The following is a 72,089-nucleotide window of genomic DNA, read 5'->3' as shown; positions in this document are numbered from 1 at the left end:
AGGAAGAAAGCAGGATGGTGAAAAATGCCAAATGGAAACAATGAATGTTTTAACATCTGAAGGTACACAACTACTCTGTTTATTAATAATATTTTCCATTTTCTTTGCTATTGCCTTAAAATATCTGGTCATATTCATCCAAAAGTAAGTAAAAATTGGAATATACTATAAATGTATATACACACATATATATTTATATACATAGTTACACTTACTATACACTATAGCTATTTGCACTTCGTTAGATGCTAACTTTAATTGGCTCTGTACTTGTTTATTCTATTCTATTTTTTCAATATATATATATATATATATATATATACATACAATATTGGATTGTTATATGGACAACTTAGAACTACACATATATATTCATGCACTCCAGCAAACCGAAACGTCAAATAATGAAGCCCATGATTACATACATCTTTGTGCCAGCTGTTTTATTGCAGTGCTGTTCCCTTGATAGTAACAGTCTGGCCAAACAACACAGACAAAAATATTGTTGATATGCAAAAAAGGCAGCAAAAAGTAAAAATCAATAATGGTCTATTCAATACTGTAATTATATTCCCTCCATTACAGCTGCATCCACAAACACCTTTCATATGAGGAAAGCTCACCTGACTGCTGCACGACTAAAACCTTATTAAAGTCACATGGATAATGACCACAAAGATTTTCATATGAAGAATAACTCTTCCAAAACTGTCGCAAAGCAGCAGCCCTGTGCACAATGGAATCTCATTGGTTAAAAATTCTGTTACATGCATCTATATATTATATATGATCAAATGTTCTGTTTCTTCTGATTAGCTAATATTTCTACTTCAAGTGTGAAGAGACAACTGGGTCAAAAACCTGAAAATCATGGTGGGACTTCAAAATAAGTCCAACTAGTTAATATTAGTCCATAATTTACAAACAATGAGCAATACATTTGTTACAGTATCTATTAATCTTTGTTAATGTTAGATAAAAATACAACTTTTCCTTGTTAGGTTATGTAAGCACATGTCCATTAAACAATATTAACAGATACACCTTAAGATTTCAATAATGTACAGTATTAGTAAACATTGAAATTAACATTAATGAGGATGAATGAATATTAAAAGTATTTTTATTGTATCTTCATCTTCACTAATGTAGTTAACCCATGTTCAAAAATTATTATAAAGTACTTTATAGTCTCACACACCTTCAAAGAAACGGAACTGAACTGAACGCACTGTGGTTTGTGGAGCAAGACAAGAAAGAACCAAAGGGAGATGGAGTTGTTCAAAAACAAGTGATTGTAAGCCGTTGAAACGCAATCAGCAGCGAAAGAGAACTGATGTTGCTATATATGTACGCTGTCAGAGAGGCAAGCGCACGTGAAGACGGTGGTATTTTAGCAGCTTTATAGGCATTGAATGGTTAAATACACACACTTGTATGTGTCAAAATGCCCGTCTTTGCAAGTTTCCTCGTAAACAGTAATTTAGGTCTTAAGTGAAAGCAAACAGCTGAGAAAGAAAACGCGTGCAACAGTTTACTGGATCCGGGTAGCTCTTAAAGTGACAGCAGTCTAATATTCCTGCTCTCTGTCATTCATGTTAATCAAACAACAAAAGAGAGAAAATCTCGCACTACTCTTGACTAAATCACTTATGTAACTTTAATCAATAGGAAATATATATATACTTATACATATACTTGTTCTACTGTTGTTTTTATTTCCTATTGCTTGGATTTAGTTTCTTATTCTTATTTAATCTCTGACTTTTTACTTGTCTGCAGTGAACTTGAGATTTTTTTTTTTAGTATTAGTTTTTTGTGATATTGACACTGGTGACTAGAATTATTAAATTCTATGGTATTAAAAATGCTGACATCATAAAAACTTTATTTAAAGCAAAAAACAAATATAATGTGATATATATAGTTAACGTGAAATAAAATTATTCATATCGTGATATAAGATTTTGGTCATATCACCCACCCCTAAAAGGAACACTGCTTAAACCCATCCTGACAGGGAATCAATATACAATCAGGGCTCAACTGATCCTGTGTGCTATGCGGCAGTGTTGATGTGAGCAGGGAACTTTGGGCTGGGAGCCAGACCACAGTACACAAGTCTGGAGCAGAATGCTAAAGGCATAGCCAAGGTGACTGTGTACTGCCTCATCACCCATAGTGCTTAAGCTGAGAGAGATGTTTGTATGTATTACATAGCTGGCTAATAAAATACAGCTTACTGGGTTATACGCCAGTGCGGGCACCTAAAAGGCAAAAAGTCAACCAGACTTGAATTAAAACCGAGAGTGTAACAGGATGTACAGGGTAAAACAGTAGTCCGAAGTCTGAGAATTCAGTTGTTTATTTGCAGTCAGAATTCTCCCATGACTGAAAGTCTTGTTTAAAAGCACAAACAGAGTCAACGTGTCCCAGGACTCTGTGTGGAGGGAGGAAAAGGCTGGAACATCCTATTCTGACTCCTTTGAAAACAGGAAGTAGATTTCCCCACCTCATTATATCGGTTTATGTCATCATAAGTTCACAGAGCGGCTCATAAACTCTGCATCGACCCGCAGTTGGTTGACAAGTCTTTCCATCTCCACTCTGAGTAATTACAGCCTTTGTGACATCATAAGAGAAGGCACAACAAGGCATCATGGGAGACTGACGCCAACTAACCCTGAATGCTTCACTCCATTATCTCAGTAGCTTGTTCGGATTGATCTAATAATCTTTTGCCACCTGAAGCGCTCACACTGGCCTAGTTGTAGACTAGCACGAGAATGTACAGGCGTGGGCCTGGGAACCACAGCTATAAACCCAGCTCACAAGTTCTCCATAGGACCTCATCGCAGCATATTGAGCCACATTCTGTCCGACAGACAGAAGCTGGAAGAATAGCCAGAAAGAGAGACCGATGGGTTACACAATATTCATCAAATCACACAGCATTCACACGCAATACGATGTGTGCATATTTCAACAGATTAAAGAAGTTAATAAATACCTCCCTCTGTAATTGGATCCTTGACATTCTAACCAGAAGACCTGTCAGTCTGTGCAGGCCACAGCACCTCCACCACTACCAGACTGAGCAAAGGTGCCCCACAGGGCTGTGTGCTCAGCCCGCTGCTCTTCACGTTGCTGACCGACGACTGCACTGCCAAGTTTAGCTCCAACCACATCATCAAGTTTGCTGATGACACAACTGTGGTAGGTCTCATCTGCAACAATGATGAAACACCCTACAGAAAGAAAGTGGCACAACTGGTTGAATAGTGTGGTGCAAAAACTCTGTCCCTCAATGTGAGCAAGGCAAAGGAGGTTGTGATGCACTTCAGGAGAAACTCTGTTAACCACCCCTCACTGACCATCGACAGCTCGACTGTGGAGAGAGTCAGCAACACTAAATTCCTGGTGGTGCACGTACCTGGACCTCACCTGGACCACCAACACTACATAACTCTCCAAGAAGGCACAGGTGAGTGGGCTGGACAAACCACCTGTAGAAACACAATCCTTTCTCTCTATATGCACCAGACACTTTCTTATAAACACTCCATGTTATAAGGACTTAATAAGATAACATGTTTACTTCAAAACATATTGCACTACTTGCTTCTTAACCTTTAATACCTCTTTTGCCCAATATAATGTACAATTATGATAAGCACTTGTATAGTCTGTCTTAGGTTATACATTTATGGGGAAGTCGTGGCCTAATGGTTAGAGTGTCGGACTCCCAATCGAAGGGTTGTGAGTTCTAGTCTTGGGCTGGACGGAATTGTGGGTGGGGGTAGTGCATGAACAGCTCTCTCTCCACCTTCAATACCACGACTTAGGTGCCCTTGAGCAAGGCATCGAACCCCCAAACTGCTCCCCGGGCGCCGCAGCATAAATGGCTGCCCACTGCTCCTGGTGTGTGCCACAGTGTGTGTGTGTGTGTGTTCACTGCTCTGTGTGTGTGCATTTTGATGGGTTAAATGCAGAGCACAAATTCTGAGTATGGGTCACCATACTTGGCTGAATGTCACTTTCACTACATATGTATAGTCAACTATTTATAGTATAATATGCATAGTTAGATTACTGACAAAAACTTCCACAAGGAACAAAAATGTCTAAAATACCTGGAGATGTGTTAAAATTCCCATTCATCAGAGATAACTGGTGCAAGGATTCCCAGAATTACATGATCTGAAATCATTTTTAAGTCTCTTAGTTAACCAAGCTACATTTATTTGATTAAAATACACACAAAAAAAAAGAAAATTGAGAAGGATCACTACAAATTAAAATATTTTTTTCTATTTTTACATATTTTTTAAAGATTTATTCCTGTCTTCAGTATCGCATGATACTTTAGAAATCAATCAAAAATGCTGCTGAAGAATTTTTTTAAATGGTTGTGCTGCTTAACATTTTTGTGTAAAAATAATTCCTGATTATTTAAACAAAATAAATCTTTTGTAAAATTATAAATGTCTTCACTGTTACTTTTGATTCAATTATTATGTCCTTGCTGAAATAAAGTATAAAAAAGTCTTACTGACCCCAGACTTTAGAACATCAGTGTATTTGCAGTTTTTATAGCATTATTCTGTAAGAATAAACTTTCATTTTTAATCGCTTTTGCAGCCAGACGGTGCGGTCATGGAACATGCTAATCTTTAAGACCAAGCCGACCAATTGTCTGGTGTGCCCAGCCAGTTAGTGAGGCTGACTAGTAATGTTATCACGATTTGTTTCTTCATCATTTTAGCTTTAATATTCCCAGCGGCAGTACATCAATGTTGAATTTTGAGACAGGGTTACAGGGTCAGGGTTGCCAGAACTGCTAACAGAAAGCTAAAACAGTCTCAGAGAAGTTTCTCTCCAATTCCATTAAGCACAGCTGGTACAACATCAGAGCACCAACTGTTACAAATTCGCCACATTCAACTATACATTTCAAGACAATTACTGTCAAGAATTTAATCCTCCTGCTGTGAGCAATGGTCCCAATATTACCCACAATCCACATAATACAATTACAGTTGAGGTGTGTATTTGTTTAAAAACAGTATGTGTATAATGTAACAAAAATAAACTAATCTGTGTCTAATAGACATGACCCTTAATTAGAACAATTGGCTTTCCCTACCGCTCACTAACCAAATCATTGATTTGATTTCAAAATATACATAGTTTTACACATACTAACCCATTATTCTTTAACTTGAGGAAACAACCCATTTAATAATCATACATTAAATAATAAATCAGGCTAAACAAATGTAATAATCTTAGATTCAATGTACTACTAAGAGGCAAAGACAATTTAAATCTGTGCATGACTGTTGCATCAAGTATGTACTGCAACATAACATTTGGTTGAAGAACACAATCTAGAGCCCCCTAAAAAAAAACGATTTGTACGATCTGCCATTTGCCATCGTTGGGCCAACTGCGAGCGACGGTCGGGCTAGTTTTTTTGGTGTGTTCCACACGGCGGGCTCACATCTTTGGCAGTTTGCCCGAATCAACATGTTGAATTGGCATTGGTGACGTCGAGGCTGTTGGCCATGAGAGCAATGAGAGCTCTGATTGGATGTTCAGTTTACCTAAGGACTCAGTGCAGAGAATGAAAGCAAAAGTGATGAAGACAAGCATGTGAGTGAAGGCGGTACAGACAGTAGGCTGTTTAAATGCTACGTGATCTTTCCCAATCATTCTAATACACATATGTTTTCACATCAAACAAATAAAGTTTAAAATCTATTGCATAACTTATAATTTGTCCATTAATAGGCTGTGAGCAATCTGTGAGCAACAGTAAATCTACTGAAAACACCAATAATCTCTTATTAAATCAGCATTGAGAGTGCTGTATGTGAGTGTAGCTGTCATTTGTCTGTTTCTGCCCCGTGAACACAAGGCTGTCACACTTTGTTCACCTTACGAGTGTCCCAGTTCCAAGGTGTCAGTACATTTCCCATCTTCAGAGCCAATGCCTGCTCCTTGCTCTGCATTTCTTCTCTCACTCACGTACTGCTTCGATCCTCATTCCACTCACATATTACCATACTTTGCGAAAAGTCCAGATTGGTAGTTGCACAAATCCATAAAGCTTTCCTTAGCTAATTACGGTCTCATTATATCTGCAGAACTGATAAGAGCGAGTTACTATAATCACTTCCAGCCATTTTGTTTCAAATTAGGCTAATTTCCTTCCTGAAAGGGTTTTCTCTTTGTGCTTCAAGGGAAACCGGCAGGGGCAGTAAAATGTGGAAGGGGTCTTGAGTGGACCCCAAACTGACGCTCCCCATCTGTTCCCACAATTTTGGAGTGGAAAGCATCAACCAACTTTCCCCTCAACGTTTAGACTATTGATGTTCCACAGCTGCACTTCAGTGAGTATGGAAATACACTTCCTGGCACCAGCAGGAGCCGTCTCAAACCCTGGTGTTTTAAGATGGGGCCTGACGAGGACTGAAGTAGTCTAGTTGTGTCTCATTGACAGGCTGAATAGAGGCTGATGGAGCTCTCAGGAACCGCAGAGAAACTGGAAGGTGGTAAAGTGTCTAAACAGCAAGAGCTGATTTGACATTTTCAAAGTGTCTGTGGTGAATTCCTCCAAGAAATGTTAAGCGCTACTTTGGATATTGAAGTAAGCACACTTAATATTTCATATGCGATTCTACATTCAGAGCTGAAGCTTGATTGTAGGTCATCCCAACTGTTGAAACCCTTCACAAATAAAAAAGTTTCCACAAGGGGGTTTTCACAGCAGTTTCACAGAAGAACCATTTTATAGGTTCTTTGTGTAACCATAGATGCCAATAAAGAACAATTTGTAGGAGTGTAGCAGCAAATATTAAAAAGATATATTAAATATACATCACCTGAATGTCTGTGTCGATACAGTACTGTCAGATGCAACCACAGTGTGTTGCCACATATTTACCACCTCCTGAGACGATGGCTTTCTGAGATCTCTTGTTGAACAGGGAGCCACTTGGGGAATCTGTATCTGTTTTGGCAGGAGCACACACACTGACATACAAGAAACTGTGTGGCCTGATCTCTTTCGGGCCACGGCACATTTTTAGATGCCAGGGGAGTGAAGAGTGGCCTGGTTTTGTCAGAAGCATTAGCTGGGAGACGGAGCACAAGGCAGCGGAACTCTGATGTGTCCAGTGGTGAGGGGGCGTGAGATCGAACCCTCACTTCAGTTAACATCCATTCATTAAAGCGTGAGGACAAGGCATCCAGCTGTGAGGAGACAGGTAACAGGTCATTTCAGGTCTGCTAATGAAATCCTGAAGCCTTCCCAATTTAGACCCGGAACAAGCTTCCCTATGCTCACTTTTACCTCATTATAAATGGTTGGGTGAAGTGGTTAATAATCTGAGCTGGTAACAGAAAGATTGTTAGTTTTGAACTCCACACTGAGAGAATCATTAGCTCAGTTGGTTAAAGCAGGGTTTTCAATCTTCTTGATGCAGAGGACCCCCAATTATGATTCTTTTGAAAATAAAAAGGCAGAAGATATATATTTGTCTTTAGCATCTACTTGCACTTGAATGGTATAAGAATCGCATTAAAATGCACACACATGAATCGATATGCGAAATTGAAATGCATGTCTTATTGAATTTACGATTCATGGAAAATTGGAACCGGTTCTAAAATGGAAATGGTTCTTGACTCAAGTCCCATAAAGACAGCATCAGTCATGACTATTGTGCCTTTGAGAAAGGCTGTTTCTAAACACAGCCCAAGAACACATGATGTATTGACTTTATGATGGCAGGGATAACATTGCTTAAAATCCCTGCTGTATGGACTACTGCAGAACAGCTTAGTTTTACTCGTCAGCATGGAAGAAATTATTCACTAATACTTCGAATATTGCCCTGAGCGTGAGAAAATTGAGAACTAGAAAGGACTAACCAAAAACCACAACACACAACTATTAAAATTACTGCTTAGACAACAATGCTTCTTTCTTTGTTTGTGTCAACCTTAAATATATATACAGTATATGACAAAAACTGTTCATCCACATGCACATACACACTCATACAGTGTACAGTCTATTTTACAGTTGATGAACTGCAAACACATGGCTTGCCCCAACGAAGAACAAGGTTTGTGACTGTCCTGTAATGGAGAGCAAGGTCGTTTTTAGGGTCCTAGAGATGAGGCTCTATAATTAGAAAAGCAGAGCTGTGACTGGCACATGTGGAAATCATTAGTTTAAGTGGACGTACACAAAGCTTTCCCAGAACCTCTTTATGTTGTGTTACTCATTCACATACAGCAAGCTGATGGGAAGCCAAGGGGAACAGAAACAGGAAGACAGAGGGCAGAGTTCTTCTTTGTGAGTGCATGCACTTATCACCTTTATTTGTGTAGCGCTTTATACAATACTGCTTGTGTCAAAGCAGTTTTAAAGAGTCAAACAGGGTAATAGTTTGTCAATGATGCAAGAAGATGTGTCAGTGATGTCATCATCCAGTTCAGTTCTCTTTCAATAGTGTCTGCGCAAAAAGTCAAGCGTCCTCAACTAAGCAAGCCAAAGGTGACAGTGGCAAAGAACCAAAACTCCATCAGTGCCAGAAATGGAGAAAAAACCTTGGGAGAAACCAAGCTCAGTTTGGGGGCCAGTTCTCCTCTGGCCAGAAGAAACTAGCATGGCGTTGTTTAATTCCAGGCATATAAAGGTATGTAAATACTAGGGCTGACCCCATAATAGTCGATTAACCTTTAGTCAACAAGAAGAGGCTTGGTCCAAATTTTGTTAGTTGAAAAAAACAAAAAAGGGTAATACATCTTTCGAATCTGTAAACCCTCTACATTTATTTATGGGCACTCACTTTAACAACAAAACATTGCACTTTTGTAAAATAAAGAAAAAAAAACAGGATGCACTTTCTGCCATCTAATCTAATCCATACGAAATTAGCAATCAGATGCATCCAATGTGGAGATGATGAGTCAGTGTCTCCGAATTAATCTCTTTAGCCGAAAACAATTAATGCATCTTAATCTTACTGTTTTTGCCTGACACATACATCATCACTACTACTGCCAGTGTGCTGTGGCAAGCTTTATGTATGCTTTTGAGCATTTATCTGCAATGTAGGCAATTAAAGGCTCATTAGCATAATTTTAATGTTTTATAAATAAACTTGTGAATAGTCGACTAATGCTTAAAATGAACAACGACTAGTCAACCATAAAAATCTTTAGTCAAGAGCAGCCCTAGTGAATACGTAAGCTTTGACGAAGCATCCATTGTCCTTAAAGTACAGATTTGTTTGTGTGCTTTTGGGCGCTTACATGGAGCATCAGTCAAGTTCTGTGATAAGACCACAGAGACACTAGACAATCAATCAAGCAATCACTGGAGCTCAGAACAAGCATCAGTAAATCAGGCTGGTTCTGTGATCGATAGCACATAGACAATACAGAATTACACAACGCTACTCCACACTTGGACCACTAGCAGTGAGGTTAAATCAGTTTGTGGTGTCCATGTCTGGCATGCCCTAAAGGTTAATATTCACACGTTCATCCAAACTTACACACCGCCCACTTTTGCCACTTCACCTGCCGAAGAAAATGCACAGGTGGTCTTGAATATTTCTTACCAACCATGAAAATGTATTCAACATTTTTTTTCCATTTGCTGTCATTACATGGAGCTCTGAAAAAAAAAAAAAAAAAGCCTAGGTCTCCTAAATAAACTATAACGGTACATATTACACTGAGCAAAACAGGTTAGACTAACATTTTACAGTTCAATTAAACCTAGCAATGTTGCAGTTCCTAATAAAGTTACCAGCCAACTGGTGAGGAAATGCATTCCATTTACTTGCCAAATCCAATTTTTACTTGCATTTTGGCACTTGGTGAGAGTTCATTTTGATCCCTGTTCACACACCAGTGGGCTGCTGGGAAGAATCAACAGATGGAGGGATGAGGTGAGTCAGTGTGTGTGGAGGGAGAAAGAGACTGAAGATCTGTTTAGCATCATTTCAATAATCTGAATTCCTTACAAAAATCACTGGCTCTGCCATCTCATAACATTTTCATATTTTTTGGCAACCACTGGGTTTATTCACGAAAAAGAAACAGAACGATTTGTTCTAATTGCATCAAATTTCAATTTACGCAAGAATGGCTTTACAAACGATTCACACTTAAATTTGTTCTTTAATGTTTTATCAATGAAGCCCATTGTATATAAAAACGTTTTTAATAAAATACTGAACGTTAAATTTGCCATTTTTATCCGATTGATCAAACAAGAATCAATCTAATCGTTTAATCAACATTAACTGAAAATCAAAATAGTTGTCAGTTTCAGTTAGTTCTAGTTTTTTTTTTTTTTTGGTAACACTTTACAATAGTAATCAAGTAATCGACAGTAGTTAGCACATTAACTATACACACTAACCGTAGATATTAGATATATCTAAATATTAGATATACACATGCTATTGTTCAAAAGTTTGAATCTGGTTGCGATTTTTTGTATCTTTTTTAAAGAAGTCTCACCAAGGCTGCATTTATTTGATCAAAAGAATAAAATACTGTTACAATGTTAAATAACTGTTTTCTATTCTACTACATCTAAATGTAATTTATTCCTGTGAAGGCAAAGATGAAAATTCAGCACCCATTACTCATGATGTCACATGATGCTTTACAAATTATTCTATGCTCAAGAAACATTTCATATTTTTATCAATGTTGAACACAGATGTGCTGCCTAATATTTTTGTTTTAATGTGACATGTTTTTTTTCAGGATTTTTTCAGGAAGTTCAATTAATTTGTAACAATTTAAAAGTCTCTGCTCTCACATTTGAATGATTTTGTTTTGGACTTAGAATGGTGGTGTATAATAAGTTATTTGTATCGCTTAACAATATGTAACATTTAGTATTAATGTGTATTTAAACAAACAAATAAAAAATATATAACATTTATCATGTTTATAAACAAAGCATAGAAATTTACGGTAACCTAGATTATTTTTTTCTTTAATTTTTAATGCCATGTCAGCTTATATGGCTATGTTCATGGTGAGAGCCAGGTTTAGTTATTCAAAATTAAACCCAAATAAGATCTTTTACCTTTTCAAAAGTATTTAACAGAATAAAACAGTTTCTCACAGGGGTAGAATTAAAATTTGTGTGCAAGTCTTGATTGTCCAATCCAACATCGCGTGTAAATGACTTGATGCCAGCAATTATTGAAATAGAATGTTATTTTTCCAAAATAAAATTTTCTTTCAAGTTATTTTAACCTAGAATAATAAATGCTTTGTGCTTTGTGATAACTAATACTTTAAATGTTAATCTTTACTGTAAAGGGTTACCATTTTACATAATGAAGGTAACCCTTTTTCCCACTGCTCCGGGTGTGTGTTTGTTCACTACTCACTGCTGTGTGTGTGTGCTCTTGGATGGGTTAAATGCAGAGCACAAATTCCAAGTTTGGTACATCATACTTGGCTACACATCACGTCAATTTCACTTTCTTTCATTTTTAATTATGCCAACCAAAGCTAAAAAGTAAGATCTGTGCGTACGGAAAGGGCAGGAAACTAAATGCAGGAGAAGGAAGAAGCGTATGTATTACCCTCATCAGCAGTTCTGCATTGAGGCGAAGTACGACACTGTTAAGTAAAGAAACAGAGAGCCACTGTGCCTGTATGTGAGAAAGAGCACCACAGTGCTGACTCAAGCCCTCTAACCTCAAATCACACAAAACAGGCTTAAAGGAAGAGAAGGAGAAGCGAGTGAATACTGGAGACAGGTACCCTTTGTGTTTAGGCTCCTGCAGTGCCTAGTTTAAGCGGAAACCCTGCTGTGTTGGAGCTGAACAGCCACTGGAATATGAAGAGGCCTGATTTAAAGTCACACTGACTTTAAGCAATGATATGCAAGCACTAAGAAGCCATAGAATCAAAAACAGACACGGACAGTTTAGCAGAGGCCGAGTGAATATTGAGTATTTTAAGCGTGGACATTAAGCGATAGTTATTTGGATGATGAAGGGATGAGAGAGGTGGGGTTCAAGCTGCTTTCCTGCTCCGCAAGCCAACGGCCCATACTGTATATCCTGTGCAAGGAAAAAATATGACTTCCTGTTCAGCAAACATTCACAATCTCAGAGGACAGACGAGAGTGTCTGTCCAAAATAACCCTATGTGAGGAGTGGTGAAGTGGTCTGGACTATAGTGGCCATTAATGAGAACTTTAGAGGAAATGCAACCCGTACGCACACATCTGTGCAGACTGCGGCTCAAACATATTTGTGTGTCATCGCTGCTCTCCCCTACAGGCAGATATGGAATTACAGAGGATCAAAGACTCGCTATCATAGCTGTCAGAGATCAATGACACGTCTGACATTCCCTCTAGCCCTGCACGGCAAACACACACAGACGTCTCCATCCATTTACCAGCACCAACCACACTGAAGGAGGAGATCACATCTAATTACTGTAATATAACGACATCAATAACAAAGAATTAATTATGGTCTAAGCGCTAATGAGTTATTCACTTCTACAAAACACCACCATTAAAAACCACTTTGTTTCATTAATTAACTGACACAATGATTGTAAACTGTAATTTTGCATATACTGAGAAGGAACGGAAGAACAAAACGCAGGACTAAAGGGTTGCACCGGGGTGGTACCTGGATCCAGAGGAGAGCGATACGGATGGCTGTGGCCCAGAGGACTCTTCTTTCTCCTTTAGGACCTTATCCTCCTTCTTCAGAAAACTCTTGGCCTCTCGTGAGTCTGCGTCCACCTCTTTGGTGACCCTGCGGACCACAGCATAAGATATAATGCTCAAAATACTCACTATGCATTTTAAATTCTTCAAAAACAAAACTGGTATATATATATATAGAGAGAGAGAGAGAGAGAGAGTATATATGTGACCCGGGAACACAAAACCTGTCTTAAGTGGCTGGAGTATATTTTTAACTATAGCCAAAAAAAAAAAACTTTGTATGGGTCAGAATTATAGATTTTTCTTTTATGCCAAAAATCATTAGAATATCAAGTAAAGATCATGTTCCATGAAGATATTTTGTAAATTTCCTACCGTAAATACATCAACACTTAATATTTGATTAGTAATACGCATTGCTAAGAATTCATTTGGACAACCTCAAAGGTGATTTTCTCAGTATTTAGATTTTTTTTCCAGATTTTCTCAGTATTCCAGCTTTTCAAATAGTCATATCTTGGCCAAATATTGTCCAATCCTAATAAACCATACATTAATGGAAATGTTATTTATTCAGCTTTCAGATTGTGTATAAATCTTAATTTCTGAAAATTGACCCTTAAGACTGGTTTTGTGGTCCAGGGTCCAGGGTATATAGTATTTAAAGAAGAGTTTTCTGGTTGTCAAATATCAGTGAACTTACAACTGGCTTTATTTATTTGCAGATGGCACTGGCAAAATTGTAAGCATCAAAAGTCTCCAAATATGTTTGGAGTATGAATTGGAATTAATTATTGAGAAGCAGCAATAATACGCTATACAATCTAAGATGGGAATACAGCGTCATAATTAAATTATTAAATGACAACATTCACTGAAATTGCCCAAATATTTCTATATGTTTTTTTTTACTTAATAAATAACAGGTACTTATTTAATAAACTTCCTATTTGAACAAACTACCGTTTTTCAGATGCATTGTTTAGATGTTCACCTCTCACTCTAATTAATGAACGCGTGCTGCCATCTGGTGGCCATTTGAAAGTAATACAGTTTCAAAAGACTGTTCCACTTACCGAACCTCTTCTCCTGCAAAGTCAAACACCTTGGTGATTGTGATTTTGGAGGATTCTTTTGGTTTGTCCTCCTGCTGCTGAGATGCTGTCGAGGGTTTACTGGTCTTATCTGTATCAGTCGTAGATGTGAACTATAAGAGATACAAACAAAAACATTAACATTAGTCTAAGAGATTTAAATAAAACACAAGCACAGAACATAAAATTTAAATTACATTTCATTTTATGAATTTAAATTATGTAATGCCTTTTGACTGTAGTATCATGACTACCAAGACACTAAACCAAAAACACAAAGCCACCCCAAAATGTTTCACATCAGCCCAAATGGAGCCAACACAGAAATTGAATGTTAGTACATTAAAATTGAAAACCATAAATTTTCTTACTTCATTTTCTTGAGTTGATGGTTACCTGCTGAGAGTCCACACATGGAGGTGCTGCTTTGGGTCGAGGGCCAACATCACTCAAAAAACTAGCCCAAAGATCATCTGCTTTCTTCTTATGTTTCTCTGCAATGTCCTCTTGAGACTGAACGTGACTGAAATGATCCTCTTCTGCGTTATCTTCACCTTTCTGTTGGTCTGCTGAACCACCTTCATCATTTTCTTCTAGTTTGAGTCCTCCTTTTTTCCTTTTCCTTTTTAAATATGGAGAAAGTGAGAAACATTTCCCTTACAATCAGTTTTACATTGGTTTCAAATATACAACAGTAGTATGATACCTCATGGGGATGTTTGCTTTAGATTTCTTCTTCATCTTCTTTACTTGCTTTGACTGCTGTGCGATGTGATCCTCCCCTTCCAGTGCATCCTCCTTTACACATTCATTCATGTCATCCTCGCTCAGGTTATCATCTGATAAATTCAAGAAAAAAATGAAACTAATGTGAATGCATTTGTGCCTAATGTTCTCTACGAGTCTCTGAAGCACTGTTGGCTGAAGAGAAGAAACTCTAAATACTACTATAATTACTTTCAATAACTTAAAAGTAAACTACACATTTTAAAATTCTTAGAAGAAGTAAAATGTGTAGTGGCAGGTTTTCTAATTATTTGACCTTACATCCTCTACTAATGAGAATTTTTCTCATATTTTAGTTATGAAAAGTGATTGATTAATGGCAGAATGTCCTCTCTTCTAGTTCTACAATTCTTCCTCTCTGTACCAGTTCCACCCACTAAAGAGCCCTAATCTAGTTCATGATGAAAATCAATTTATTGTCCTTCTAAGTTAAAGACCATGGAAGATATTGTGTTCATGTGCAAGAAATACAGGACCATAAAAGACCAGCAGGGCTCTTGGTGAATTATATCAGTAATTTATTAAATCATTGCCATCATTCTCAGAGCCAAATAAACCTATTTCAGAGAAGTTAACATATTAACTATTGCTTGGATCTTTATAATGCCAAAACTGGGCATATAAAGAGCACAAGTACGTACGAGTTAGCTTACCGTAGCTACAGCGGAGCTCTTGCTTATACACTATCATGCTAAACTTCATGCTAAAATCTCTTACCAGAAGGGACGTAGTCTTCATCTTCATTTGAAGAATAACCATCCGAGTCGTAATCCGAATAATTCATCTTTATTTCTCCGTGTGATGCGCTGTATTAGCTGCTTAATCAAAAAAGGACTCCGATAATAACTAGATGAACCCAAATGATGAAAAGATGCAGCTAACCTGCTAGCTAGAAGCACTTCCCAGCATGTTAGCTTGCTAGCAACATCTGATCTATAAAAGCTTCATCTAAATACATCCATTCAGAACTGTCGTTTCTTTTCAGCAAGAGTGTACCAACTTTGAGCTAAAAAAAATTATATAATAATTATAAAAAAAAATGACAGAAGAGTTTGGTTCCAAAACGCCATAACTCCATTTTGATTCATTTTTGAGTAAAAATGTGTTTTCTTTATCAAGAATCTGCCAAGGTGAAAACCACTATTTTCTGTTTCAAACTTTCAAATAGCATATTTAGGTTATAATTAAAAAAAAAAATCTGAAATTTAAATCCAGGTTTTGGTTTTCAAAGATTTATACAATTTTGTTATTTTTTTCTCAAAATGCAGTACAACCATTGACTCAATATGAAAGTTATTTTTACTACTATTTTTACTTTATACTAATCTTATATACAGGCAAGGGACTAAAAATACATTCATCAGTAATCGCTTCCAAAATGAATTCAATGGGTTTTCTTAATGCTATAAATTAATTACAGCAATAAAATATAAAATACAGTACACGTAGCATGGGCTTTTAAATAATATAATAAATAAAAAGAAAACAGATATAGAATAGAGCAAGCTAGTGTTAGAGGTCTTTACACACACACACACACACACACACACACACACACAATTGCATAATAAATGAAGAGAAAATAGAATACAAAAAGATTAGAAAGGTAGTTAGATTTTTTAAAGAATAGAATTAGAATAGTTAGTGCTAAAGTTAGAGGGTCAAATAAAGATGTAAGAGATGGGTTAAGCCAATTCTTGAAGATGGCTGAGGACTCAGCTGCTTGGATTGAGTTGGGGAGGTCATTCCACCAGGAATTTAATTAAAAAAATTATTTAAAAAAAAAATTAATTTAAAAGTCCGTAAAAGTGACTTTGTGCTTCTTTGGGATGGCACAATCAAGCGACGTTCACTTGCAAAACACCAGCTTCTAGAGGTCTGAAGTAACAAATTTAGGTAAATGGGTGCAGAGCCAGTGGTAAATCAAGTAATTCAAGCAATGAAAGAAAGAAATACCCATGTATGAGTTTTTACGTTTTTATATTCCTTGCACAAGCAATGTACTTTTCTAAATATCTTCTAATATTTCTGTGCGAGCTCAAATGTTCTATTATACAACAGTGTCACACAGTGTTTCGTTTATTTAAAGGGGGGTACGTTTCATGTATTCAGAGTTGTTCACAGTGTTAAAGAGATGGATTCTCATGCTAAAAATGGCCAAAGTTAAAAAATAAAAAAAAAATTAGAAGAATGACTGAGAATTTCTGTGCCGAAAATCTTACTTCTGGGATGGTACAAGTTTCGACTGGGTTTTTTGATCGTGAATCTAATGACGTAGATGAGAACGGAAGTCCTTATATGAGCATTTTTCCCGGAAAAGCTCGCCTGCGCACACACACATTGACCAGAGGAGAGCGAGACCGCGCACATCAACACGCTTCAAAATCGTCGCCAGCGCTGCATAGGATTTGTTCGAGAATGCCTCCAAATAAGTGCGTTTTTGGATGTGAGGGAAAGTTTACCGTGTTCAGCTTCCCCAAGAACCCAGCGTTACATGAACAGTGGATGCAGTTTGTTTTTCCGGGGCAGCAACGGAGTGTATCAACTTAGTACCTTTGTGTGTTCTGGTCATTTGAGTGACGAATGTTTGGTAAACAAGGCCCAAGGCGAAGCTGGATTTGCACATCGTTGCTATTAAAACATGGAGCCGTTCCTGTGATAAAAGACCCCATTCATGTAGTACAATTGCATCAGATTTCTGTATTTTGTTGGAAATAAGCACATAAGTGAATATATGTTAATGGAAACAACACGAAACATCAGTATTATAGCTCCACTCACGGCACGCATCCAGCTCTGCTTTTGCAGAAAAGATTAGGAAAGGTGTATTTTTTCTTTTATAAATATGATAAAACTAAAGACCTTTTGGATATATGAAGGATGCAGTACTACTCTATAGGTACTCAAGATTAACATGAGATTAGGTGAAACTGAATGAATCAGATTTTAAATGAATTGAGTGAGCGAGGGATTCAACAGTCCATTCAGATGGTTTGTTGCTAATTAAATTAGCCATTTTGAACCAATCCTTTGGTTTGAATGATTCAATAAATCATTTATTAAAACATGGATTTGCTGCCACCTCCTGGAATATCTATTGTCATCATTATGTATCCATGACATTCCTAAACCAGACAAGGTGCCCAGCACTACAAGCACAACATTTTTTAAATTTCAGGCACCAGGAGGAAAAAAATCGTATAAATAGCAGTTCATTTAATAAGGCTAGTATTTCATTAAATAAAAACCTTTTTGGAACAAATATTGAAATCATTATGTAAAATTAGATATAGGACCCTAAAAAAAAACGAAGAAACTGACCATCCCCCCTGAAATATTTTTAGAATTCGACCACTGTAATACGGTCAAGAATGGATTATATTCTGCCTTCCTGGCTCTACTATTTTATTTATTTGTATAATATTTTAATTTTCACTTACCAAATTTGTGCTAAATACAGTAATAGAAAATATTTCTTAAATGTTTATTAAAAACAATATCAGTTAACAATATCAATAAACATACATATATATATATATATACAGTACGGACCAAAAGTTTGGACACACCTCATTCAAAGAGTTTCCTTTATTTTCATGACTATGAAAATGGTAGATTCACACTGAAGGCATCAAAACTATGAATTCAATTAACACATGTGGAATTATATATGGAATTATATACATAACAAAAAAGTGTGAAACAACTGAAAATATGTCATATTCTAGGTTCTTCAAAGTAGCCACCTTTTGCTTTGATTACTGCTTTGCACACTCTTGGCATTCTCTTGATGAGCTTCAAGAGGTAGTCACCTGAAATGGTCTTCCAACAGTCTTGAAGGAGTTCCCCGAGAGATGCTTAGCTCTTCTTGGCCCTTTTGCCTTCAGTCTGCGGTCCAGCTCACCCCTAAACCATCTCGATTGGGTTCAGGTCCGGTGACTGTAGAGGCCAGGTCATCTGGTGCAGCACCCCATCACTCTCCTTCTTGGTCAAATAGCCCTTGATGCCTTCAGTGTGACTCATAGTCATGAAAATAAAGAAAACTCTTTGAATGAGAAGGTGTGTCCAAACGTTTGGTCTGTACTGTATATATATATATATATATATATATATATATATATATATATATATATATATATATATATATATATATATATATATATATATATATATATATAAACCTGGTTATTATTAAAGTTAATTCAATGATCTTTTTTTCACGTACCAACCTTATGCAAAAAAAACTATAATAAGCGGGATAATTATATAGATTATAGACAGACCACAACATAAAATGTAAATAAATTCTAATAAAATCATTAAAACAACAACTAATTTTCAATGTATTCATTTCAGTTTAAACTTTCACATTCTATCCATATGACATGCGAATCTGTTTTTACGGATACCAAGAAGGGCCAGACTCTACAAACCGTACAGGCCCCGCCCATAAGCCTGAAGCAAATCGCAGGTGACAGCAAGATTATCTCAAACCCGACAAAGTTGTGGTCGTTAAAACTATATTTTTCTCGGTTTTGAACGGTGTTGTAGAACACTCTTAGGTTGACCGTGCTTTCAGTGTAATGAAAGTAAATCCGAGCACTCATCGCGTTTCCGCAGTTCAAATGGACGTTCATGCAGATGGATTAGCATCTGTGCTAAAAACAAACGTTCAGCTCAACCCCACATCCCTTTTCTAATGCTGTTATTCAGATTTGACACTTTCCTCACGCATGATCGCAGCGTTGATCGTAAGAGAAATGCAGGAGGAATATCGTGAAGTAGGATTCGTGAAACAGATCCTTAGTTTGAATTTGGTGCCGAGGAAAAATGTCACCAACTGCGGGAGGAACGACACGTCTCTGTGCGATTTCTCCGGTGAGTGTTTAACTGTAGCAGGCATCACACATCATTCCGATCGGCTTATGTTTGTACTACTATCAGACATTATTATTGTGTTTTATGGTTTGCATTGCAATGAAAAAGGTGTCAAGTTTTCAGACTGATAATGGGTTAGCAACTAATGCTAATGTGTTCGCTTGACCAGCTAATGTGTTTTTTAAATTTATGTCCTGTCTTGTCTGTCTCCCTCTATTTATAAATCAATCCTTCCATGTATTGTCTGTTTAACCACCTATGAGTCTACCTGTCTACCCATTACTTCATCCATCTCTCTACCTGTCTGTCAATCTGTCTTCTTCAAGTTGTGTGATGGAAATATGTTTTAATTTATTTATATATATATATAATTTCATATAACAGGTCTGTATTATAACTAATGATGCTTCACCACTAACAAATAGTCTTAATTTCCACAGTGCCAGTCATAAGGTTACGTGGGAGAGGTTGACATCACAGGTGTGGGAAGGATTGATAAGACTGTTGGCTGATCTTCAGGCTTTAAATGTGATGTCTTGCTTTGGCAGAGATGTGGTATGGGGTGTTCCTGTGGGCCGTTGTCTCCTCATTGGTTTTCCACCTGCCTGCTGCGCTCCTGGCTCTGGCAACCCTCCGCAGACATAAGATGGCACGATTTTTCCCAGTCGGCATCCTGCTCATGGGCATCATCGGCCCGCTGTTTGGAGGGGTTCTCACTAGTTTGTAGATTTTTTTTTTTTTCTGGTTCTAGTTTCTAGATCTAGTTATAATGAATAAGATATGCATCTAGACCAGGGGTGTCCAGTCCAGCTCTTGAAGGACCACTGTCCTGCAGAGTTTAGCTCCGAGCCCAATTAAACCCACCTGAGCCAAAGTTATAAGTGACGTGACATACAGCCAAGTATGGTGACCCATACTCAGAATTCGTGCTCTGCATTTAACCCATCCAAAGTGCACACACACACAAACCATGAACACACACCACCCAGAACAGTGGGCAGCCATTTATGCTGCAGCACCCAGGGAGCAGTTGGGGGTTCGGTGCCTTGTTCAAGGTTACCTAAGTCGTGGTATTGCCGGCCCAAGACTCAAACCCACAACCCTAGGGTTAGGAGTCAAACTCTCTAACCACTAGGCCACGACTTCCCCATTCTCAAGGTATTCAGATTACTACAATCTTCCCCGTAGATATGTTGAGGTTTGCCTTCCAGGACCAGGACTGGACACCCATGATCTAGACATACTAAATGTATTTAATCTTTTATTGGGACATATATTGATTAAATATTCACTAAATATAATACTTATTATACAAATGTATTACAGGTGCAGCCATAGCAGGAGTTTATAAGGCGGCTGGGAAGAGCATGTACTCCTTGGAGGCCTTGGTGTTTGGAGTGGGACAGTCGTTGTGTGTTTTTATCATCTCCTTCTTCAGAGTGCTGGCTACCCTATAGCACTGAGACATTAGCACAACAGGCTGCCAACACAAGGAGAGGAAGCAGTTCAGTCATCTGGGCGTCATATGCAAAACATAGAGGCCTTACTTCCCAAGCAGTCCCAACAACTTGTTTCCTTTGATACAGAACATTGGTATTTTTCCCAAACGGGTTTCTGATGAGTTCTTCGAGTAACATGGGACTTTTCATTTGAAACTGAAAATTACAAGCTACCTTTAAAAAAAGAACTAGCCTTGTATTACAGGTGGAGTCATCTTGCACATATGTTTTTTTTTTATTAATCATTTTAATTGATATTTTGTTGTTAGTTTCTTTTCATTTTCCTTTCTTAACACTAATTCTGTCTTTTTATAAAGTTTCTGGATGAGGCAAAGACTCATTTGATGTACATACTAAAGCCCATTTATGCTTCAGAGGAACAATTTGCATTCACTTTGCACTGATTATATGAATCCATTAGGCCAAAGGCTAGAAATCTAAATTTGTTTCTCTGCTTCACAGTATTTTATATGTATTTTGCCTCTGATTGTGGGCATATTTGATGAGATTACAGTTAAATACACTTGTGTGTGGACTTTGACATTGTAATCGTTTCACAGCATAAGATTTCCTGCTGGAGATAAGTGGCTTTGGTTGGTTAAATTACATATTTGTGACCCGTTTTTACATTTAAAGTCATTAAGAGTTAGTTTTTCAAGTGGGCTCCTGGATTTGGCCTTCACATTGTTATTTCTGTATATATTTGAGACTTATTTGCCCGTAAGATTCTGTATGTGGCAGCCTCACCTCTTATGCCTAACATGTGAATGTAAAACAGATTTCAGCTGAATCCATCGTTTAAACCTTCACCAAAGAAATTATAACACTATACTTCATTCGTTATATGTCGCAGACACTGTTATTTTTAGTAGAGGAAGCTCATTTGGAAAGATAAGAGTTACTATAGAATGTACAAAATTATAATCTGACTGAAACCCAAGTTTATGTACAGAAGTATATAAAATAAGATGCTATAAAACGTGTGTACTCACACATGTAGATGTTCTCCTTATCTTCTACAGCAACTACATTATAAGCAAGAGGTGTAATTCTGAAACCAATATGATCGTGACACACAGTAGCAGAGTTTTTAGATTTATCTGAGGAATTATCTAAACCAAACTTATTTCTATAATATTAGTTTCACATTTCTTCAGTATAAGCATTTGCAGACTTGTGTTTCTCCCATATTGCAAGCCCTCAGGAAGTTTCATTCAAATCTCTTGTGGTGTGAGTTAATGTAAATCAGATTCATTATTTCCGACTGGAGCGCTAATATTAATGGGACGCACTGAAAGCTATGCTTTATTCCTCTGAGCCTATGGTCTCTCAATTGCACAAATGGATTTATTTTTCTAAAGTCCAACCATTCATTGTGGAGTGACTGCTCTTTGTTTTAGTTGTTTGTCTTTGATTGTATGGTATTTTTGAGAAAAGGATTTACTCTTTAAAATGTGATATTTTCAGTTGTTGTTTTTGTTTCTGGGACAATTTAATTTTCTTATTGTATAATAAGTGCCAATTGCTAGTATTTTAATGAAATAAAATGGTTTAGATTATAATAACACTACCTTGTTTTGCTATTGTGATTTGCTGTTCTGTGGTTTGGGGTGTAATGTGTTGCCCAGGAAGAGGGCAGCTTCTGTGTTCTCCAGCACTTCCATGCTCACAGATGGCTCTCCTGTGTTCCATTAACATTGACCAGCCAGATCTCCACAACAGCCACTTGCTGTGCACTGGAGGGAGTAACATGCTGTAGAAACACCCGTGGAATGATGACTCGAATCATGTACGCTTTTCTGCTAACAGAGGCCTGGTTAAACTAGAATAAAACAACATTATAATTAGTGTAGAACAGTATTTTTGAATATAGGAGAACTGTTATTTACCATAACAGGTTTGAATACACTGATTTTAGTGTTATTAGTTTGCATAATTACTGTAAATATAAGGGGCGGGGGGAAGCATTTGGCTGGTGTATGTCATGTATGACCCGAAAGGACAACCAAAATGTGAGTGTCATTACATTTACTAACTAAATCCCTACTAAGCATTTTATTGCCAAACTTCTTCTGAGTTGAGCAAGGAGGAAACCATGTTTTTGAGAAAGGAAAGAGACAAGCATGTTCACATATATAAAAAAGCAAGGATTCATAATGACACAACAGAATTCACTTTTTAATCATTATTAACAAGTATAGGTATTCATTTACTCTTCTTTTTTTTTTTTTTAAACACATTTGTTCATAATTCATTCTTTTGTACATAATCCGGCGTGCAAGGCAAAGGTACACATGATAGAAAATAGATTTGCGCAGGGTCAGTCCATGTGTTCCTCAGGTGAGGGGGATTCAGTTCTTTGGTCTGATGTTTCTCCCTGCGTTGTGTGCTCCTCTGAGACCGTCTCCCCCCTCTCCTGGTTGGTCACTTGCTCGCCGAGCCCGGGTGGGCTCTGCTCTGATTGGCTGACTGTGACTGTTGTGCTGTCCATCTCATCGACCTGTCCAGTGCTGTTCTCCTTCTCCCCAGCTTTCCCTGTGAATGCACATGATGGACACGTAAGCATGATATCTAATCAAACTACTGCAAAAACTGTATGAATAATGTCTTTGTATGAGTTTAGAGCACAAATATCTCATGCACACGATATATTCATATTAAAATTGTATAAAAAATTTCTATTTAAGTATATGTTTAAATGCATCTATATACATCTTAGGTTTCTTCTGGTGGTGATGGAGTAGAGTTGATCTGTTCCTCCACTCACCTTCCTCACCCTCTGGTAAATCCTCTGAGCAGGGCGTCAGTTCCCCCAGGTTCACTCTCTTCTGCCCCGGTGACCTCTGCCGTCTTGGCAGCGCAGCCTTTAGCTCTAAGAGGGACATAATAACAACTGCCATCATTGAAAAGTGACATACAGTAGATTTTTTAATGTTTTATGTTACATTTGTTTTTTTAAACACCCTATGAAATCATCATTTGAGTCTTTTAGTCTGTCTTTTAGCCTTGAATTCATTTACACTTCCGTTCAAAAATCTGGGGTCAGAGAGATTTTTTAGTATTAAGTAAGGCAAGTAATTAGGACAGTAATCTAATTACACTGTTGTAGATGTAATTAGTAGCTTGTAATTATTTACTTTCTGAGAGTAACCCAACACTGATCACAGTGTGCACACACACACAAAAAACCATTGATAATAATAATAAATATTTATTGAGTGCCAAATCAGCATATCAAAATGATTTCTGAAAGATCATGTGACATTGAAGACTGGAGTAATGACTGCTGAAAATTCAGCTTTGCCATCACAGGAATAAATGACATTTTAAAAACATGTTTAATTAGAATACATTTTTAAATTGTAATAATATATCACAATTTTACTGTATTTTTTTTAATCAAATAAAGGCAGCCTTGATGAGCACAAGAAACTTATTTCAAAAACATCCCAAACTTTTTGACTATGTATAGTACATTCATGGCCAAAAGTTTTGGAAGTGACATACATTTTGTTTTTTTGCAAAGTTTGCTTCTTAATCTGTTGTGGTGTTCATTCACATTGTTTCCAGATTATTGTGTAGCGTGATCAGATGCATTTTAAATAATTGCTAAAAGCGACATTGGCCAATAAAATAACTTATTTTATATTTTAAATATATTTTACAGTTTTTTGATCCTGACACAAAATGACCAGTTAACATTAACTGACTAATCATATCAGCAGCACATATGAAAGTGTGAATAAGTACTAGTCAGGTAAAATCACTCTCATACTAATTAGATTGTAAGAGCAGACTGATAAAACACAGCCTCACAAGCAAGGACATTCCTACAAAGGATATTGCACCTGAAAGAACCATTTACCAGGTCATCAAGAACTTCAAGAAGAGAGGTTCGACTGCAGTGAAGAAGTCTTCAGTCCTGCAAGCGCCAGGACCGTCTCCTCCTGAGGGGTCAGCTACAGAATCATGTCTCCAGCTTTGCAGACATGCTCAGGAATGGCAGCACGTTGGTGTGAGCACATCTGCACACACAGTGAACCCAAGACTTTTGGACCACCGCCTGGTGTCAAAAAATGCAGCAAAGAAGCCACTTCTCTCCAAGAAAATCCTCTAGGAGAGACTGAAATTCTGCAGGAAGTACAAGGATTGGACAGGTGAAGACTGGTGCAAAGTTATTTCCTCTGTTTTGGACATGTGGAAAAAGGATAGTTCGGAGAAGAAAAGGTGAACGCTACCATGAGTCCTTAGACGTGCCAAAAGTGAAGCCTCCTGAGAGCATCCATGTGTGGGGTTGCTTTTCAACCAAGAGATTGGGCTCTCTCATAATTCTGCCCAAAAACACTGCAGTGAATAAAGAATGGTATCGAGACGTCCCGAAAGAGTGACTTCTTCCAACCATCCATGAGCAATTTGGTGATGATCTGTGCATTTTCCAGCATGATGGACAACCATGTCACAAAGAGTGTTAAAGAAGTGGCTCGAAGACCATGGCCAGGCAACTCCCCGGATCTCAATCCCATAGAGAACCTGTGGTCAGTCCTCAAAAGGCCAGCGGACAAGGAGAAGCCCACTAATAATGATCAACTCTCTGAGAACAAATAATGCAAGACTGGATTGCCATCAGTCAGGATTTAGTTCAGAAGCTAATATACAGCAGACCAGAGTAAACTGCAGAGGTTATGGACAACAAGGGTCAACACATATTTTTGCCAATAAAAGCCTTCAATATGCTTATTGTTTTTCAATATACCATAGAAACATGGACAAATAATCTACAAATACTGAAGCAGCAAACTTTGCAAAACACAAAATTTATGTCACTGCCAAAACTTTTGCCCATGACTGTGTATATGTCACATTCTGTCACTAGTATGAGAATGTCCAGCCTCCTATTAATACCTGACCAGCAATAACAACAGCAGCTCTTCTTCAAAACATCGCTCTCATTGAACATGAATAGGATTATTCAGAGCGCTGTTCAGAAACACGTGATTGTGAATGCAACTGACATATTGTGAGTGACAGGTACGAGACATCAGAGGCTCACCCTCAGGGTCAAGCATGGCAGCGTGTTGGAGGAGAGCGTCCTCGTGGACAGACACAGCACGCCGCTGGGGAGAGGGCTTCATGCGGGGCCGTGGGATAGGGAGGGTCTCTATGAGAGGAAATATGGTCAGACTGTGTCCGTTCTTATAAAAGACATGCACACAATTCAGCACAGGGTCTTTGAGGCTGTTTTATGACTTTTATTAGATAGGACAGGGAGACCTGACGGTAGGAATGGGGAAAATCAGGAATCAATACAATCAGGATTCAAACCTGGGACCCTTTATGCGTGTGTGTGCAACTGCTCCACCACAGATATGAACATCGCAAGGTTGTTCATAACAGATTCACGAATGAGAAAAAGATCTGTATCGGGATGTATGGATGTAGGGTGGAACTTGAATGGAAATGGCAGGCTGCTCACAGAAAACGCTGACACATTCACAACACTTGATACCACCAGGGGATGTTCAGCTTATCACATTATCACAATATTCATATTCTCAGTTATGTGGTTATTGCGCTAAGATAACATTTGGAGCTACAAAGAGTATTCCGGACCAACACTCGAAGAATGAATGCATTTTCATCAGGGCCCATTTGCTGTATCGGCGTCACAAGCATTGAATTACACGACTGATGAGACAGGGCTAACTGAATTGTGCTCGGCCAAGCCCTGTAAGAGCTGGCAGACTCGGAGAGCTTCGAGATCAGCCATCGAGGGAGGAGTTAAATGAAAACAGACACTAGTTGAGTCATTATGTGGCCCTACTTTCGTATTGGAAATTTGTTTAGACAGTGATGGATATCATAGAGGCCGGGCGTGAGTGCATGCATGAAGCAAAGTGAAACGTAAGAAAGAGAAGAGAAAATAGATAGGCTGTCAGTCAGTTAAAGGGATTTTCAAAAAATCAGAACGGTAACTAATCTTCTTAGATGTGGCTTTAAAACAACCGACTCATAGGAGTCATTCATTTTGAAAATCAGACTACGCTGGTTGTGCTGTGTGTTTCTGATTCACTAAAACAGACTGGTTCACATAAGTGCATACGGTAAAGTGCTATGTTTTGAAGTGGAACAGACAATTATATCACTATTTACTAATAATATTGTCCTCTCTAAAACAAAATTAGCTTGTTGGATTTTGATAGACACCATGAAATGTCACTGTATGGGGAAAAAAAATGTGTTCAACTGAAAAAATGACAGCATATTGAAAGAGCATTAGGGGAAAAAAATGATGATGAAATATTAAGCTCGTTTTCATTTTATTTAGTTTCAATTTTCACTATTGTGTCAAAACTGCCATTGCAAATGCCCCACCATCGCCACTAGACTGACAGAGAGACAAACCTTCAGTGACGGATTGTGCTCTCTCCGAACGCTCTTTGATATCCGTTCTGAGATTCCTCCGTGGTGAGGGGGCTGGGGGCGTCTCTTTGCGGGGAGATGGGGTTGGAAGCTCTTTCTCCTGAGGCTGTGAGAGAGAGATGGTCTCGGATACCTCTGCCTGACCATCCTGAGATGGGCTGGGGAGCTTGGGACTGGGTTTGGCCGTCCGTGCTGCCTCACTACCGGGAAGTAGAATGGGCTTCATGGCCGGCTTAGGGGGCAATGGGCCTATAGGACGCTCTGGAAGTAGTGGCTTTTCTGTACGGTGGAAGTCCATAACACTCTGGGTCACTCGGGTTGGTCGCCTGGTGTCTGGAGAAAAACAAAAGGTTTAAAGTATTTTCTTAATGCATGTTCTCTTATTGTTAACAATTCATCCATTGATATGTTTCCGTATTTGACCTTATAATTCTTAATCAAAATGTCACAAGTCAATCTTTGAGATCTTCTCTCGGGTGATGTATGCTAGATTTCTTTTGTTACAACTGACAACTGATGGATAGAACCACACCCTGCATTTTTATTTTTCAAAGTACATCACAGAAGAAAAGATCTGTTACTACATTCATTTCATCACAACTTTGCTCAACTTAGCCTTGCTATGATGAAAATGACTGAAACTGGCTGATTCCTCTCTTACCTGATGAGGTGGACATTGTGCGGGGTTTCAAAAATGTGGGTGGTGGCTCAGGTTTGTCAAGTATTGCCCCTAAAAAGCGAGCAAAGTGTACTACATAATAGAGACAATGGCAAAAAAGGCAAAATACATGCTGAGCTGTGCTAACACAGCACTAACAATGCCGCAGACTCTCACATACCAGCACGGAGGTCTACATCTGTACCTGATAAATTAATCTTACCCTCAGAGTTGGCTTTCCTCAGCTCCTCATCCTTGCTCTGTAAGAGGATAACACTGGTTTAAATAAGATGCCTAGTGAACTAATCTCTAATTGACCCAAACTCTTAATTTCATGTAAAGAATAAGCATTGATTTTGATACTGTGATATTAGCAGAGTAAGCGAATATTACTGGGGTAAGGTATTTTTGCCTGATATGAGGTATTTCTGATAACAGCAAAGTATTATGTCTTCAGAGAACAGAGTTGTTCAATTAATTTGGTTCAAAAGGGTGCATGTTTTTCACACTTCTAAAAAACATGTCAAAGACTAATATCTTACATCCCAGAAAGAAAACTGGAAGCATGAAATACCCACACTTACCTGGATCTGTTTGGTGTCAGTAGGAGATGTTTTGGTAACTCCCATGCGGTGAAGCATGACATGGAGACGCTGTTCAAAGCTGGACGAGCTCTCCGAGGCATGTTTCTAGACAATGACCCGAAAAATAACCTCTTAGAATAGTTTTGTACAAACAGCACAAGAAACATTTCTATCAATATTTATTCTTGGAGCTTTCAGAGCACTTTTCAGGAAGTGAATTCAGCCGTACATTAAATAGTCAATAGGAACCTCTAAAACTGAAGGCATCATCTTATCCAGAGGGCTTTTGGATCAGGGATAAACAATGACCAAACTATTTAATACTGACTCACTGTTTTCAGCATTAGCTGACAGAAATCATATTATGCAATAACAGATGCTGCAAAAGGTAAGATTTCAGCATCATGTTTATATGATCTTTTAGATGTACTGATACTGATTCATGTTCATATATAGTGTAACAACACTGTTGGTCAATTATTTCACAAACTGCTCTGAAAACAAGAAAATGTGACAAAGGAAATGTAGATTTCACATAAAGTGACTCAAGACATGCTGTCACAGCAACAAAAAAGTACCATGTAGTTTTGTACATGCAATGCTGTCCGACGATGTTTTTCTTTGTGCGTACATGAACATGGTAAACAATCACTACCATGATACATTATCATTATACCATCTTACCTCATTGGCAAATAGTTTTTTAAGCACAAATTTAACAAAAGGGAATGAGATTTATTTAATGAAAGAAAATTAATAGGGTAAGGAAAATACTCTTGATATAGATATAATACTTCAGATACACCAGATCTACTATTTATAAAAGTATATTAATCTTGTTTTAAAGATTGGGTTATAGTTTTTTTTTAATCATTTATATCCATTTTACTAGGTTTAAATCACATTCGCATCAGAGGGGCACCTCAATATGACTGAATGGGCACTTTACTGTTTGCAATTGAAGGGGCGGGCACCACTGATAGTGTGGTACTTGGAAGGGCTTAAATGAAACCTTTTTAAAAATGTTACTCAAAATGCACTTAAAAAATATCAGAAAACAGAAATTTTGCATTATGCACTGACAATACTGTTGACAGATTTTGGATTTCTGTTAATCAGCCAATCAACCAACCATATAATCTGTAAATAAGCAAATATTGTCAGATTAACTGGGCTAACCAATATATATATCAATCTATCATTAAATATAATCATTCATTCAACATCTAGTTTAACCCAATCCGAATTACTGTTCACTTACATTAGCTTGCGTGGCCGTGCCATCCTGCTCTGGCAAAACATCTGAGAGCAGGATGAGGGACTGCGATTTGCCATCTCTGAGAGAGCGACGGATGGGTTTGGGCCTCCGCTCTCCATCTGGTGTGCGGCTCTTCTCCAGGGTCCGGCTCTTCTCCCGCTCTGAGGGTGACACAACTGGGACTGGGCTGGGGGTTTTAGTGGGAATGGGAGGTGCAGCAGGGGACAGTGCTGGGACCTCTTCGGTTTTGTTTGGGGAGGAGGCAGGAGGAGTGGGAGTGGATGCAGGTGGGGTCAGTACAGGTGTGGGGGCAGGTGAAGGAGCTCTTGGTGACATTTTGTCCTCAATAACTGGTGCAGCTGTTGTTGAATCTGTGATGGTGAGGATAGTGGTGGTGGCCGTGGTTGTGGCTGCCTTTACTATGTTTTCCTCATCCAGTTTTTCTTTGTCTCTCTCCTTTTCTTTCTCCTTCTCTCGTTCCCTCTCCTTTTCTCTTTCCCTTTCCTTTTCTCGTTCTTTCTCTGCACGTGCTGCCTCCCGGAGTGGTCGGATGAGATCTGCTATTGAAGTCTTTTTGGCCTTGCCCTCAGGCACGCCGTCGCCCTTGGCCCCTCGACATGCTCGGACTTTCTTAAAGACGAAAAAGTCACCAAACTTCTTCTTAATGTTTTTGGAGGGGGCTGTGGTGGGGATGGGGGTTGTAGTGGAGGTGGTAGGGGGGGCAGTTGTGACACACGTGGGCTCTGCAGGTTGTGCTTTAATGAGGGGCTCCTCCCTCTGGTGCTTTCTGAACACGAGGAGAGGAGAGGTATGATGGGAAATGTCTTTTGACAATCGGTAAGGATATTTCTTTGTTAGAGATCATGATTTAATCTTATGCTGCGATTAATTCCAGTTAAATATCTTTTCATTAACATTGATCTGCATACTTGAGTGTGTTTGTAAATGTTGTGTACTCACAGGGGGTCATCAGGGATGATTTTTTTGGTGAAGAACTCTTCTACACCTTCATCAACCCTCCCCATGTTCTCATTGGCCTCATTCTCGCTCTCAGCTGCCTGCTCCTGCACAAATACAAACAAACCCAATGTCGTTCACACAATTAAAATCTACTAAGTGTTTCATCTGAACAGGAGAAACTGTATCATAGCACAATGGAATGAAAATATTAAATAATGCAAAGCTATGTAGTGCTTTGTGTCCCACAGTAATCAGGGTATTTCTGCTTTTTTCTCAAAGCGTCATCTACTGTCAGAGAGTGAACCTGTATTTTCATTCAGCCCCTGTTCGGAACATTAGTGTTGATGTGAAAAGTTCTTTAGACTGAATAAACTGCAGAATGGACCAGACTTTATAGCAATAGTCAAAACTCTGGCTCTGCGACCAATCAGTGCCCTTTTTTTTTTTTATAAGCCGAGCACTTCTGAGCTTTCGCACTAGTGTTTTTTCTGCTGTTTTACATTTTCTCACATTAAACACAGCACTATGTAAGTTGTTCTGTCTGCAATGAATTTTTCTTAAAGCCGATCTGCCTAAATGTCCCAAGAGAGAGCCAAACCCTGCCTCAGTCTCTCTGTCTGTTCCCCCCACCACCTAATATAATTACACCCCTTTAGATACAGCCTCATCACACAGACACACACACACACACACACGCCACACACTTAAATGAGAGGATGAAGTGCTCATCAGTGGTGACTGGTGTATCTGTCATGTAGCCACAGTCATAACACAATAGCCACAGATATGGAGGTTGTACACGCCATTCCTGATTGTTCTTAAACTCTTGAGTTTTAATGACATTACACCACGCTGTCAATGTGATAAATGAGCAAAATTATTTTCATGATTGCAATCATTCATCTTTTGCTCTAACAATATGTTACCTGTATGCTGAAATCACGCTGCTGATCATTTCCACAGAGGCTTCAAAAATACAGATTTGTATTAGGATTAATAGATCTTAATCTAAATATCAGAACAGAGTCTGGAGCAGGATTCATTTCAAGTGGGAAAAAGGGATTAGGGTTAAAAAATAAGTCATAAGTCCTTATGTGAGCTGTATAATTCAGCGCATGTATTATATATTATATTTCCTATAGCACATGTAGGAATATATAGCATTAAATACATATTATATATAGCATTAAATATATATATAAATATATATATTAATATATTAAATAAATTGCGGGGCAATTTTATGGGGAAAAATGTAACAACGACTTTTAATCTTACAATTCAGATATTTCTTTCAGAATTGCAAGATAAAAACATATTGTGAGATAGGAACTCGCAACAGCGTGAAAAAAAAAGTAATTAATAGTAAAATAAATAAAGAGTCGCAGTTAATTCTTTCAAATTTGTATATATATTTTTTTAATGTGCAAAGATTAATCATTATATGACCAACCATTAACACAACGATGTGCTTTAAGAAAGCAGATTGGGTGAATGTTGATTCTATGTCGACTTGACAATTGTGCCAGATCAGGAGCTTACAAACACTTTACACACACAAGAGCACAGGGTGCCCAGTCTGTGTGTTTTGCCTGTTTCCTGCTGCTGCACAGACTGCGAGGCCTTCGGGCAGTTTGGGTTACTGCAGAATGAGAAAGAAAGAAATATGGAGAGAGCGAGAAAGAGAGAGAGAAAGACCACTGCAGAGCTATGGCAACCATATGCAAATGAGGCACCGCACACCACATGAGAAATGGATTATAAATCATTTAGCACCTCTCGGCCAATGAGAAGGCAAAGCACTCATCACTCCATCTTCAAAAAGAGGAGGAGAACAGGCGCCACGTTGTATGAGGCGGCACAGGGAGAGGTGTTTCCCACGCATCTTAATAACACAATCATATTCTCCAACAAAACTCACTGCATGAACAGTGCAACTGTACAGCTCGTTTAATTATATATCAATAAAAGAAAACAAAGCTTTTGTGTGGCTCACATGGCCTGCTGCTGCTGGGTTTGTTAATACCAACATAAGATACCTAGAGTTCATATTTTTCCACATAAAGCCAAGAATTAATTATATCATAAATTTATTCCATAAATAGGCAGTTTGGCTACATATAAATCAGAATGTAATTTATTCCACTAACCATCATTTGAAAATCAAAACCGATTCCTACATGAAACCAGATAATGTTAATACCTGACAGGTTAAGCTGGTCTGCTCATGTAAAAGTGACAAGTTTGGGTCTAAAGAAGTGGTTCCTGGATTAGTGTAGCAGTAGGAAACTGACACACTGATCAAAGATCAGTCCGACTCACATGTCATGATTCATTACTTTGTGTACACAGTATCAGATTTTTTTCAGAGGAAAGAATGAGAGATACAGAGAGAGGGAAGGAATGCAATGATCTTAACCTCTCTAATAAACTCTGTGAACTGAGAATAGCATTATGATGTCAGCTGGAGCAGGCCTGTCTAAAGGTGTCAGGTTGAACTATGCTGTTTTGTAATTTTGAACATTAAAATAAACATGAAAATAAAATGAATGCATTACACAAGGACACAAAATGAGAAATAGGGTTGCAAATTCAGACTCAATGAAGCTGTTACTCATAAGAGTCTAATTAGTTTGTGACCAAATATTGGTTTGTAGTTACTGATAAACTCTGTTTTAATTAATTAAAGGCTGTTTTCCTCTATTTTACATTATATAACAGGGCTGAATGGCCAAGTGTGATGAATGCAGTCAAAAGAAATATTTGTAAAAATTTTGAAACTTATACAAGATTAAAGGGTTAGTTCACCTGAGAATGAAAATTCGTCCATTTTCTACTCACCCTAGACGCATCCTAGGTTTATGTGGCTTTCTTCTTTCAGAATAATCTAATCTGAGTTATATTAAATATTGTCCTTGCTCTTCCAAGCCTTTTAATGGGCTAAGCGAGTGTTTGTTGTCAACTGTTCAGAAGACGTGAAATAAAGTGCGCGCATCTGTAATAAAACATCCCTCACACTGCTCTGGCTCTCCCTGTAGCGAATCCATGCGTTTTTGTAAGATACATATCCAGATTTAAAATGTAATGAACACTTTTTTTCCAACATCTGTTGACTGCGGGATGCGGAAGACGTGCAGGCAGAAGATGAAAATGTATACGTATGTGATGATTGGGGCGGGGCCGAGAGCCGTGGGAACGGAGCGAGGCCGGTGGAGTGATTGGAAATCAGCGACACCTGTGACAAACACCAGTCTCGAGTCTCACGGAAGACATTGGAAAAATATAAAATAGGAGCGACGACAGTGAAGGACGAGAGATGACCAGGCCTGGGATTTATTTTGTGTTTTTATTTAGTTTGTGCGTGGCAGTCGTCCGTGAGGGGCTGCCGTGCTGTTTTGTGTTTATTTTGATTAAAGTCTTATTTGATTGTCCGTCGGTTCCCGTATCCGATGATTATTAAGGTTTTATTGTTACAGCGTCACTCTCATGCCTCTGGGAAATGTACGAGCAAAGGAAACAAAGTTTCCTTACTTTATCAAAGGAAAAACAGTCTCCTCTTGGCTTATTTTGAAATCTTTCGAAAAAAATTCTTTACCAATCCTCGGTTTGTGCTTCTAATTCGTGACCAGCGTTTTGTTTTGTTCTCTTTCCGGGCTCGTCACTAACCACGCAGCACTGACAAACTACGACACCCGCCTGCACTTCTCCCGGTTCCCCACAGTCAGCAGAAGTGAGCAAAAAAATTTTTATTACGTTTGAAATCTGGATATGTATCTTACAAAAACACATGAGTCGCTACATGGCCCTGGAGCTCATTTATATATAAGATTTTGTGCCTCTTTGGCACGTTGGGAACGTTACTTTAAAAAAGTAATTAGTTATAGTTACTCACTACTTGTTCCAAAATGTAACTGAGTTAGTAACTGAATTACTCTATAATAAAAGTAACTCGTTACCAGGGAAAGTAACTATTTGTGTTACTGTAAAAAAAAAAAAAAAAAAAAGTTGCTGTATGTCAAATTTTTTTTTTTTTTTTTTTTTTTTGGAGCAGTTCTCATAAGACAGTTGAAATGAGTAGAACAGACAGGTGTTCGTACATAACTTTCAATATTTATTGCACGTCAACAGACAGCAAGAGTTTTATCCTGCACTTCCAAGTATTATCTTTGTAAGAAAAGTGTTTTTGGCCACTAGCTTTGTAGATGCGTGTCACGCATTGCATGTACACATTACATGCACGTTCTTGCCTTTGACCACAATGAATTTGAAGTAGTGCTTATATCTTCACCTTGAAAATGCCAACTTTTCATCGGATTGCTCCTGACTCGCCATTTCTGCTGCTGCTGCGAATCTCGAGTGTGTGCGTGTTTGATTACGCTGGCGTAAAAACACTGGCTCTGATTGGCTACCATGAAACACATGACTCTGCCTTAGCCAATTATAATCGCTTATCTCATTATTAACCCACCTCCTCACTCGCTGTGTGAGCCAGGGGTGTGTTCGGATTACATAGTTTATTAAATCAATGCAAAGTAACGCACCGCATTTAACGTCCAGTAATGTTAACGGCATTATAACGACAGGAAAAGTAATTATTTAGATTACCCCGTTACTGAAAAAATAATGTCGTTACCTAACGCCGTTCTTTTAAACGGCGTTATTCCAAACACTGCTCTTTGGAATGAACAATAAAGCATTGTTCACTTGCAGAACACAAGCTTCTAGAGGCACATAAAACATACATTTACATAAATGTATATGTATACAATAAAGCCACAATACCAACAACCAATAGGAGGTTTCTGGCTGACAGCAAAAAAAATATTTTTTAGTGTGAGGTAGGAAAATCTGACAGGGTAGGACAAATCGATAGAACACTGGCAACATCTCAGAAGTGCTGGTATGCACGAAAAAAAGTGCTGGTATGCTAAAGACTAACATTTTGAAGACTGCGTACCGGCCCACTTCAAGCACTGAACTAACTCTAATAAGGGACTAATGACTAGATTAACAGAACACAGGTGAACAGAATGAACTAATCAACACATGAGGGAAAACTAGGGCTTCGTCCACACAAAACTGACACAAAACAATGTAGTATACATGCCAGACCAGTATGTGGCACTGTAATTCTGTCTCAGAGATACACTAAAAACAGAGAAGAAAACTTGGACTATGCTCATGGTATACAAAAGAACATGAAACAATACATTTATTAATCTGTGTTAATGTTAGTTAATAAAAAGACAATCATTCAGTGTTTGTTCATGTTTTTGTTGCTGTTACGTGACGTAGCGATCCGTGTGGACGCAAATGCCTGAACGATACAAAGTTTATGCATATACAGCTAAACACTTCTCAGTGTGGACGGGGCCTAGGTCAGGGGAACATGAGGGAAGAAAACAAACTAAAAGTCCATGATGGTGACAGACATGAATTTATCACAAAATTATTATGGTTGTAAATTAAATAGTTAATTTAATAGTTTGTGTTCCCTCCATGACAGTATTACCATGTAGATGGGGTAAAGACAGGTTGAAACTAAAAAATTATATATAAATTAAAAAATTAATATATATATATATATATATATATATATATATATATATATACACATATAATTTCAGAAAGGATACAGACATTTGATGATGTTTTTTAAACAAGTTACTTTTCATTGTAGATTACTTTAAGATAATTTATCACAAAACAAAAGGACACTAAAGTGTACTGCATTTGTGTAAAATGTCATGGAGTTTCCTTCAACATCTGCATAGAAATTCTAGTGTAGCTTGATTAATTACAGAGCTATTCAGGACATCAAATTATGGCATTGCCTGGTCATTCTAGACTGGATGTGGGGAGCATCCTTCTGTAATAAAGCTCTGTGTGAGTATGTGAGTGTGATATTGTGGAGAGGAGAGGTAATAAAAGAAATGCTTATGCAGCAATTAATAAAATGTAGCAGCAGAGAGAATTTTAACAGGGATACAGGGACATCACAGAGCCCCAAACACAATTTTTATGGATGGGCCATCTTTCTTTGAGACCAATGAGCAGGCTTCATCAGGACCTGGCTGTCCAACATTGCTGACAGCTCTGTGTGGACATACAGGAAAAAAGCACACACACACACACACACACACACACACATACTGGACCATCAGAGGCTCATCTCTTCTCCAGTCACCCGAGCTTCTTCCTGAGGCACCACCTGTCATTGGATTTTCATTAGCCAAGGAGTATGACCGTCCCACAATATGGACACACACCCTTGCCAACAGATCACGCCGACTGAAATAAGCATATAACACACATATTCATTCAGGTGATCGGAGGAAATGACAGGGGTGTTTTCATCTCTCCGTGCTCATGTCTGCGATAACACTGGCGCCAAACCCTCCAGAGAGTGTCTGTTCTGAAAAAAGCTGCCTGCACAATGCTCTCACACACACAAATACTGTATACACCGTTAACGAGGATAACACCAGTACACAACTAAACATTAACATGGGTATAATCACAGAAGTCTGCTCACAATCATACAGTCTATCACACACATGTACACTGGAAACAATGCTTACACATTAGATTGTATCTGTGTGTGAGTGTGACTGTGTGTAACTGTCCATATTGACTGGTACTCACCAACAGGCAGAAATGACAACATCCAGCATTACACTCACGCACACCAGTCGCCATGACAACACAGAAACAGCTACAGGTCTCATACATGGACGATGACATCATATAATAGTATAGTGTGACTGCTACACAATATAGACCATCCTGTAATTTACCCACCACACATAATAACAACCCTAAAAGCCAATGCAAGCAGACACAACATTTTTACACAGCAAGTTCTATGATAAAACCATGATTTTTGCGGAAACTACCACGGTTGTACTACTATTAATATGGTATTATTACTGCTTCCATTGTCCTCATTTGTAAGTCGCTTTGGATAAAAGCGTCTGCTAAATGACTAAATTTAATGTAATGTATTCCTTGACACACTTTGGCCTCATTTCACTGCACATGAACATTACTTACAGCATATGGACACCGTTATGATGGTAATGCCTTTTTTTTTTACATAACTTTGGATACTATGGTAAATAAAGGTGGCAATCATATGCACGTGGTATCAAAGTACTATGGTATCGACAATACCGTATACTATGGTACTATGATATGATAAATAACGGTGATAATCATATCGGTTGCACTTTATTTTACAGTACGTGTACTAAGATGTACTTAAAGTGTACTTACAGTGTATTTATCTAAGAAAGTTCTGGTAACAAAAGGTAACTACAATGGGGTAGGGTTAGGTTTAGGGGTAGGTTCAGGGTTAGTACCTAGTTATTACATAGTTATTGTAATTACTATAATAAGTACATAGTATGTACATGAGGAACAGGACTGTAGAATAAAGTGCTACCATCATATCATATGCACATGGTATCAAAGAACCAATGTATTAACATGAATTTTGTGGACACTACTGTAACAGTAATACTATGGTATGTTTTGACATGATTTGAGATACTATGGTAAAAACAGGCTGTAATCATATGTACTATGGTTTTATCATGTTATTTGTGAACACAACTATATTATGGTATTGTTAGACTGACTCTGAGTTAGAAGTAATATTATAAATATATAGTGATCATACATCATATCACAGTACAGTACCATGGTATTCCCATTATTTATGCGGACATTACCAAGGTATTTGACATGACATGGGGCACCAGTAGGAGTGATAAAAGTGGTAACCATAAGTACACCGTTTCACAATACTATGGCATTGTCATGGTTTTTGTGGCCCCTCAGTGAAAGCATTACTATGTATTATTTGGCATGCTTCAAAGTAAATTAATATAGTAATCATACATGATATCACAATACACCACTATGATGGTATTTTTGCCATACTGATGAGTAACATGCTAAAAGAATATGGTAATCACACATGGTATTACTCCTTACAAAAAAAGTACTGTGGAAAAACCATGACACTTTAACACACTACTAAACTAAGTTTGCAGTCAGTCCATTTATTATTAATATTTTATTTAGCAAAAAAGCTTTAAATTGATTAAAACTGACAGTGAAGACATTTATAAAGTTTTAATGTATATTTTATATTTGTATATTTTAAAGTTTATATTTTAAATAAATGTTTTCTTTTCATCACAGAATCGTGAAAGAAATGTACCATGGTTTAGCTGCACTACTGTTTTCAACATTGCTAAAAATAGAGCCTTTTTATTTTGAGAACCAAATCAGCATATTATTCCGGAAGGATCATGTTGGCACTGAAGACTGGGGTAATGGCTGCAGAAAATTTTGCTTTGCCATAACAGGAATAAATTCCATCTTAAAACATATGAAAATAGAAAACATTTATTTAGAATTGAAATGATATTTCATACTATTGCCATTTTTGCTTTATTTTTGATCAAATAAATGCTTGTTTTTTTGTTTTTTTTTTACAAAAAAACAAAACCATAATCAGTAACACTTTTAGTCAGGGAACACATATTCACTATTAACTAAGAATTTTCCCTCAATAAACTCCTAATTACTGCACATTGCTAGTAAGGTAGGTGGTTGTTGTAGTAGTTATGTTTAGGTATAGGGTAGAGTTAAAAGGTTAGTTCACCCAAATATTAAAATTATGTCATTAATTGACGTTCCAAACCAGTAAGACCTCCGTTTATCTTCAGAACACAGTTTAAGATATTTTAGATTTAGTCTGAGAGCTTTCTGTCCCTCCATTGAAAATGTATGTACGGTATACTGTCCATGGTTAGAAACGTAATAAAAAAATCATCAAAGTAGTCCATGTGACATCAGAGGGTCAGTTAGAATATTTTGAAGCATCGAAAATACATTTTGGTGAAAAAATAACAAAAATGATGACTTTTTTCATCATTGTCTTCTCTTCCGTGTCTGTTGTGAGTGTGTTCGCAACACCTTAATATGTTCTTTATAAGTACTAATAAACAGCCAACTTGCTAGCAATAAAAATTCTAACAAGCAACTAACTAATAGTGAATACGTGTTTCCTAGTCTAATGTTTCCCCAAAATCTTATACAGACCTACACTTTTGGTAGTGTATATATCATGATACATACCCCAAAACCATAACATCAACATGGTATTCTGTGGTAAACTATCTGATACCATCATTGCAACATGGTACCATCACAGTAAATTAAAAAAAAATAATAATAATTAAAGTCAGTTAATGGCAAATAGAGATAAATTGCCCAAAGTTCTGTGGCCAACAAAAAAAATGGTTTGAATGACTCGACAGGGTAGTCTTCAACACACCTGTGATTATATAATACCTGACAACCATTCAGAATTGCAACAATGTGAGGGCACAACAGCATCCTTATCACACAGAGCATCAAAGACAGACATCACAGCTCCCAATGGAAGCATCAATAAACATGCCATCAGAGCACATTAGACACACAGTGGTGTAAAGGCATGTGTGTGCGAGCAGCTACAATTGAGAACACAATAAAGCCCGTCACTATGGCAACCATTTACCAAATGACCATTCACAGGATGCACAAGTGTTACAGATACACACCAATAAGAGAAAAAATACATCCTCTGCCATTCTTTTCCCTCCATCTCATGCTCACGTAACGAAGACACACTGCAGTGAGGATATAATATCTCACATTAGACTCGACTCAACGGAAAAGACATGACGGGCTCCACAGAATCGCAGTGTGCCAGTGCAACCACGCACGGTCGTCGCAGCATCGGCAGGAGAAATACGTCTGTCACGCGCCAACCTAAAGATTACATCTCATTTACACACACAATCAGCTTCGCCCGAGCAATCTGTGCAACCTCACGGAGGGGCAAATAAACAGATTTCGATCAGAAACCCTGGGAATGCCACGAATAGAGGGATCCTCCATTCCTGGTGACAGAAGAGAGGGGACGAAAAGAGACCCTCCTTGATCTGGGAACATTAATAATTGAGATGCTACAGCAGTCACACCAAGCACAACCATCCATAAGCGTCCCTTTCTGACGGCATACACACAGCACCCAGCTGAGCCTCACAAACACGACGAGCAAACACACAAGGTGCCTGAAAATGGCAGTGGAGGATACACACCCAAAAAAAATCTCAACCCACCACAGTGGCACCCTCACACTGAGAGTCTCTCTCGCCACATATTACAAGAGAAAGAAAGGAAAAAAAAGGAGAAGATGGTGAGGAGGAGATGTGGGGGAGAGAGCATGGAGGAGCCTGGGTTGCTGCGGATGAACCAACCTGAGCAGTGCCGTCCGAGAGCAGCATCCCTCCCCCTCTCTCTCCACCACCAGTCTCCCCATCTCAGCCTCTCGAAACCCTTCCCCTGCTCCTTTCTTCTCAGTTCCCGACCTGCTGTCTTACCTGCGGCTTGCTGGGAGGCTGCCTGTTCCGGCGGTTGGGTCTGGGCCTGGAGCGGGTGTAGTGCCTCAGTGTGTGGCCTTCGATGGGCAGGTCCATAGGGGGCTGAGGAGGTGCAGGCTCCGAGTGCCGGGGCTCTCTGTTGCTAAGAGCGGCAGCAGCAGCAGCGGGAGCGGCAGCAGCATCCGCCTCTCTTCCCGAGTAGGAGGGGCTTCCTGGCTTCAGCTGGCTGACTGACAGCCCCGTCCCCAATGACAACGGCAGGGCCCGCCTCCTCTCCTCCGTTCCTACCCTGGAGACCTTAGGCCCTCCCCCTCCTCTCTCCTCTACCTCCTGCTGGGGATGTGTGGCCGCACGCGCCTGTTGTTCCCCTTCCACATCTAACAAACCTGCAGAGAGAGAGAGGGAGGAAGGAAATAAGGGACAACAGAGGGAGATAGTGAGGGAGGGGAGATACTGAGGCCTGTATGATGTGTGTGTCTACATAGAGAGGAGGAAACAGATCGAGATAGATCGAGAGAGGGAGAGAAGGAGGGAGTGACGGATTTGCACATATGCAGCAGAGGATACAAGAGGGGGGATGAAAGATCAGTGAAAAAGGCAGGAAAAGGGAAAGAGGAAGATAAAGCTGGACATCACGGAAAGGTTTGGGATGTGCACATGATTGATGCAGGCTGCCAGGGATTGTCACAAAAACACGTCCAGAATGTCATGTCATGCTTTACCCCAAAATCAATTAAAATAAAGTATTATTTCTTTATAATTATATTTTAGATATGGGAAATCAAGTCTAATTGAAAAGAGTTAAGATTTTTGCACAGTGACATTATTTTAATGACAGTGAAGCACATCCCTCCATCACATCACATCACATTCATTAGTTCTCGGTGGTTATTATCATCACTGTAATACTTTCACTGAATTACAATAATAATATTTTGTTAAATATATATATATATATATATATATATATATATATATATATATATATATATATATATATATAGAAAATAGTTTGGGCAGATCAATACTGTTTCGGAAACATTTTTTTTTTATTGCATCCTTGTTTTGCATTTTAGTAAACTCACAATACAAAATCAGTCTGCATAACCGGCTTCATTTTCTTCATCTGATTTATTTTGGGGTGAAATATGACTGAAACAATAAAAAGAAAAGATGACAGCAGAGATAACAGGACAGGTATACACAAAAGAGCAGAGGAAGAGGAGGGTGGCGGGCCGGGGGAGGGGTTTTGTCATGGTTGTAAGCGGGTGGCCCCCTCCCTCGTCTGAGGGGCTCAGTGGTGTGAGAATAACAGGGCTATGCTCCAGTTAGCGGCTGCCAGCAGTGTTACACAGCTGATTATATTAGTAGAGTCAGGGTGGGACCTTCCAAAATCAAACCCCCCACCGTCTCAGACTCACAGATAGAAGAGCGATTACACAGGGAGGGAAAATCCCATGAGAGAGGCATCCCGCTCTCACAGACAGAACTTCAAACAACAAAGCACGCTTTTGATGTCACCTGCACTGTAGCACTACTACAGTACATAGTGCATCACATGCACAAATTTAAATACCCAGTGGGTTGCCATTAAATCAGGTTTACACATGCTATTTATTGTAAAGGATGTGGTTTAATGAGGTCTGTTTAACTATATAGAGTTTTTTTTAGATAAGCGCAATGACAAGTCCTGTTCAAATATATTTGATGACTGTATAATTTAACAGACCTGAACATGACCTTTGACCTCAACAGCTGTGCTGTGATGGCCGGGGTTTGCTACAATCATCTGTCAAGTAATGCGCAGCTATGATGTCACCAGTATAGGCTATATACGTGATTTAGGAGTGCAAAAGACAAATGGCAAAGGGTGAGTCTTGAACAAGAAGCACTTGTCGGCTTACTTTTGATGGAAGGGGCGGGACGGATGCTACGGGAGTGGAAACTGTTCCTCCAGATGACTGGGACATACTGTGGACATGCAGAGAGAAAATCAAACTTAAATGCATACAAATCACTGCAATCAAACTCACCCTATGAGTTAATGAAATAATTTCAATTTATAATCAATTTTTTTTACATTCTGTAAAAAATAAACGAGCTGTGTTGAAGCCATAATTTATATTTTCTGAATGCACACCATTGTAATAGAAGGGTCTAAATGTACATTTGTACAGATCCTTGATACATGTTTTGTTAATAAAGATGTTCGTCCACTTTGGACCATTCTCAGATTATACTGGAGAATATGGATCATCAAGTTTGACACAAACTGGCTGATTTTTTAGGATTCTTTGATTAATAATAGCATTTATTATATTTTTTTTCTAACAATGTAAAACTGCCACTTTTAAACAATGTAATGTATCCTTTCTAATGTTTATATATATATATATATATTATATTACTGACCCCAAACATTTGAGTTGTAGTGTATGTGCAAGTTGTACTGTATGTATAAAAACAAAGCAAAAGTCCTGAGTAAGTTGTGGATCAGAATGCTAGATTCGAGCAGACATGCCCTGTCCTCACATCATCTGTAGGGAATTCATGCTCCATCACTCTAAGCTGAGGGACATTGGCCTTGGTATTGGTGGACTGGGAAAAGTCCCTCATGTGCTTGTCCTGAAAGCAAGAGAGGGATATCCTGCATGTCATACACAAGCATACACAATTCTCACATGCTCAACAGATTCATAAATGCAAACACTTACCAGCTTTTCCTGAGCCACTGACAAATCCTGAAGAACTTCTTCAACTATACTTCCCACCAGAGAGACACTGACGGACAGTTTGAGTTCACTGAGAAAAAGTGAGAGAGGGGAGCTCAAAGTAAAATTAATAATAATAATCTTTTGAGGTTTCAAGAATTTAATAATTTTTATAGTGATTTGCATGTGAGCCCCACCTGAGCTTGTTTATGATGCTGATCTCTGTCTCTTGTATTGTGTTTTGAATGAAGTGCGCAGCCTGACGGGTTTTCTTGGCCACACAATCTGCCAGACGCTCGCTGACACTGGACCTCTGGACGACTCTGGGGCAGGTCAGCTGGGCAGACTGCAGCATTGCCGTCGCCAGCTCCTGCACAACACAAGAGACAATCTGATTTGTACTGCCATCGAGTTACAGAAACCTCCACTAAAGCAAAAAAAACATACTCAACTTTCGGTACTACATACTACATAACAGACACTACAGAAACACACAAAAACATGACTAAAGTGAACCTGGATTTCCTCAGTAATCTCACTACTCAGGGCTGTAGCAGAGTCATGGAGAATGCATTTCAGCATGTGACCACTAGAGGGCGCTCTGCCCAATTCATAGAGTCCTGCAAAAGTCTGTGTGGAAAGGCCAAATGTCAAGTATCAAAACTTTCATTCATAAAGGTTAATACTTTTGTTTACTGAGAACAAATTAAATTAATAAAACTGAAAGTATTTTGAAAGTCTTTTTAACTGTTTGTTCATCAAAAATAAATAAATAACTGTTTTCATCATTGGTGATAATAAGAAATGTTTCTTGTGCACCAAATCAGCCTATTAAAAGTATTTCTGAAGGAGAGTGTGACACTTAAGACTGGAGTAATGGCTGCTGAAAATTCAGCTTTGCCATCTGAGGAATAAATCACACTTTAAAATATATTAAAATTTTAACTATTATTTTAAATGTAACTTATATTCACTAATATAGCGATTTTATTTTTCTGATCAAATAAATGCAGCTTTGGTGAGCATAAGAGACTTTCAAAAGCATGCAAAAATCTAGTGTGAAAAAAATCTAGTTTTAAATCTGTAATACTGCAAACCATGTAGATGTGTAATCTCATACACTTGTGGCCGTCTTTGCATGTTGAAGTGCTTCCTCTGCAAGCAAGATGTCTGACTGCACCTCTTGTATATTGTAGCAGGTTAAAGGATGCACACTTTCCTGTAGTTTCTTACAGAGATCCTGAACTAACTGAGAAAAAAAGATAGAAACACTTTCTTATAATGATCTGAACCCTTAGTATATAGTATAACATTCTACCATATCATAGGCACTAGACAGTAATAATTATATATATATATATATATATATATATATATATATATATATATACACATCCAAACAAACCTGTTCAGAGCGAGTGGTCTTCAGTCCATGCTGCAGGTGACACATATTCTCCCCTGTTTCACAATGTCTCTGATTGTTCCTGTGTAAGAAATTCTGCATCTGCATATACACCCATAAAAAGAATCAGTTTATAATATACATATCATTATCTGTTCTCATGGCTTTCAACAGTTCTGGAAATAAGAACTAACTTTCTGTAAAGCCTCCTCCGTCTTCTCTGGGGTGTTTCGATAGGCCTGAAGAATATCACTCATTGGAATGGACATGTTCTGTAGTGTCAAGTTTCTGTATGAAAGCACACGTACAGAAAATACATGATGTATTAACAAATATAAGTCACTGAAAAATGTCTGTTTGTCTGTGGGGTACTCTCACTTCTCCATGGCATTGGCCACATCCATAAATCCTCCAGCAGTCACATTGTTTCGGTCCCAAACTAGTGTTCTGTCAGGAAACAAAGCACAACCTTCTTAAGGACGTAAGGACGGCGACTGCAATTTTTGCCAAAAATAGGACGTGTTTTGTTGATCCTGGAAAAAGATTCCCGTAAAACATAATTTTAACCCCATCATTAACCTTAACCTATCTATACATTATGACTGATTTACGTGAACAATGATCAAGGAACATGTTTAACTTTACAAAAATGCTATAATTCACCACGTGTGGAAAATTACTTTAGCTTGGTGTTGATCACGAGGGCCTTTGCTAGCATCTTTGCTCCTGTGTCACCTATAGAGTTCCCACTGATATCAATCTTGGACAGGCTGGCATTGCTGCCCAGGCTGTTGATAAGGATGGTGGTACCAGTTTTCAACTTTGAGTCACATACAGAAAGAGACTCCAGGGGCTAAAAAGTGTAAAAAAAAAAAAAAAAAAAGAGAGTAAAGATGTCAAGGGGGTCACTTTCCATGCCAAATGAACATATGAGACAATGATCATATTATACTGAAGGGCTATACTTGTTTCAACAAATTAAATTGATCTTAGATTTAGAGTCATTTTCATGGAGTCATTAACCTTTGGCTACAAGTTTCATTAAGATTTCTATTAAGGTTTGAGTCTCATTAACTTTAGAAGCGGTATCTACTGAGCAGGTTGGGTCGTGAAAGGCCAGCTCTGATCCTTTGGAGAGCATGAATGCTCATATTAATGTGGATAAAGTTACATAAAGTTGAGAGTCTGTTTTAATGAGTCCTATATTTGAGTTAGAGCTGCTTGTGTAATTACTGAGCCCGGGTTTGTCTTGATAGAGAGGGATTCTGGGTAATTAAAACTCATGCTGGAGGAATGGGGGAGGGGGTGTCTCTGTGGACCTTCTCTCTTTATTGGTTCTAGTATTACAGACACAAACAGACACAGAAGCATAAATACAAATCTTCACTGTTAACTGAGCCAAAGACAGCAGCTCTTCCCACTCTCAATGTTTTATGAGAGCTGTGGTCCGTAGGTGGATGTTCTGGTGTTTTCGTATTCATGGTGGATAGGGGAAGTGATCCTAATTCACAGCATTTCTCATATCATTCTAACGGAATAATGAGAAGTGTGTGTGTGTGTGTGTACGTGTGTAGTTGTTTCTGATTATTACAAATGATGTACTTACACACTCCTCCTCTTGAATTAGCTGTACAAGGCGGTGTAACACATCTGTAAGCGCTCTGAGAGAGAGAGGCGGAATTTAAAATATGCATCATATGCATGAAAGGAAAAGGGGGGAAAGGGTAGTTATGCTTTGGAGAGAGATGACAGACTGGAAAGACTGAAAGATGCATCAAAAACGTTTTAAAAGGAAATGTGTCCTTTCAGTGCTTCAAAATACAAGTTTCCTGAACACTCAAACATCTACAGTACATCACATAAAAGCCTTCATATCATTTAAAAAATATGAGTAATTCACACCTAGGGCCCTATCATACACCCGGCACAATGCGACGTAAGGCGCAGCGCAAGTGTGTTTGCTAGTTTCAGTCCGGCGCCATTCACATTTTCCCGTCCAGACAACGCCATAGAACAACTCAAACCTGGTCTAAAGTCTGGCACAAAACACGCATACATGCTGCTTATTAAACACAGGGATGCACAGCAGCACACAAACATGGCAAATATTCAAAATTAAAGGATTGCAATGCATAAAAATATGTCATAATGGCTAGTCATCGCGTGTATCAGAATTAGGCTATCTATTTGCTCATACACAAGCAGCTCCGTTTCATCTCGGAGACGTGTTCTGTCTTTGCGCTTGTCAAATTCCGCCATGTAAATAGCAAATCCGTCGTGGCACGAGTGCCACTGGCTCTTAAAGGGAATGGAAGATGAGACTCTGATTGGTTTATTGCATGTTACGCCCAAAAAACACCCATTACTCATTAAGAGAATAGGGACAACCTGTTTAGACCGCCAACCGTTTTTCCGTCGTTAAAATAGCAAAAGTGGGCTAGTAGTGCACTTTACACTTTGCGTTTAGATCGTTAAAATACTTTATGGCACTTACTTAGACTTCATGGCAAAATTGCATCCAATTGAAAGGTGCCGAATAGAGTGACTCCGACCAATGGAGAGAATTAAAGTAACCATGTTGCTTTCAAAACCTGTCAGAAAGGAAACACAAATGACTAATTGTAATATTTTAATTTCAAAGGAAGTGAGCGGTACAACTTCTATCACACATAGCCACCAAATAAAACACAGATCCTCTTTCTACATGCCATAATAAACATGGTGTTTTTACATGTCAAGAGAGACAAAGCAAGCTCATTTTGGCCCTATCACTTCTTGTGTCTTTATTTATTCCTTTTAGGACATCTGGCTGAGTAAGCCAAACTCAGGCCTTAGTGATAATTGTTAAGAAAACTTAAACATGCAAAGTGTGTACACACAACTAGTATAGAATAAATAAGTACATGCATCTAATAAATAAATTAATACTAGTATCTAATAAATAAGATCTAGTGTCTATTAAATACTTACTAGTATCTAATGAATAAGCACTAGAACTTTTAAAAATGTGCTAGTACCTAAAGAATAAGAACTAGTATCTAATGGAATAGTAGCTAAAAAGTAAAAACTTGTAGCATGAAAATAGATACATTTAAGTTTAAGGATGAAATATTAAAAACGGCAAAATGGTACAGAGACATGTTTTTAATAGTTGTACTTCTTTTAACATGGCATGGCATTTTGAAAAACCTGCCACTTATGTGCAACAATTTATTGATTTCAGTGATATCTTGCAGGAATTACAATCGTTTCATTCATACCGCTCCATAAAAAGATCCATAAATCAGTTGAATGATCCATAAATCAGGTGCCAGATGAGTTTGGGGATATTGTACCTGTCCAATCACGTATATTTTCACCTTCTATAATTCAGATATTTCTCTTCTTTATTTCACTCTGATTCAGTGTTTGTATATGTGTTCAGACAGGTGAGATCGCCCTGCAGCGGCACAGTATGAGTTCAGCAGGTCATGTGCTACTCTGACTGATGTGTTGAGCCTTTCCTCGTCGTGTAGTAGCTACAACAATGCCTATATTTGCTTTGTCTCCTGGGTTATGAAAATAGCATGGCCTGATTCCATTTTCTCCCAGGGTTCAACATTTTCACAAACACTGCTTCTAACTTGAAAAGCAACATTAGTTCCTTCAAGAACCATTTACCGTAATTTCCGGACTATAAGTCGCACTTTTTTTCATAGTTTGGCTGGTCCTGCAACTTATAGTCAGGTGCGACTTATTTATCAAAATTAATTTGATATGAACCGAGAAAAATGAACCGAGAGAAATGAACCAATAGAAAACATTACCGTCTCCAGCCACGAGAGGGCGCTCTATGCTGCTCAGTGCTCCTGTAGTCTACACTGAAGACATAGAGCGCCCTCTCGCGGCTGTAGACGGTAATGTTTTCTTTTGGTTCTTGGTTCTAAATAAATGCGACTTATAGTCCAGTGTGACTTATATATGTTTTTTTCCTCATCATGACGTATTTTTGGACTGATGCGAATTATACTCGGGTGCGTCTTATAGTCCGAACAATACGGTAAATGATTTAATTTTCTATTAAGCAGATATCTAGTTCAACAACTAAGTAAGATTCCAAGTTAAACACAAGATAAACTTTGCCATCAGGATCTGTCTGCTGTTGATTGCCACAGAGAACGAATTTCACGAATTTCACATCAGTTTGAAAAAAAGCAGAGATTTGTTAAACATATTTACATTAATTCATCATTAAAAAAAAACTTTATATTTGAACAGTTAAAAATTGTCAGGGGGAAAATAAAAACATATTCGATAGTACATATCCGATATTTAATGCATTGGTAGGAAGAGTGGGATTTTGGACCAATGAGATTTCACAGTGGGCGGGGCTACCCAGCAACACAAAAATGGAAACCAAATGATAACTGTCTGTGGACAAAACTCAGACTCTACTGTCGGCTTTTATTCAGATTTTATGATTTTATTGTTTATCACTTAATCACATCATGCCATGTTACTAGAATATGTTATTAAAACAGTTTACTAGGTTTTAAATTTAATTTAATTAAATGTATGCATTTAGCATATGCTTTTATCCAAAGCGTCATACAGTGCACTCAGGCTAACATTTTTTACCTAACATGTGTTCCCTGGGAATCAAACCCACAACCTTGCGCTGCTAACGCAATGCTCTACCACTTTTTATGTGGTTAATGGTTAAATGTGGTTAACATCATCAAGTCATTTCTACAGATGTAAACAACAACCCTTTTGGCCTATTACTTATTTTATGAAAAGAGGTTTTCTAAGCAGCAAGAAAACTTGCACACAGACAGCAGGTTAGATTAATTTATGCCTCTATCTCTCTATGTATCAGTCAGATATGATTTATAACCTGTCTGATGCCAGTGAGAGCAATATAATAAATCTGGCAGAAAAAAAGAGGGAGGTACAAAGGGAGGTTAATAAAGTGCCAACTGCATGAATGAGAAAATAAATAAAAGACTGCACCGTTGTCAGACAGGTCCAGACTGCAGATGGCCTTGGCCTCAAAAATGTGTTCCTGAATCACCTGAGCTCCGGCCGACCTCAGCTACACATACCACAAAATCACACACACCATTTTAAGAAGAGATCTGTTGAATACTTTGATGTGTATATGTGTGTGTATCTGTACCTCACAGCAGCTGATGTCAAGCTCTAGCTCAGAGAGATGAGTGTTGGTGGCCAAGCCCTGTAGTAACAATCTAAACAACATTCATACTGGACATTAATAATGATGAAAGAAAAACATACCATCAAAAGATGCTGTTATTTTGAACTTTCTATTTAAAAAAGGAAATAAATAATATGATTTTTCCTAAAAAAAAATATGAAACAGCACAACTGTTCTCAAAATTGATAATAATAATAAAGTTTTTTTTAGCATGATTTCTGGTCATGTGACACTGAAGACTGCTGAAAATTTTATACTATTTTACAATATTATTTTTTTCAACATATTATTTTTTTTTTTACTGAGCCCAGATTTTGGAAATTACGATACACAAAACTCATCACAAATATATAGGCCATAATCAAACAGATGCAAATTGCCTATAACAGGAGATGTACCTACTCAAGCTTGTAACATCCATTTCCTTTAATGTTGGCACAAACCTCATACCTGAGAGCTTCTGGAGGTAGTTTAGTTCCAGACAATCCCACGTATTTTAACACAGTGCTCTTGCTGAAGAAATCCCTCACACTGCGCGTGACCTCTCGTACTTTCCTAGTACAGCCACACAGATCAGTATGTGCATGCTGCCTGTGTAGAGATGCATATAAATCATAACGTCACTTTTGATGGCTCACCTATGAGAAAAAGTGTTCCTGGAGAGGTTGAGGTAGCTCAGAGTAGTGCAGCAGCCCACTGACAGAGACACAAACAGCTAGAGAGAAACAGAAAAAAATAACTCAAGATTATTTTAGAGGAATTACTGTAAAAAAATGTAACTTCCATTTGACTCCCTAATCCATTTTACACTACAAAATAAGAATCAAACAATACATATATATATATATATATATATATATATATATATATATATATATATATATATATATATATATATATATAGCTGATGTGACTCACAGTGTCTAGAGGGCAGTCTGTGTAACTGAGGTCCAGGTGTGATACTGCATTTGGAGCAGATAGGAACTTAAAGAGACTCTAAAAAGAGACAGACAAGCATGGTATTTCAAAGCCATAGCATGTGTACGAGCCTATTCACTCTTTTTTGCTAAATTTTGCTATGCTGGCATTAAATAAAATCTGTGAGACAGAAAGGCAGACATATGAAGCAACGCGAAACCAAGACATGGCTTCTATAATCACAATTATTCAATGACTGCAAACAACATTTATAGTCCATTGAAACAAAAAGTTAATGTACTGAAACAAATCGCTCATTCCATTACCCTCTACATCATACAGTAGCAGAACCCTGAAATTGAAAATGATCCATATAAAACACACCCATACAATGATCAACAAGAAGTCCATGGGCAAGTGTCAAGGAAGTTTTGGGGCAATTGACAAGATCGACAAGATTCAGCTGAAACCATTATGGTTTTTCCGTTTTCCAGCAAAAATTGACAATTTAAAAAAAAACAACTTTTTACATTTTATAATTTTATTTAATAAGCATGTATTCAATTGACAGTAAAACAATTTTTTTATTTAACAAAAAAATCTATTTCAGATAAATGCTGTTCTTTTTTATTTCTATTCAAGAAAAAGAAATGTAGCACAGTTTCCACAAAAATATCAAGCAGCTCAACTGTTTTCAGAAATGCATCAAATCAGCATATTAGAATGATTTCTAAAGGTTAATAAGACCACAAAGACTGGAGTAATAGCTGCTGACAATTCAGCTTTGCAATCAGAAGAATAAATTACTTAGTAAAATATATTAAAACAGCTGTAAACTGTCACCATAGTAATTTTTTTTATCATATAAATGCAGCCTTGGTGAGCATTAAAAGACTTCGTTCCAACTCTTTTTCCAATTTTGAAAGCTTACTGGACATTTTGAAAAGTAGTGACTCTATAATATTATATATGTATAATATAAATAGTTATTTTTGTGGTGGGCCAGTGAAAATACTGACAGCGCAAGTACAAATCTGAACTAAGGGCCTTCCATCCCCCAGCTCTGTCAAACTCACCAGAGCCTCTTCTGTCGCCAGGCAGTTGATGTTTCCGCTCAGGTCTAGGTGGGTAAGAGTGTTGCAGAGAGATGCACTCTGATGAAGAGCTTGAACCAGACAGCCCAGGCCTAGTGCAAAAGGAAGAGAGAAAACGAGGTTGAAGACGGCAACAGCATGGCAACCAAAGCTACTGTCTTGAGAAAATGTAGGCAGGAAATAGCATCTTGAAATGTATAAAAGCGAGTAAGAGATCAACGCAGCACCTTTTGGGGACATGGAGACCTTGGAGAGATACAGCTGACTGAGACCACGTGCCAATTTGCCTAAACTCTGACTGAGAGAAATCACACCTAAGTGCAAGGGAACAGAGAAGACATAACATCAGCACGTATACACAGGAGAAATCTGAACAGACGGAGATCTCAGATCAGAGAGAATATCTGCATCAGTACCTTTATCCTCAATAGCATTGACAGACAGATTGATGATATGGACAGCAGAGGCAGAACTGTCCCGAAAAGTTCTGGCCATCTTGACAGCAAAATCCCTGCTCGTGGATGCAACAATCATTTACTGGCTTATGAGACATTGGGTAAATGTGCTTTTACAAGCTTTTAGCTTTTCACGAGTGCAAGGGCCTTGATGAAGCTCACATTTTGAGTCCACTGGCCTCCAGACTGACTTCCTCCAGAGCACAGGACCGGGCGATCATATAGAGGACCTGCTCCTGAACATCAGGGGTCTGAGAACAGAGAGCAGATGGACAACACACGAAGATTGACGTGAATTGAGGATGATGCACTATGATTAAAAATGTTATGTGCTACACAGCCACAAAGTACTGAAATTTCAATAAAAAGAGACTTGTTTGGTTTCTTCAAGAGAGCAGCTTCAGCTACAAATCTTTTTTCTCTTCATGCTTCAATCCTCTCCCTATGTCTCTCCATCTTAAATTAGTATTCTGTATCACACTGAGATCAAATTTGCCCTTGAGCATGTCTCGTCATGGTGTTGTGATGCCTCTCAGTCAGAACAACAATTTTTTTTATTTGGCAAGTGGCCTATATCTGACCTTTCCACAACCAGGAGTGAGAGGAGAAGGGGGTCTGACATGAGTGGATAAGTCAAGTCTAAACATAACCATTCTGCTCTAAGTTTCCAGCTTTCTTCACCAGTATTCATGATTATTTGGCCCAGAAGTATCCATTCATACCAGTTTGAAGTCCTTGCTGCATATCTTGGTGAACCATTGGTTAAAGGACAGAGCACCCACTGCTAAAGCCAAGTCTCTGTTAACATTTTCAACAGATTATTAAGAAATATCACAACATCAAAAATATATATTAACAAGGACATTGATTTATATATATAAAAAAAGTGAGGTCAGTAAGATTTTTTAAAGAAATTTTTACTTTTATTCAGCAAGGATGCATTAAACTGATCAAAAGTGACAGTAAAGGCTTTTACATCGTTACAAAAAAAACTTTCTATTCAAATTGATTTCTATTCAAACAATTAAATATCACGGTTTCCACAAACAGCACAGCTGTATCCAACATTGATAATAAGAAATGCATAAGAAATAATAATAATAATACATATATATTATGTATTCAGTTATAAAACAGTTTATTAAAACTAATATTTCATAAGATTCTTGTTTTTATTGTATTTTTAATTTAAAATGCAGCTTTGATGAGAATAAAGTTTTTTTTTTTTAAATCTTACAAACCCCACACTTTTGAATGGCAGTGTATTAAAGTGTTATATATATATTAAAATTAAATGCATTTGTTTACGGTATATATTGTAAAAATATATTCTAAATACATTTCTTATTTAGAGTTAGAATATAAAGTATAAGTTATTGTATCTACCTGCTGTCTAAATGACTGAAGTCAACGAGGTTGAAAACCCGACAGTTCTGAGCATGGTAAATGTTATCGACGTCCTAGAAACCACAGGGGCAACAATTCTTAAAAGCGTCATTGCATAACCTTTGAAAATGTGATTCTTATTCGTATTGATTGCCACACACCCACTGAACTTCCATACAGCACGGGAACTCATTGAAGTCACATAAAGCTGCATAGGTGTCCGAAAAGCCTCCTGTAGAGGACAAAAGAGAACTGAAATGAAAGTATTGCGATATCTAAATAAACATGTAAATGTGACTGTTCTATACAGCTGATCACACAGACTGATGGTGAGTATCATCTGACCACATGGTCCAACTGCTCCATTCACATGTTCTTCAACTCTGGAGGCAAGACTGCACAGCCGCTCTTGGAGGTCAGGGGGAACTTTCTTCAGCAACTTCCTGAAAGGAAAAAAGCGATGGAGGGGGATAAAGGAAGTGTGGGATCAGTGAAAACACATCTGCCAACACAATTTCTTTCTTTAGTTTTCCAGTCAGGGGTAAAAAACTTGCTATTTACGCAATAATCATGTTACTTGATCTCATTAGATAATGTGTACTAAAGGTCATGTTTGTTCCATTTGTGGGCAGATAAATCTGTTAAGGTTTTCGAGAAGAAGTGAGTCAAATCAGTGAAGGCCTTATTTAGGTTTAAGTCATGAGGAAGGAATAATAAGGAAAAGTGAAACTACTTAAAGATCATCAACGTTTCAAATGATTTATGAAAGCAGTGGTTTTTACATGGTTTTGCTTCAGGAACCAGATTTTACACAAGACGCTAAGTACATAAAATGGGCCAACATTATGGTCAGCACAATGTGTATATGAATCCATATTTAATGTAAAATGGGTCACATTTAATTTATTGTAAGAATGAGTTGAGAAATTAACTCAGATGCACTTTGTTTATAAGTATATGTTTACATTTAGGTGTGATCACATTTACTATTGCTCTATGAAATTTTGGGGGCAAATTCCAGTCCTTTCAATAGAAATCCATGCAATTGGGAGTTTTGTGTAAGGGCAAAGAAGTACCCACACTGATTATACTCATATTCAAGTTGGCTATGCGAATTTACCGTGCCAACCATCAGAAAGCTATCATACATCCCTACACTATGGAAAATTTTTATTTTTCTTGCCCGCCAAATTTTGCCTACATTTTGCTATACGTAACCATAGGTTTTTTAGAAATATGTCATAAATGTAAATAGAATAGAATCTAAAAATAAAAATAGGTGTTATCTTTCACTTGGATCTTATAAGTTGCACTGAGTAAATACAGCTGATTAAAACAAAAATAATTTCTAGCTTCACTCAAAAAACATTATTTTAGTAGTTTGCCCAGTTTACTTGAACAAAAGAAGCTAACACAACACAAATCTTTAGTTTTTACTCAGTTGTCATTTGCACTCAGTTTTATTACATTAAATGAAATTACATTTGTAAACTGTTAAATTAACATGAACCAATGATGTTGCAATGACTGAAACTGGGCAGGGGATTTCTAGTTCCCAGCATGCTTTGCATACAGATAGATCAGGAGAGTAAATGTTGAAATAAAGTGTTGTTCAGTTATATATGACATTTGAAAGAGTTTATGTTATGTTGATTTTTGAGGTTAACATTATGCTGAAGTGTAGACCTTGTGGTGAGGCTATGGTTACATTTCAATAAAGAGATGTTGTTCTTGATAAGCTGTATATGTGCTGATGCCAGTTAAGAGAACACTTTTAATTAAATTAAAGTGTTACATAATTTGCTTTGTATGTAAGCAAGTGTTATGTTGGCTATTAGTTCTTATGAGAATAAATTAAATGAATAAGCTTAAAGACAAGCACATGATTTATATTGACTATATGGTCACCATTTCTACGTTCCACAATCAAATGATCTTGAAACATTTTTAAGTCTGTATGACAGCTACTGACAACCCGAATGCTCCCCCATTTACCACAATGGTAACCAAAAAAAAAACAACAACTCAAAACTAAACTAACATTAAACACTTTCTGAACAGCAACATCACTGGTTGGATCAACAGAGTGAATTATGTTACACAGGTGCATCTCAATAAATTATAATGTCGTGGAAAAGTTCATTTATTTCAGTAAATAGACTAAAAAAAAATTATTAAATAAATTCATTTCACACAGACTGAAGTAGTTTAAGTCTTTGATTCTTTTAATTTTGATTATTTTGGTTCACATTTAACATCCACCAATTCACGATCTCAACAAATTAGAAGATGGTGACATGACATCAGTTAATCAACTCAAAACACCTGCAAAGTTTTCCTGAGCCTTCAAAATGGTCTCTCAGTCTGGTTCACTAGACTACACAATCATGGGGAAGACTGCTGATCTGACAGTTGTCCAGAAGACAATCATTGACACCCTTCACAAGGAGCCACAAACATTCATTCCCAAAGAAGCTGGCTGTTCACAGAGTGCTGTATCCAAGTATGTTAACAGAAAGTTGAGTGGAAGGAAAAAGTGTGGAAGAAAAAGATGCACAACCAACCGAGAGAACCACAGCCTTATGAGGATTGTCAAGGAAACTGGATTCAAGAATTTTAGAGAACTTCACGAGGAATGGACTTGGGTTGGGGTCAAGGCATCAAGAGCCACCACACACAGAAGTGTCAAGGAATTTGGATACAGTTGTCGTATTCCTCTTGTTAAGCCACTCCTGAGGCGTCTTACATGGGCTAAGGAGAAAAAGAACTGGATTGTTGCCCAGTGGTCCAAAGTCCTCTTTTCAGATGAGAGCAAGTTTTGTATTTCATTTGGAAACCAAGGTCCTAGAGTCTGGAGGAAGGGTGGAGAAGCTCATAGCCCAAGTTGCTATTGTGTGTGATTGAAAATTGTGTGATAGAAAAATTTGTATATAACTCCGATTGGATTCGTCTGAAAGAAGAAAGTTACATACACCTAGGATGCTTTTTTTTCATTTTTGGGTGAAATAACCCTTTGGATAAGGTCATTACACCTACCCATGTTTTAGAGTTGGAATGGAGACTCTGGCTTTGATGTCAATGACAAAAATTTTTTATAAACCTATTTGTTTTGCTATCCTAACTAAACTATACCTAATTATTTGGTCACTGCATTTTAAACCACAGTGTGCAACTGGATGAGACAATAGTTTTTCCTTAAAAGCACTCTATGGAAATCTAATGAATGAACAGATGAACGAATAGCATTTGAAGTAATGCATGAGGTTAGATGTGATGATTAACAGATCACTCACCCTGGTGATGAATCAGGGAAGATCTTCTTGAGAGAGGCGGTGACATGGGTGACTACAGCTTCCAGATCTCGCACTGACATCAGGCTAAGAGAGTAGATCTGCCTGTCCGTCTCAACAACCACCTCACGCACACACATAAACAAAGAGCCATGGATGATGAGTGATTGTGATTGTCCATAAAAGATTAACTAACTAACTAACTGGCTGGTTCTTTTTTCAGACAGTTTGATATTTAAAGCAGTTACAACATCACATGCTTTAAACATCTAAAAAAAAAATAGGGTTGAAAAATGACCTCAACTTCCCTGCATTCTAACTATGTGGTCACTTTACACTATAAATATTTTAAAACAGAAAAGGAAACTAAAAATACTACCTAAAATGTCAATGGGTTAAATGTAGAGATCTATATATTACAGTATTTGCATGTAACAGATGTAAATTTATTATACTTTTCCAAATATAGGTAAAAACTATTATTTCATAAATTACAGAGAAACTTTATATTTGACAGTATTACCCTACTGTTGAAAAAGTTTGCGGTCAGTAAGACGAAAAGTTCTTATTCAGCGAAAAGTGAGCGTCATATGCTTTTACATTGTTGCAAAAGATTAACCTTCAAATAAATACTGTCTTTAAATTTTAATTCATCAAAGAATAATTAAAATTTAAGCAGCACAATTATACATTTAATATAAATATTATTAAAATAGAATACAGTTGCTTTAAATTGCAACACTATTTCACAATATTATTGTTTTTACTGTATTTTTAATCAACAAAATACAGCCATGGTGAGCATAAGAGACTTACTTAAAGTAAACTGGTATATTTCTATCACAGCTGCTCCCCATTTTTTTTATAGTCACATTTAAATGTATTCATTCAAGAGATGTTTTTTATCAACAGCAACAAACCAAACAGAATGTTACAGTGTATATTAACAAGCAACTTTAAATGTGCATTACAATCTTTCATCAATCATCATGTTGTAGTAGTAGATCTCTTACTTGCTCAATACTGTCGATGGTGATGGCATAGATCTCTAGATAACTGAAGGCGCTCTCCACCTGCAGTGAGAGACAGGACCGCTCTGGACAGCACACATAACAAATAACACTGGAAATATAGTGACTCAGAAGTTAACACAGAAGGGAAGGTGGGGGTCCGGGAGGCTGGGTCACTCACTGAAACTCAAACACGGAAGCTGAGTTTGGAACAAGTGATTTTTTTTTCACAGGAACTAGCATTGAGTCATACACTTTCAATATATAGCAACATATCATGACACAGTGATACATTCCGTTAAGAGTTAATAGCCCTTCTTTCACTAATCAAGAAAGACAATCGACTTTAAAGGGAGTACATATGTCATTTTCAACTTTTTTGTAACATACAGTCAATTCACTGTTCAAGGGATACTTTCTTTTTTTTGGGTGGGGGGGGCTAACTGCCAATTTCCTTAATTTAAAGGAAAGACAGAAGCATTTAACATATACTGTACCTGTTATTCTGAATGTCAAGTTTAACATTATGATTTCAGAATATTGTTAGTATTATGTTAGTATTAAAAGTGTTGTATGATCATGCAACATTTCTTTGAATTTCAAGAATTTCATTTAGGGCTATATTGTTGCGTGTTTAATTTAGGATATATATTTTTTAAATATATATGTGTGCATATGTGTGTGTGTCTGTCTGTGTGTGTATATAGTACACACACATATATTATGTAAACACAAACTTTTATTTTGGATGCGATTAATCGTTTTGACAGCCTTAATTACATTTTTAAATACTCCATAAACTCAGTGTGTTCTAATGTACATTGGACTTTATTATTGATCAATTCACATACTATCCATCTTAAATAGTATTCGAAAATAGAATTAGTGTTACACACATAAACACAAATCAAAGTGCAAATCGATGCACACCCTGGCTGCATCCGACAACTTGGGCAGCTGACTTGCTGCCCCGCTGCCGTATGAGGCAATAACTTTGCAGGCAGCATTTTTGCATGAAGGCATCTCATACAACTGATTTCGGACAGACTTCTGAGGCAACGTAACAGTTTAATGATCTACAACAAAATAGAACGAGTTTTTGTGGTAACTTAATGAATATTGAATTACTATAATACTGATTTCTCGCTGGAACTAACATCAAAAGTTCAAAAAGTTATTTGAAAGAACGTCAACGCAGTCACCAAAATATCAAAAGAAAAACTAAATATATTACTGATCACAAACTGGGTTATTTATAGGTATTTTAATCATGATTTCATTTTTGCAGCCTGCTCTTAGCGATAACGCTAGCAAGTGGAGTTTTTGCCAAAAATAAAATAAAATTGTCAATACTGTTACCATCAAACTCTGTTAGGGAAGTCATGGCAAAATGGTTAGATAGTTGGACTGCCAATCGCAAGATTGTGAGTTCGAGTCCCGGGCCGGCAGGAATTGAGGGTGGGGGGAGTTCATGTACAGTTCTCTCTCCACCTTCAATACCACGACTTAGGTGCCCTTGAGCAAGGCACTGAATCCCCAACTGCTCCCCGGGTACCGCAGCATAAATGGCTGCCCACTGCTCTGGGTGTGTGTTCACAGTGTGTGTGTGTGTGTTCGGATGGGTTAAATGCAGAGCACAAATTCTTAGTATGGGTCACCATACTTGGCTGAATGTCACGTCACTTTACCAAGGTAGAATAACAATGCTGACAATAGGGTAACAGAATTTAATGTCAATTTACTAATTTACATAGGCATAGGTGGACATAGTTATGCATAGGTGAAAATTATCTCAGTTCCAAATGTTGGAATGTATGTCAGTGTTTGTGAGGGGAGCACTGCTTTGTGTACAGCTGTTACTGGGGAAACCTCGATCTCTACCACTCCGATTGCGCCTCCTGCTGGCAGAGAATGACTTTGCGTACATATGCCTCCACAAATAAGAGTGCAAGTCCGTGGGAAACACTGGACTATGGTATAAATAATTTCAACTGTATAACAGTTTCACTGCAATTCATGTTAGAATGTTAGGATTAAAGAACAATTAACATAATACATATTTACTTATTTGTACATAGTAAATGCAGTTATTTTTAAGCGGTTGTTGACATCGTATCTAAAACCTGATTAAGCCACAAAAAATAGGTCTTGCAATATCAATGCATGCAAAGGTTCTTGTTCAATATTCTCAGGGTCTGAATCCGGCTCAAATTAAATGCAATATTGACGCCATCCTTAACTATTTTGTATCAAATGCAATGACATCTAGACATTAAGTGTGACTTGACTGTAAAAATAAACATTTCTAAAAGTATATCACCCCATTTAAAAAGATTGCTCTGGCCCTGGTGTGAGATCTATGTGCTCTGATGCAGGACTGAATTTTATAGCCTTTCACACCTTCACTGGATGCTTGCTGAGGAACACATGAGCTCTCCATTGAGACATCACCTGTCAAAGAAGAAAAAAAGTGCACAGAACAGAGTAAATGAGTCTAGTGCCATCTGATGGTCAACAACGACAGCTCGTAACAACAGGCTAGCAACTTTATTTCAGTTGTACTCGCATGTCTGTTTTTGCAAGGCTTTCAGTTTTATGGCTCAGCAACCTGCTTAAAATACTGTTATTGGTCTGAATTTTATAAAACTATTTTTGGCAAAACTACAAACAACAATATGTTGGCCTTTTCAGTGCGTTCTCTTCCACACTACACAGGGAAAGCATGCATCCTTTAAATGATGAATAACGTTTCAAAATCAAACAATACAAATGCTGACTGCAACCAGAACCTTGCTCTGATGCTCTGCTGAGCATGAGACCTGCACATATCATCAGCACATCTCTGCACACTGTGTGGAGAAAGATAAGCACCACAGTCAAATAATACAGCATTATGAATGACAGCAGAAGAAGAGTTCTCTAGGGCACTGATCAAATGAATTTATGACATCGATCATGTGACTCTTTGTACAGACAAATGATGCTCTTTGGATCATCTCAAATCATGCTGGACAAATCATGCAGGTCTCGCATAAACATGTGGAGCTCGCGCTGCTTGAGTGTTGCTGTTTTCAAAGCAAAAGGGTGACCAATCGAATACGACAACATTTGGAAGTTCATGAAATTCTCATATTTGTGTCACAGTACAATTGTATTGAATGTTTTATTTTATTAAACATCCGTACTTCTAACATATATATATATGTACACACACACTAGAATTACGGACTTATGGTAAAGATGGATAGTAATATTGTATTATATATATATATATATATATATATATATATATATATATATATATATATATATATATATATATATATATTATAGCCTGTATGTGTTCAATATAATTAAATTGAATACATTTAATTTAAATATATATATATAGTATTAACTCAAAAATAACAAAAACAACATGGACATGAATTTCAGAATGTATTAGTGTTTGGTTTGCCATCCTTTTTTGTGTTATTGAATAAATCATATATAAAGAAATGTATTAACACAAATAAGATAAATAAGAGTATTTAGACCCCCTTAAATTTTCACTCTTTGTTATATTGCAGCCATTTTCTAAAATCATATAAGTTCATTTTTTTCCTCAATGTACACACAGCACCCCAAATTGACAAAAAAAAAAAAACACAGAATTGTTGACATTTTTGCACATTTATTAAAAAAAAGAAAAACTGAAATATCACATGGTCCCCAAGTTCAGACCCTTTACTCAGTATTTAATAGAAGCACCCTTTTGATCTAATACAGCCATGAGTCTTTTTGGGGAAGGTGCAACAAGTTTTTCACACCTGGTTCTGTCAGACTGGATGATAAACATTGGTGGACAGCAATTTTCAGGCCTCTCCAGAGGTGCTCAATTGGGTTTAAAGGGTTAGTTCACCCAATAATCAAAATTATGTCATTAATAACTCATCCTCATGTCGTTCCAAACCCGTGAGAACTTCGTTTATCTTCAGAACACAGTTTAAGATATTTTAGATTTAGTCCGAGAGCTCTCATTCCCTCCATTGAAACGGTATGTACGGTATACTGTCCATGTCCAGAAAGGTAAGAAAAACATCATCAAAGTAGTCCATGTGACATCAGAGGGTCAGTTAGAATCTTTTAAGCATCGAAAATACATTTTGGTCCAAAAATAGCAAAAACTATGACTTTATTCAGCATTGACTTCTCTTCCGTGTCTGTTGTGAGAGAGAGTTCAAAAGCAGTTTGTCATATCCGGTTTGCGAATGAATCATTCGATGTAACCGGATCTTCTTGAACCAGTTCACCAAATCAAACTGATTTGTTTGAAATGGTTCGCGTCTCCAATACGCATTAATCCACAAATGACTTAAGCTGTTAACTTTTATAATGTGGCTGACACTCCCTCTGAGTTAAAACAAACCAATATCCCGGAGTAATTCATTTACTCAAATTGAATGAACTGCTGTGGAGAGAGAACTGAAGATGAACACCGAGCTGAGATAATAAGCGAAACATTGACTCGTTCACGAGTCAAGAACCGTTTCTGTCAGATGCATCCGATTCGAGGACCGAGGAGCTGATGATACACTATGTTTGCTGTGTTTTCCCCCACGCCGACTCCGCCCTCACCACACCCCCAACTATAACTAGATGCCGACTGTATGTATCCTTCGTTTGGTGTCATAGTCCATATATAGTTGTCAGTAAGACTTAATGGGCTGGATTTATGGTAATTGAGAATGAGCATACACGCGCATCCTATTTACGACTGATTGCAATTCATTAACACACACACACACACACACACACACACATTTCACTCTCAAATCTGACGTTTACTAAGTATTCTATGAATCAAGAGAAGTTTTCGTCTCTTTACGTGCAAATCACTCACATATTTACTCGTATATTTATGAATGTTTCAAGAATGAGACCCATTGTCTTGTTGGAAGGTGAACCTTCGGCCCAGTCTGAGGTCCTGAGCACTTTGGAGAAGGTTTTCGTCCAGGATATCCATGTACTTGGCAGCATTCAGCTTTCCCTCGATTGCAACCAGTTGTCCTGTACCCGCAGCTGAAAAACACCCCCTTCACTGTTAGGACTGTATTTGACAGATGATGAGCAGTGCCTGGTTTTCTCCACACATACCACTTAGAATTAAGGCCAAAAAGTTATATCTTGGTCTCATCAGACCAGAGAATCCTTCAGGTGTTTTTTAGCAAACTCCATGGGGGCTTTCATGTGTCTTGCACTGAGGAGAGGTTCTTCTTTACCTCTATCACCAAGGCTCTTCTCCCCCGATATATCATTTTGGCCAGACAGCCAGCTCTAGGAAGGGTTCTGGTCATCCCAAACGTCTTCCATTTAAGGATTATGGAGGCCACTGTGCTCTTAGGAACCTTAAGAGCAGCAGAACATGATTTGTAACCTTGGTCAGATCTGTGACTTGCCACAATTCTGTCTCTGAGCTCTTCAGGCAGTTCCTTTGACCTCATGATTCTCATTTGCTCTGACATGCACTGTGAGCTGTAAGATCTTATATAGACAGGTGTGTGGCTTTCCTGATTAAGTCCAATAAGTATAATGAAACATCGCTGGACTCAAATGAAGGTGTAGAACCATCTCAAGGATGATCAGAAGAAATGTAAATACTTGAGTGTCACAGCAAAGGGTCTGAATACTTGGGACCATGTGATATTTCAGTTTTTCTTTTTTAATAAATCTGCAAAAATGTCAACAATTCTGTGTTTTTCTGTCAATATGGGGTGCTGTGTACATTAATCAGGGGAAAAAAAGAACTTAAATGATTTTAGCAAATGGCTGCAATAAAACAGAGTGAAAAGGGGGTCTGAATACTTTCCATACCCACTGTATATGGTGCTGAAATAAATATAAAATATGTATTATCTATTTGGAAATAAATGTAAGAGGCTGACATACCAAAACTCTGCTCTCTGCTCGCCCCTTGCACTGGCTGAGATGCACCAAGCTCATGAACTGAACCCTCTGTGGCTTCAAATACTCAGTTATGCATTCTAGAAATCAAGCACAAATAAACATTTTTGCAGAACTGCACATTACATTACTTAAAAAAAACTGTATTGACAGAGTAGGGATTGTATAAAGAGCTACAGACACTTATCTCACAGAATAAACAAGCCTACAAGTAATAATTGTATCATATTTTAGTAGCATGTTCCGAAAGTATTGTATAAGCATCTTACCTTTGAGACAAAATGGGACATCTGTCTGCGCCGTCATAATGTTGGTGGCAACAAGGTGAAGACAGGCCGGCACTGAGAGCTCTCATGTAAGTTTGTGACACACTCTTGTAAAACACACATCCTGCTGCTTTATGATTCATTCTTATGGGGGAAGCCACAGTTTGAGAGTACAGGTCTGAAACAGGATGTGATCTGAACAAAATGAACAGCATCCTATTACAGTTACTTCATAATGTGCAGTTTCACACATACATTAATTTCATCCACAATGCAAGTATATCAGTGTTTGCAAATCAGGTTAATATTTAAAGCTTCAGTCAGTAGTACACCTGATAATGACAACACGTATTGTCTGACCAATTGAAATGATGCAGAGATTTTGGAGTCGTACTTGTGGCTAGATGCTAAAGAAAATAAAAACGCTAAATTAGACTTTTTTTTTCTTTTTTCTTTTTTTTTAAGTCAGCATCTCCCTCTAGTAGAATATTGTTCAGCTATAAACTGTACCTGATCTACGGTCACTGATAAAATCTAATGTTTAGGTGGAAAAAAGGTGTTCCCAGACCATATATATATATATATATATATATATATATATATATATATATATATATATCACACACACACACACACACACACACACACACACACTCTATGGCTATATTACCAGATACTGGACATAATCTTTTATTTTCCGTCATTTAGAGGATTTTTCTGGATCTAATCATTGATCTTGGCTGATTTGCCTCAGATCTTAAGTGAACTTTTAATTCACAAGGTTTTTTAATTCACAAAATTGTATATGTATATATATATATATATCTCACACACCCTAAAGATTGTTTTACATTTTAAAACTTAATCTGTACTCATTAAAGCAAAAGAACCATGTAAAAATTTAAATGACAAACAAGATTCATTATTTTCACCTTTGTAACTAGGTAAAGAATGAAAGTCTGTGTTTCAAATAGCATATAATTGTATCAAATTCCTGTCGAAATGTCACATAACTGAAAAAAAAGAGGAGAAAACAGACACTGACAATATTTGTTTTTTTATTAGCTGTACAGCAATACATTCTCCACACCATCTTACCTCATTTGACCTCTATACCCCACCCAGCCATAATAAATGTCTTTATAAGGTTGGTTTTCTGACCATTGTAAAATTCACACAGTACAGCTAGGCTTACAAGAAAACAAAAAGAAAAAAAGAAAAAACCTTTACCTATATTTTTAAGAGCTTAAAAAAAGAAAGCAATTTAAATGCAACTACATGTTGGAGGAAAACTTCATTTTGATTTAGAAAAACAAATATTCTGAAATAAGGACATTGCTCTTTTGAACAAGTGACAAACTTTTTACAAATAACCCATCCAAGCTCCCCCTCTAGAAAGAGTTCATATCAAAATAGCTTCCTCGAACACTTGTATTAAACTTTTTTTTTTTAATTAAATGTGATCTGAACAAACCTACTGTAAACTTTAAGTCTCTTTTCAAAATCCCATGAAACTATTAACTCAGGTCACTTGGAGCTTAATATTAGGGGTGGTTGTTGGGAACACGACCACATCAAAACAGATCCTAATGATTGGGGACGTGCGCGTCGCTGTACCTGCCCAGTTCTGTCCCTTTTCCTCCTTTTACAAAAGCTAGAAAAAATAAAAATCAAACATGGAAGCCTATTCATCAGGTGGTACAATATTAAAGCCACTCTTTCGTCGCCTTTAAGCAGTGGTAAAAAGATGACGCAACCCCTCCCTATCAAGCAAGTTGAGCAGACCAAATGCAACAATTAAAGCTACAGAAGGACAGAAAGAATGGGGGTTAGTTATACAGCCGACATGATTCTTCAGGCTTTTATTTTTTTTCCCCACAAGTAATTTGAAAGCCTTCAGTGGCATGTTTCCAAACAACTACTGTTAAAAGCCATTGCGCCCTAGCATTCAACGTCATCAATTCACTAGAAAAAGATTAAAATCTTCATAAAACAGAAAATTAAAATTATTTACAAGCAATACTAGCCAAGATTACCTTTTTTGTACAACTTTATCAACCGCAGGTTTTTTTTTTTATATATAAATGGATGGATGTAATCGTCCCTGGCTTTATAATCAGATGGCTACATTTCTACGCTCTAACATTATCAACTGTGAGCAGTGAAAGAGCACATGAGGAACAAACAGAATAAAAGTCATCAGAAATCTCAAACATTGAAAGGATTTTCTTGGACAGGCGGGGTAAAATAAAACCCATTTCTACAGCAGTGACGGAGAATCTAGATTTCAAGGCTTTGCCAGGCACAAAATGATAATTTCTCTATTGCCATGGTAATCGAAATAAGTAAAGACGGCAGGTTAGCTGGGTAAAGAAAACTAGAAATGCATGTATTATATACCACATAATGTCGGAGATATTCCTGCTCTCAAAAAAATCATCTTGCCTCTCCACATACAATGTACACAGCAAAAAGAAATCCGCAGTTGAACTACTGGTATGATAAAAACATTAGAAAAGCGCAGTTTTGTGATCGTAATGAAAAGATCAGATGTAAGAAACTTCAGGACGTTCAGAATTTGGGGGAGGACACAGTGCTGTATTAAAGGAGGTGAAGAAAGAAATGTGAGCATGTGTAGGTATATCTATATATAATCAAGGGACAAATATGGGGATGTGCATTTATGCAAGCATTTGTGATCAGCCTGTGGATGTACACGTATCCCCAGATCACCGGTCCATCATGCTAAGGATCATTTCAGGAGTAAGATCACCATTCGGCGCAGCTTCAGGGATGTCTAGCTGCACTGTTTCTACACCGGCCTCGACAGCCTCCACTTCCTCCACTACCGGCTGGGCAGCTGAAGCTGCATCCATGCCCTCAGGCTCCTTCTTCACGATGATGTTCTCAATGGCCCCTGTGCTTTCATCCTCCACCTGGATAATGGCAGCAGCTGCTAGAAGCAGAGAGAATCATTAAGTTAAACAGTTAAAAGAGACTTTGAATGGTTTCTCTTAATACTAGGGCCCTAAGATTTCTGCGATGTGGAAAACGTGGACAAATCATGGAGTCCAGTCACAAAAACGGAATTCACAGTTTAAAAAAAAAGTCGAATTTAAATATGAATCCCGAATGTTCTGAACCTCTGTTAATGAATGGCGCAGATGCACAGTTTTATTTATTACACACTGACTGAAGCACATGTGATACTTACGGTGTTTTCAGCATCATGCTTTTTGATTAATAAACCTTTGATAACTATAAAAAAAAAAAAAAAAGTAGAAAAAAAATTCCAGAAAAATTACACCAGAAAAAAATAAATAAAATAAAAATTAAAAAATTCATAGGGCCCTATAATATGCATCAGCGCACAAGTTACCTGTGGTGGTTTTGGTGACAGACTTGGTAGGAGAAGCCTTGGCTGCATTCTTTGGGGGTCTGCCACGTTTCCTCTTGACAGGAGGTTCGGCTGGCGCAGGGATGGGAATGCTGGGTGGAGCCTGTTCCACATCCATCTGGTCAATGTCATCATCAAATAGGTCATCATCTTCCTCTTCATCAATGTCATCAAGGTCAGGTTCTCCATGCTCATCTAAGGTATTCAGGTCACAGCGTTAAAACTCTCTTAAAATGGTCATGATTTATATTATTGGCCCCACATCCAGCCCAACAGTTTAGATAATCACGTTCTTATTGACAGATTTCGTGCAGGTGTTTGTTCAACTTCTAATACAACCACCAACATAATAGCAAAACCATAGCCAAGCCACTCACCACTATCATCATCATCATCATCCTTTCTAGATCGCATTTTCCTCTTTCTGCCTCCACGGCCCCTTTTGGGAGGAGCTCCATTCTCTCCATCACCAGAATCCATACCATTGCAGTTCTCTGCATGTCTGGCCATGGTATTCTGTTAAAAACACACAATTTGTTAAACAACGTTTACTGTATCCAGCAGCACCCTGAAATACCTCAAACTTCTTTAATATACCATACCCTGCGAGTGAAGGTCTTGCCGCACTTGGTGCATACAAAGGATGTGGGTACAAAACTGGGGTCGTGATAGCGCCGAAAGTGCATGTCCAGCAGCTGTTTCTGTCTGAAAGTTTTCTCACACTGGCTGCAGGCATATGGCTTCTCCCCAGTATGGGTGCGCTTGTGCATGACCATGTGACGCTCCTGACAGCAAGAACACAACAGTAAATATAAAGCAGAGTTCCCTACAAGGTGATAAAAAAGTGCTTACAAAATTTAATCTGGAGAGAATTTAGCATGAGCTGTCTAACCTGACGGCATGCATAATCACACTGATCACACTTGAAGCGTTTCTCATTTTTGTGGGACTTCTGATGCTGGATGAGTGCGTAGCGCTCATGGAAAACTGCATCACAATAACGGCACTTCCTGCCCTGCTCAATGTAGGAATGCTGCTTACGGAGATGCACACCTGAAAGGGACACAGCACATGTGTAAACATCAATACACCACAAGTATGTTACAAGTGGTCATTGCTACTAAAAAGCACACCAGTAACAACTATAAAATGTTAATGCTGAACATTGTAGTTTTACCAAGATCACTCTTGCGGGCAATAACGGTGTCGCAGTGGGGGCAGTGAAACTTTGCCACATTTTCTGTGTGTTTCTGCAGTATGTGCATCTTCATGGTACCACTCTGAGTAAAACGTGCATGACAGATATAGCACTCATAGGGCTTCTCTCCTATAGGACAGATAAAAAAAAAAAAACATCCCAATATTCACATCAATTCCATTTCTTGAACCAATTTAGTTCACAATCTGAGAAAGTGCTGCTGACCTGAGTGGGTCCTCATGTGTCTCTTCAGCTTATAGGTATCTCTGCTGGCATAACTGCAGAGACTGCACTGGAACGGACGCTCTCCAGTGTGGGAGCGAATGTGGCGCTTTAGCTTGCTAACCTGTTTAGTTTAAAGACTTAGGTCAAAATGGAAGCAATTTTCCATGAAAGAAAAAAAATCAACATGATACTCTCAGACCAACCTCTACACTGGCATAGTCACACATGGAGCACTTGAATGGTTTCTCATGAGTGTGCTTGTAGCGTCGGTGTCGCACCAGTTCTCCACTGGTGACGAAGGCCATGTCGCAGTCAGTGCACTTATGTGGTCTGGTGCCTGTGAGAGAGAAAAAAATAAAAATAAAATAGTCTTTCATTTTCTAATTCACTCTAGAAAGCCTATTAATTCTAATGCACTCGAGATCATGTACCTGTGTGGGTGTTGAGGTGGTTCCTCAGCAACGTCACAGTCCTGAAGGCTCGTCCACAAAGATGGCACTTGTGAGGCCTCTCATCCGTGTGGCTCTTCATGTGGCGGTCCAGATTGGAACGGCGAGGGCAAGTGTAACTGCACAGCTCACACTGGAATGTCTTTTTAACACCTACACACACAGACAATGATTTAGACCCAGCACAGATCGGATACTGACACTATACTATAACATCATGCAAGTGTCTATTCACTCGGTGTGTATCACACTTTCTTACCTTTCTTCTTAATTTTGGTTGGTTTTGGCGGTTTCATGTTACCCACAACTTTCTCAGCATTGACTTCAGAGAGCAGTCCCTCCTGCTGTTCCTCCTCAAAGTCATACACAGACACGTCCATGTCTTTATCACCCTCGGTGTTATAACGCAGCTTGCTTTTCTTAGTCTTCTTGGCCTTTTTAACAGGGGGTGTGTAGTCTGGATCTTTGGACCAGTTTGGGTCTTCATTTTGGGCTTCAACCATATCCTCCTCCTCCTGCTGTGGAGGCTGATTATCTTGGGCCTGGAGCTCATCTTGCTCCACAGTTTCCACTTCTCCATTTGCACCCACTTTGACCACCTGTAGAAGATATATCATTTAGATTCACCAGAAAGTCACAGCACTCTGAATTTAAAAGGTGTAGTCTGATCAGAACATAAAAGATGACCAACCTGGAAGCCTTCAGGCAATGGCAGGGTGTGACAGATGACCGGCTCCCCATCTTTAGGCATGGCAGTGGCATCCACCAGCGTCCCCTGCAGCTCTTCCACAGTAGCGGCAGTGACAGGCACAGCTGAAACGGGCACCTGCACCAGCTGCAGCTCTCCCAAGCCCAACTGCTGCTCTTCCATGTTCACCACCTGTAAGGTGATGATCTGAGTATCATCGACAGTGGTGACCGTGGCTTCATGAGCGGCACCAGCCACACCAAGAGGTGCACCGACAGCAGCCTCCATGACTTCTGTTTTCATCTGGAGCAGGGCAGGGTCCAGGGAGTCCATCACCATCATCTCCACGCTGCTGTTGACAGCTTCCACCACAGGCTCTCCTTCAGCCTGGGCTTGCTCTAACACAGCAGCCTGCAGCAATTCAGCACCCACTTCCTCATCTTCTCGTCGCCTTTGGTACGTCTTACATTCCTTGGCCTTGAAAGCATCCCCTGCATCTTCCACCACTGCCTCAGTCGGTCCCCCTTCCATGGGTAATACCTACACAGATTAAAAGTAACAAAGTTATAATGCAGCATTATATGTAGGATGCTAAAGTTAGTTACCTGACAGCAAACTGGACTTTTTTTGTTTACTTGCTTATACCAAGGAGGCCTGCTATCAGCCTTGCAAATGGTGAACAATAGAGTTGATTTGGCATTTCCATAGACATCAAGACTTCTGTGTTTGTATAGCAGACTGTGGGTTTACCTGTACCAAAAATGAATACTTCATCTCTCTACACCTGTGCCTTCACCACTTTCTGCCTCCGATGAATGAACTATCTGTCTCAACTTTGCTTCTTACTATCTAGCTCAACCTGTTGGGATGCAAACAAATCATGTCATCAATGTTTTTTATATATATATATATATATATATATATAAAAGACACACACACTTAAATGTATTATTCAGGCTAAGCATTAACATTCACAAACTACTGTCGACTATTTTTAACAGAAAAGAATGCAATGAGCTCATATTCATGACTTTATAAGTTGGAAATAGGAAGTTCACGATAGCACATGAAGACAGCAGAGAAGCGCTCTCACTCAACACAGTGGAGTGAATTTTTTGTTAACTTTGTGGTTT

The 72,089-nt window shown here is 38.0% G+C and overlaps 4 protein-coding genes across 9 annotated transcripts in view; 1 reads left to right on the top strand and 3 right to left on the bottom strand.

Moving 5' to 3' along the window:
• The window catches only part of LOC113061592 (craniofacial development protein 1-like), a 25,977-nt gene extending 10,313 nt beyond the window's left edge, over positions 1–15,664 (bottom strand). Inside the window, exons 1-5 of one of the 2 annotated variants that reach the window (XM_026230830.1) lie at positions 15,346–15,664; positions 14,549–14,681; positions 14,239–14,464; positions 13,825–13,955; positions 12,708–12,836 (exon numbers count right to left, since the gene is read on the bottom strand). In XM_026230830.1, the coding sequence (XP_026086615.1) occupies positions 12,708–12,836; positions 13,825–13,955; positions 14,239–14,464; positions 14,549–14,681; positions 15,346–15,412 (686 nt within the window). In that variant the 5' untranslated portion in view covers positions 15,413–15,664. The remainder of the gene's footprint in view (positions 1–12,707; positions 12,837–13,824; positions 13,956–14,238; positions 14,465–14,548; positions 14,682–15,345) is intronic. The other variant, XM_026230831.1, reaches the window with a different exon arrangement.
• Positions 15,665–19,051: 3,387 nt separating this feature from the next.
• Positions 19,052–22,572, top strand: LOC113061591 (transmembrane protein 170A). The gene is made up of 3 exons (XM_026230829.1): positions 19,052–19,506; positions 20,055–20,225; positions 20,833–22,572. Exons 1-3 carry the CDS (start codon positions 19,362–19,364, stop codon positions 20,961–20,963), a joined length of 447 nt encoding a protein of 148 aa, XP_026086614.1. The 5' UTR covers positions 19,052–19,361; the 3' UTR covers positions 20,964–22,572.
• A 656-nt stretch (positions 22,573–23,228) lies between these two features.
• LOC113061590 (capping protein, Arp2/3 and myosin-I linker protein 2-like) lies at positions 23,229–65,386 on the bottom strand. Of its 2 annotated transcripts, XM_026230827.1 has the most exons (40): positions 65,003–65,386; positions 64,719–64,813; positions 61,191–61,241; positions 58,794–58,853; positions 57,784–57,905; positions 54,836–54,933; positions 54,652–54,722; positions 54,491–54,564; positions 53,827–53,902; positions 53,267–53,355; positions 53,066–53,160; positions 52,877–52,963; positions 52,632–52,741; positions 51,556–51,633; positions 51,276–51,352; positions 51,088–51,192; positions 50,599–50,668; positions 50,433–50,514; positions 47,935–48,031; positions 47,047–47,101; positions 46,121–46,293; positions 45,819–45,887; positions 45,635–45,728; positions 45,444–45,542; positions 45,159–45,287; positions 44,555–44,668; positions 44,236–44,408; positions 44,042–44,129; positions 43,860–43,952; positions 43,232–43,298; positions 41,328–41,713; positions 30,886–30,989; positions 29,929–30,712; positions 28,668–28,772; positions 28,307–28,343; positions 28,087–28,155; positions 27,408–27,758; positions 26,056–26,163; positions 23,773–23,877; positions 23,229–23,540 (listed from the first exon to the last, which is right to left on the bottom strand). In XM_026230827.1, exons 1-40 carry the CDS (start codon positions 65,037–65,039, stop codon positions 23,326–23,328), a joined length of 4,992 nt encoding a protein of 1,663 aa, XP_026086612.1. In that variant the 5' UTR covers positions 65,040–65,386; the 3' UTR covers positions 23,229–23,325. The 2 variants fall into 2 exon arrangements, with proteins under 2 accessions (XP_026086612.1, XP_026086611.1); XM_026230826.1 differs by lacking the exons at positions 26,056–26,163; positions 61,191–61,241; positions 64,719–64,813; positions 65,003–65,386 and having other exon boundaries at positions 58,794–59,120.
• Positions 65,387–66,040: 654 nt separating this feature from the next.
• The window catches only part of LOC113061589 (transcriptional repressor CTCF-like), a 9,415-nt gene continuing 3,366 nt past the window's right edge, over positions 66,041–72,089 (bottom strand). For 2 of the 4 annotated variants that reach the window (XM_026230822.1, XM_026230825.1), the window contains exons 2-12: positions 70,960–71,496; positions 70,528–70,867; positions 70,251–70,421; positions 70,023–70,156; positions 69,820–69,940; positions 69,574–69,723; positions 69,289–69,449; positions 68,999–69,181; positions 68,774–68,912; positions 68,379–68,591; positions 66,041–67,955 (exon numbers count right to left, since the gene is read on the bottom strand). In XM_026230822.1, coding sequence (XP_026086607.1) covers positions 67,729–67,955; positions 68,379–68,591; positions 68,774–68,912; positions 68,999–69,181; positions 69,289–69,449; positions 69,574–69,723; positions 69,820–69,940; positions 70,023–70,156; positions 70,251–70,421; positions 70,528–70,867; positions 70,960–71,496 — 2,376 coding nt within the window. In that variant the 3' untranslated portion in view covers positions 66,041–67,728. Of the gene's footprint in view, positions 67,956–68,378; positions 68,592–68,773; positions 68,913–68,998; positions 69,182–69,288; positions 69,450–69,573; positions 69,724–69,819; positions 69,941–70,022; positions 70,157–70,250; positions 70,422–70,527; positions 70,868–70,959; positions 71,497–71,706; positions 71,816–72,089 lie in introns of all 4 variants that reach the window. The other 2 variants (XM_026230824.1, XM_026230823.1) reach the window with 2 other exon arrangements.

Source organism: Carassius auratus, chromosome 43 (genome assembly GCF_003368295.1).
Source record: "Carassius auratus strain Wakin chromosome 43, ASM336829v1, whole genome shotgun sequence".
Classification (NCBI taxonomy): Eukaryota; Metazoa; Chordata; class Actinopteri; order Cypriniformes; family Cyprinidae; genus Carassius; species Carassius auratus.
The sequence above is the reverse complement of the archived record's forward strand: the minus strand, read 5'-3'. Positions and strand labels throughout refer to the sequence as shown.

Coding starts and splice junctions, on each gene's coding strand:
- LOC113061591 (XM_026230829.1), top strand. CDS start 19,362: ATGATCGCAGCGTTGATCGTAAGAGAAATGCAGGAGGAATATCGTGAA. Junction 19,507..20,054: donor GTCTCTGTGCGATTTCTCCG/GTGAGTGTTTAA, acceptor TTGCTTTGGCAG/AGATGTGGTATGGGGTGTTC. Junction 20,226..20,832: donor GTTTGGAGGGGTTCTCACTA/GTTTGTAGATTT, acceptor AATGTATTACAG/GTGCAGCCATAGCAGGAGTT.
- LOC113061590 (XM_026230827.1), bottom strand. CDS start 65,039: ATGACGGCGCAGACAGATGTCCCATTTTGTCTCAAAG. Junction 58,854..61,190: donor TCAGCAAGCATCCAGTGAAG/GTGTGAAAGGCT, acceptor CTCTCACTGCAG/GTGGAGAGCGCCTTCAGTTA. Junction 41,714..43,231: donor TCCCGCCCCTTCCATCAAAA/GTAAGCCGACAA, acceptor CTCTCTCTGCAG/GTTTGTTAGATGTGGAAGGG.